Consider the following 72,089-nt stretch of genomic DNA (forward strand, 5'->3'; position numbering starts at 1 on the left):
TCTTGACCGAATTAGCCTCTTTTTGTAATTTTGGTCGAAGGCATTCTCGACCTCAATCATTCGACCAAAATCATAGTATTAATCCTAGTCGAATTAGGTCAGAAATTTTTATTTTGAATAAAAATCCCTAATTTCCTGGGCTTTTTCTCTTGGGCCAACCCTTCACTGGGCTTATAGCTTCAATTATATGGGCCCTTTTTTGGGTTTTTAATATAAACCCTTTACTGGGTTTATCCTTGGGCCCATCTTTTGGGCCTTTTTGACTGGGTTTTCCTTTAATTTAAATATTTGGGCCCTTCACTGGGCTTGATATATACTTTTTTAGGCCCAAAAGGTTTGGGTTTAAGAATTTTCAGTCATAAACCCTTACAAGGCTTTTCACATCCACATGCTCATTTAAACTTAGGTTGGGCCTTAATCCTTAAGTCCAACTTCCAGAATATTCTGGAATTTCTAAATTCTTCCAGATTTTGCCAAATAATATCAGAGTTTTCCTAAAAACTTTCCAAGATTTTCTGGAACATTACAGATTCCTCCATTCTTCGGGCCCAAATGGGCTTTTTCAGGCCCAACTTCCCCTTTTTCGCCTATATAAGGGTGGGAAGAGTGTGTTCATTCACACTCATCATTCTCCACTTCTCATTTCTCTTCCCAAATACTCTAACATTCACTTCTCTCAACTCTCCTCCCTTAGAAGCTTTTCCGGCAACTTCCTTAGCCTCTTTTTCCATCCAAGGTTTTCCAGGGCCTTCCAAGCTCCATCAATGGCTGACAAGAATTTCGAGAGAGCGACCAAGATAGCCTCAGCTTCAAAACGAGGTAAGGGTGTCGAAATTCGCTCTTCTTACATGTCTTTGATAGATATGATTAACACTAGGGGGATGAATATCCCTCAACTGCACATCTTGATTCTTTCAATCATTGCAACACATGGCACAATATTGATTACAATAAGTTAAACACACGTTATAATATTCGTCCTCCCCTTCGGCTAGTTCCAGTTTCTGGTGGCGACCGTACTTGCCACTAGAAACCCGATACTCTTTTCATTTACACAGATGCCCTCGATGCTGGCCTTAGGTTTCCGTTTCACCCTTTCATTCCTCACCTCCTAGCTGATTTACAAATTAACCCATGTCAGCTTCCTCCAAACGCTTGGAGGAACATATTATGTTTTATGGTTTGTTGTCTTAGGGGAGGTTTTCCCTTATCCGTAGCTATTTTTAGGAAGGTTTTTCAATGTTACAACAGTTCTTCTGGTAATTCTGGTTGGGACTATGTTAAACAAAGGCCTAAGTGTAAGCATATTTTTAACAGCACCTCCATTCCCGACAATAACCAAAATTGGAGTAATAGTTTTGACGGGTTAAGGTGGGAGAATGGTGACTAGGGCACCCTCTTCAAATCTTCCTTCGGGAAGGTTAGTGATGGTAGCCTCAAATCTATTCACTTAACCCCCAAGGAAACTATCATTTATGATGAGCTTACTCGGGATAATGGTGCCACTATCAACTGGACTCTTTTGGAGGAGTTCTCCCTCATCCACGTGGGGCTATCCTCTATTTCTCAATAGGGTATTTTTCTTCCCTTCTCATTTTTATTTTGTTTCATGTATTAATGACACCACTTATTTTGTTTTTTCGCTTGTTTTACAGCTGCTAAGGAGATCAACGAGGATAATGTGCCTCTCGCTGAGGAGACTGTCAGGATGAAGAAGGCTCGTCTTGCGGGCTTAGATACTCGAGAAAAGGCTACGGAGCCTAGCTTCCTACTGAAGCACAAGGAGCCCATGGTGGAGGTTCCAGCTGAGGGAGCTGAGGGCCACAATGCCTCTATCACTGCTGCTGCTCTTGTCTCTGCTGCTATGGGCGCCTTTCAGCCTCTTTCGGGATTCCGCCGAGGGGATACCGTGGTTGGATCCACGAAGCACACCTAGAATTGGTCTTACCACGGCGTAACTCCCAAGGACTTCACTAACGTGGTGGCTACTCCTGATTTGGAGAGGGATAAAGCTCATGGGAGCTCAGTCCTTAGCCTCGGTATGACTATTTCTTATATTTGTACTTTTTTTTACTTGTAGCATTCACTTGCCTTACATTTCTATTTATTGTTTCATTTCAGTCTAACGCCTACTTCCAAGGCGCTGTGAGGCAAGATGAATCCTGGAAGAGGGCTTCGGATAAAGCGGATAATGCCCTCAGGAAGCAACAGAAGAAGTACGCCGCTTTGGAGCGGAAGCTGAAGCGTAAGGAGGAGGAGCTCGGTGAGTTCAACGCTGAGCTGGTGGTGCTATGGGCCGAGAAAGATAAGGCGATTGATAACTACTTGGACTCGGAGGAGTTTACCCAGTCCATGAGGGTGAGGAACGACTCAGACTTCCCTGGATTTTTTAGGACTAGCTGGGACACGACCCTTGGGACTGTGAATGAGGCCTGTCCTAATATTAACTCGGCGGACTATGTCTGCCCTGATGATGAGGCTTTGCTGTAGAGGTTTCATATCCGAGTGGTTGTCTCGGATCGTGTCCCTCAGGACCCGCTTCTTCCTCCTCCCGAGTCGTCTTCGAGGCCTGCTGCGGATGATAGTTCTTCCTCCTCCCGGATGACTGAGACTTCCAGCGAGAGCGGAGGGGATGACGATATGGATGCCGAGGGCACCTCTGCTTCTTAGAGCATTTAAAGCCCTGCGTGGCTTATCTCTTTTATCTTGTCTTCGAGACTTTGTTTATCAGACTTTGTATTATTTATTTGAACTTATTTTATTTATCGAACTTTATATTTTCATCTCATGCATTTAGTTTACTTGTTTTGTTACTGGAATTCAAAACATATTTTGAAAACTTTCTGAATTTCACAAATTGTTGGGATTCATCCCTTACACCAGTCTTAATAAACCTCAAAACAAAACTAAAATATGTAAATCCTAAGCAAGCAAAGCTTCAAGGTGCTTTTCAACCTACTTGTCATCTTGACAAGTGAGAATCATGCTCAACCGCTTCACACATAGTAAATCTTCAGGTTTTATGCATGCCAAGTTCTCGGAACTTCAAAACCATCCATAGTCTCAAGCTTGTAGGTTCCTCTACCCTGAACACTCTTGACCTTGTATGGCCCTTACCAATTTGGGGCAAGCTTCCCTTTCTGCCCTACACCAGAAGCTTCCACCTTCCTCAAGACTAAGTCACCATGTTTGAAGAACCTTTCTTTAACCCTTAGGTTGTAGTAGAATGAAGCCTTTTTCTGATATTCCACTATCTTCGCATGTGCCTCATCTCGCACTTCATCAATTAGATCAAGGGCTAACCTTTTCCCTTCCTCATTTTCCTCAGCATTGAAAGCTTGAATCCTGGGGGAGGAATGTGATATTTCTACAGGAACAACTGCTACTGCCCCATATGCTAACATGAAGGGAGTTGCTCCAGTCGTGACTCTACAGGTAGTCCTATAGGCCCATAGTATTGGGAGTATTTCATCCACCCAGTTTTTCCTCAATTTCTCGATCCTCTTCTTTAGTCCATCCAGGATTATTCGATTCGCCACTTCCGCTTGCCCATTGGCTTGCGGGTGAGCCACAGAGATGAATCATAATTCAACTTCATTCTCTTTACAATACTTTTTAAATTCCTCATTGTTGAATTGTGTTCCATTGTCAGTGACTAGGATGCGGGGAATTCCATATCGGCACATGATATTTTCCCACAGGAATTGTACAACATGCTTAGTTGTGATTTTGGCCAAAGGCTTGGCTTCAATCCACTTAGTAAAATAATCAATGGCTACAATTAGGAACTTCCTTTGTGTCGTGGCCATGGGGAAAGGCCCAAGTATATCCATTCCCCACATAGAAAAGGGGATAGGTGAGTTGATGGAGGTCAACATCTCGGGGGTTTATTTAATGATAGGTGCATGCTTATGACAGCGGTCACACTTCTTCACATACTCTTTGGCATCAACCATCATTTCTGGCCAGTAGAAGCCTAAACGGGTTATCTTATGAGCTAGCGCTCTGCCCCCCAAGTGTTGCCCACAGATACCTTCATGTACTTCTTCCAGAGCCAAGCGTGCCTCATCGGGCCTGAGACATCTTAAGTAGGGAACCACATAAAATCTTTTATACAAAATCCCATCTATCAAGGAATATCTTAGTGCTCGAACAACCAACTTCCGTGCTTCAGTAGCATTATTTGGAAACCAACCGGTTTGAATATGGGTCTTAATGGGATCGATCCATGACGTCCCCAGACCAATAGGAGCTACAAGCTTAACATCAATGCTCCGTGTCTTCAAAACACGGAAGTCTACACTTCCTGAACTTTCCTCTATCTTAGATGAAGCAAACTTTGATAAGGCATCTTCCTTAACATTTTCCTCCCTTGGAATGTGCTCAACATGGCATTCATTGAATTGGGTCATCACAACCCTTACTAGGTGGACATACTTAGCCATCGTATCATCCTTTGCCTCAAACTCTCCCTTTACCTGGGATATGACCAACTTCAACTCTCCACAGACCTTCAAGTCCTTGACTCTCAGTGTCCTTGCTAGGCTGAGACCAGCTATCAGAACTTCATATTCTGCCTCATTGTTTGTGGTCGGGAAGTCTAATTTCATGGCATACTCAATCAAGAACCCATCAGGGCTTTGTAAAACTAAACTTGCTCCACTTAAATTTGTTTTTGATGCTCCATCAAAATAGAGAACCCAATATTCTTTCTCCTTATTATTCTTTTTCCCCCCTTATCAACTTCCTTGTCTTGAGGTATGGTATCTTCCTGCCCCCGACTTCTTGGTTGAGTATGGTACATTCCACCACGAAGTCAGCTAATGCCTGGGCTTTTATTGCCATTCATGGTTTATACTTGATGTCGAATTCTCCCAGCTCTATCGCCCACTTGATCAACCTTCCACTAGCCTTGGGACTGTGAATGATATTTCTCAGGGGTTGATTTGTTAGCACCTCAATTTTATGAGCCTAGAAGTAAGGACGCAGCTTTCTCGAAGCCATTACCAAGGCTAAAGCAAACTTCTCTATAGTTGAATAATTCAACTCAGCTCCATGCAGAATTTTACTGACATAGTACACGGGTTTCTAGATTTTTAGTTCCTCCTTAACCAATACAGCGCTCAAGGCAATCTCTGAAACGGCCAAGTATAAGTATAAAACTTCATTTGAAGCTGGTTTGGCCAGCAACGGGGCATGAGCTATATATTTCTTTAATTCCTCGAATGCCTTCTGGCTTTCTTCACTCCATATAAAATCCTTAACCTTCTTTAAAGACTTGAAGAACAACAAACACTTGTCTCCAGACTTTGAGATGAATCATCCCAATGCAGCGACCCTTCCAGTGAGCTTTTGAACATCTTTGATAGTTTTTGGGGGCTCCATGTCTAGTATTGCCTTTATTTTATCGGGATTGGCCTTGATTCCTCTCTTGGAGACCATCAATCCCAAAAACTTTCCAGATCCTACTCCGAAAGCACACTTTGTAAGGATTTAAATCATCTTGTGGTACCTCGGGACCTCGAAAGCTTCCCTCAAATGGGTTATATGGTCAGTCTTCACTAGACTCTTGACTAAAATGTCATCAACATAAACTTCCATGGTATTGCCAATAAGATCCTTAAAAATTTTATTTACCAACCTTTGATAGGTCGCTCCTGCATTCTTGAGACCAAATGTCATAACAAGATAACAATAAACACCAAAGTCAGTGATGAATGATACCTTTGGGATGTCGTCCTTGTGCATCTTGATTTGATTGTATCCACCAAATCCATCCATGAAGCTCAACATCTCATGTCCAGCAGTGGCATCTATTAAGGTATCTATCCTTGGCAACGGGAAACAGTCCTTAGGGCATGCGTCATTCAAATCAGTGAAGTCCACACACATCCTCCATTTTCCATTAGCCTTCTTCACCATTACAGGGTTTTCTAACCATTCTAGAAATTGTATCTCCTCGATGAAACCAGCCTCTAAGAGCTTCTCTACTTCCTGTTTTATAGCTTCTTGCCTCTCTGGAGCAAAACTTCTCTTCTTTTATTTCACTGTCTTCCGATTTGGATCTATATTCAGCTTGTGAGTAATCAATTTCGGGTCTATGCCTGGCATATCAGCTCCTGACCATGCAAACATATCACTATTTTCTTGCAAAAATTTCACCAACTTTCCTCTAAGGGGTTCCTTTAGTGTGGCTCCAACGAAAGTCATCTTCTCAGGATCCTCGGGAGCTAAAGGAATCGAAACTAATTCTTTTGTTGGCTTCCCTCTTTTCTCATCATTCTCTCGAATATCCATATCTTCAATAGGCGGAACTTGCCCCCCGACTCCATTTGTCCTCAGAGAGGCTACATAACAACTTCTAGCCATTTTTTGATCTCCTCTCTCTTCTCCAATCCCATTCCGGGTGGGAAATTTCATAACTGAATGGTAGGAAGAAGGGACTGCCTTGAAGGCATGTATCCATGTTCTCCCCATGATAGCATTGTAAGTTGAACTAGCCTTCACCACCACAAAGGCCAACATCTGTGTTGCTTGCCTTAGCTCCTGTCCTATGGTTGTTGGCAACTTGATTATTCCTTCCACAGGGCACTCCACTCCCGTAAATCCATATATCAGCATAATAGTTGGGGTTAATTAGGAGTCATTATAACCCATCCTTAAAAAGGTGTCATGCAGCAAGATATCCATTGAAGCACCATTATCCATAAGGACCCTCTTAACCGGGCTGTTTCCTATTATAGGTGTTATGACCAGCGGGTCGTCATGAGGAAATTTCACACCTTCTAGGTCAGAATCATCAAAAGCCATTGTTACTCTTGTCCTGGCCCTCTTCGGGGCTTCTCCAACAATATGCATAACCTCCTTGGCATATGCTTTCCTGGAGTTCTTGGATAATCCAGCAGCAGTTGGTCCTCCAAAAATCGTGTTTATCAGAGGTCCCCAGGGTCGTGGTCCTTCAAAGATTGTATTTATGACTGGTCCCCTAGGCTGAGAATTCCGCCCCTGATCGTCTTGGTCCCTCCTACGATCTTCAAAGTTCTTTCTCCCATTGTTATTCCTATCTCTTCCTTCCCAGTGTACTTGTTTAATCTTCCTTTTCGAATGAGGAATTCTATTTCATCTTTCAGTTGCCTACACTCATCGGTGTTATGACCAACATCTTTGTGAAATCTACAATATTTGCTCTTATCTAGCTTGGCAGGATCTGCCTTCAAAGGTTTAGGCCAACGAATATCTTGATCTTTCTCGATTTCCATCAAGATCTGGCTTCTAGGAGCATTCAGCTTAGCGTATTCAATGAACTTTTGCCCAGGTCATCCCTTCTTAGGGGTCGAATCAGGGTTTTGCTCAGTTCTAGGATACTTGTCCTTAGCGATATACTCCAGATCAATTTTCCGCTTCTTGCCTCCAGCGGGCTCGTTGCTCACTACGGTCTTCCTCATTCTCTCTTCCACCTTGATGTACTTCCTGGCCATATCTTGGAGCTGCAACACGCTCTCAGAGGAGCGCTTGGCCAAGGACATCTTGAAGAACTCATCTCTAGTTCCCTGTTGCAGTGCTAGCATGGCTACCTTGTCATCAAGGTCCGGGACTTTTAAAGCTTCCTTCATGAAATGATTCAGGTAGTCTCTCAAGGATTCCTTCACTCCCTGCACAATGCTCATGAGGGATGCTGAACTTTTCTCATGCACTCTTTCGCTGATGAACTACTTAATAAAAGCCTGACTTAATTCTCTGAAGGACCCAATAGAGTTCGGGGGCAAACGACTATACCATCTTCGAGCCATACCCGACAGGGTTTGAGGAAAGGCCCGACACTTAATTGCGTCGTTCACGGGCTGCAACAACAGTGCATTAGAGAATATCCTAACATGATTAGCAGGATCTCCCGTGCCATCATAAGCTTTGATAGTGGGTATCTTGAACTTCCTTGAGATATGGGCATTCATTATCTCTTCAGTGAATTATGGAGTAGGATCATCAGGATCTCCAAGAGGAAGAAGATTGCTTGGATCAGCTCTTGGGACTATAGCCCTTCTTCGTGTCGGACCATCCAAGTCTATGATCGGGGGAGAATTTCTCCCCCTAGGTGGTAATGGGGGCCTGGGAACCTGGTGTGACTCCAAGTCACGCTTCAGCCTTCGAATCTCAGCCTCATGGGCCTTGATTCTCTCATGTACTCCTTGGGGATTCACCCCTCGGGTGCTCCTAGGGCGTGGTTACCATCAGCCATCGGCTCTTTTCCAGCACGTCTCCTTCTTGGGGCCACTTCGTCATCTGAAGATTCAGAATCTCTCTCAGTATAAGGACCAGAAAATTCCTGGTCCTCCGGGATATGAGCCAAACCTTGTATGTAGGGGGTGTTTTCCCCCGTGCTTCACTCCGTCCAGCATGTCCACTTCCTCCAACCTCGGGGTAAAGGGGCATTTCATAAGGGGGTTTAGTGGTTACAACAGTTGAATACTCGTACCCAATGGGTCAAGAATTCACAGGTGTATGTAGTTGTTGAAGTTGGGGATTCGTACCTTGAGGAGCCGGGGTAATCGTCCCTTGAGGTTGAGGTTCAGTTGCCCCTACCTGGGCTCCTCCTTGGGTGACGGCATAGGTTGAATGCGGAGGCACCTCCACGATTGACGAAATCATTTGGGTTGTCCCCGCGGGTGTCCCTCCTTCAAGGATGCTGCTTTTTTTCGTGTTCTCGCCATAATTGTTGTTGTGCCTTCCCACAGACGGCGCCAAAGGTTATGGATCAAAAACTAAGGTATAATAATTGTTGTATCTATTACTAAGGAACATGAGCTTCGAGGCTCGATTTGACTGCTCTTGTGTTTCATGACTCGATCTGCCTTAACAAGATGAAAACGTACCTTGCTGATTGCCAAGGATTAAGTCAAAAAACGTAGTTCTAATTTGTGGGGTGAGGCCCCTTATATAGATATTGGGAATCCTTGAATTGGACTTGGGTTAGGAGACTTGGTGGGCAAGTCTCAGAATTAGAATGAACTTTGGAGTCGTAAGAGGTAGGAAGCTGATTCCTTATCCCACCAGGTTCCTTGGGGGACAATCTACAAGGATTTATTTCTCCCTAAGGTTTCATCTTATCAGCTGACTTATCCCTTATTAATTAATTATGAAATTAATTAATATTCAGGGTTTTGGGCCTTCTTTGTTCCATCAGGTCTGATCTGGTCCATCATCCCTAATCAATGTGTTCACCTTTTTGGTCTGAATGTCATACATCTTCTTATTGGGCCTTGTAGCCCAAATCATGTATAATTAATGCAACATTTACTACGTAATCAGGATTTATTTATTCCCTATCACCACCCTTGTATTTGAATACCAGTCTTTCAGGGAGATTTCTGTGAGCATAAATTCCCCTCACTTTTTCTAATTCATCCATGTAGAGATTTATATCTAAAAATTCCTTGATATCACATATGTATAGAAGATCTCCCTTGTTGACAGTTAGTTGAGCTTTGGTTAAGGTTTTGGTTTTGAATTTCACAGGCTTGACCTTCTTGATTGCTCTTGTCTTTGTCTTCTTTAGCTTGTTGAAGATTGGTAAGTTAAGTTCAGGAAGAGGCAAATTATCCCAGTCTATAGGCTCATCCTTGGGAACTATTGGCTCACCATGAAAGTTCTTTGTAGGATCTACCTTAAATTCATCTTGCACTTCTGAGGGCTTGGATGTTTGAGTTGAAGTTGTAGACTGTTTGGGAATGTAATCTTCCATCTTGTCATCATCAAAATCCAACATTCTTTTGGGAAGAATCTTGTATTTGAACTTCCTTTTCTGTTGAGGTTCCTTGTACATTTTCAGATCTTGATCTTCAGTTACCACCGGTGGTTTCTCAAAAATCTCAGTTGCAGTTTTCACAGCTTGAAGTTTGGCTACTATAGCAGCTTGCTTCTTCTTCTGTTTGAGCTTTTTAGCATCTAAAGTAGCCTGCTTCTTTTTTTGCTTGATTCTTTTTTTTTCTTCTTTCTTAGCTTCTGCAAACTGAGGGTGTCCAACCACCACACAGATTTCTTTCCCATTCCTGTAGATCTTAGCAATTCTTCTTTTTAGCAATGAGTCAGTTGGATCTTTGAAGAATGCAATGGACCTAGCCAACAGCTTCTTTTCATCTGACCTTGGAGTCTCAAACACAAGATCCAAGGGATTTTTGTCAGATGACTTTGGATAATTCCTTTTGGGCTTCAAAACTAAGTTGGCTTTTGGAGACTTTATGCATGAAGGTTGGCCCTTTTCTAAATTACCTAGACTCATGTCATTCATAAAAATTTGCTTGACTTGAGAGAAGTGATGAAAGGTCTTGTTTGGATTCTCAATTGGGCCAAATTTCTTTGTGATTTCTTCATCAATCTTCCTCTATTTGTCATCCAATTCATTCTCAACTGCTGCAACATCAAGATTCTTGAAATTTGTCTTTGAATCCAACTTAACAGTTGTTATCATGATCAGATCAATGATGTCCAAGACTGGTGGCTTAGGATAAGTAATTTCTGGAATAATTACTTGACTGACTTATATGTTTAGCACATTCTCCCCCTCACTGATTGGCACTCCTTGACTAACTGGGATAAGTGAATCTTTCTCCCCCTTTTTGTTAGCATCAAGTTGAGTGGAGGTAGAAGTTTGTGCAGTCACTAACTTTTGAAGCAACTTGGTTTGCTGGGCTTGATGTAAATGAATTGCAGTGATAGAAGCTTCCAATGTTTTGAGTCTTGTATCCAACGAGTCCACCTTGCTAGCAAGATTAGAGTTCTTCCTTAGTTGTCTATTGATGTCAAGAAGGGTTGTGTTAGGAAATTTTGCATCCAATTTTTCAGAGATATCCTTATTGACTTGATCAATCTCTGTTTTAATTGCAGTGACATCCGGATTGTGTTGAAGAGATTGAATTTGGTGCAGTTGAAGAGAATTGAGATATTCTTGAAGTAGCTTCTTGGTGTTGGCATTGGTTATAGCTTGAAGAGCTATCTGAGTTTGTTGGATGATATGAAAGAGAGTACACTTGAAATGTTGCTCATCACATTCTTTGGAAAATGTCCAAGATGGCATGCTAGACCTTGAGCTAGGGCTGACAGCTCCCCCTATGTCCATTGAATCTCCTTCATCATCATCTTCATCACCAAATAAATCCTCAGAACCACCAGTTCCTTACTCAATGTCATCACCATCTGTGGTTGGGAATGGCTGTGATGACATCCTTGGCCCTTTTTATAGAGGCAGTAGTGTGCACCAAGTTGAGCATCCTTTTAGCATCCTCATTGCCCTGTTCAGCTAGAGTTTGATAAGCTATAACAAGATGAGTAAATGTCTCAGCATCCAAGGAGATAGAATCTATAACAACTTGATATTCTTGCTGAAAAAATCTTTCCTTTTCTGCATCACTAACATTCATTGACTCACTAGCAATGGCTTCCATCCTTATATCTCCTGTACCTGTATTTCTCTGATTTTCTCTATTTTTTTGCATCAAGGGCTCCACTTGGCTCACCACCCTCACACCCTCACCTTCACCTACTATGGTGGAACTCCCCTCACTTACTTTTTCCAGGCTGAAAGAAATAGCCTGCATAATTTCTATCTTTTCCTCTCCTTTTTCCTGAGAGCAACTCAGTCACTCACTCTATTCACTCCCTTCCCTCAATCCTAGGAGTGATTGTACAACTACTAACTCATCTACACTTGTAACAATTATTGAAAAATCAGCTTGTGTAGTGACACCCGCCGGATGAGGAACATCCATCGGGGTAGTAGTTGGGATAGCCGATGGAAGACTGCTGTTAGGCACATCCGTTGGGATACAATCAGTGGATGACGGATGAATAATATCCACCAGAATAGAGGAAATGGTAGAGTTTGGAGTTGAAACTATTGTTGAATCTGTGTAGATTGATGATAATTTAGGCACAGAAGTCTCAACAGTTCCTGAAAGAATTGGCAAGTGAGCCAACAAATCATCTAGAAGATGATGCTCACTTGCACTGAATTTTGGCTTCTCCAACAGAGTTAAAGAAGGAGAATCAGGGATTAATGTGTGAATCATATCCACATCCAGAGAATTGGTGGGAGAGTTTTGTGTGGTTGGTGCTTCTATTGTTAAAGATTTTGGTTGTGACTCCGCATTTATTGGAGCCACATCAAACTGAATTTGAGATGGTGCAGTGACTGAGTCTTTAGCTTCAGTTTGCAATGTGTGTGATCCCTGTGCATCCCCAAGTTTTCTAGCTTTTTTCTTTCTTGTATAAGTTTGGAGTGAATCTATGTCCCTAACCCTTTTGGCCCGTGCTCCTGGTTGGGAGCTTGTTTCAATAGTAGCATCCTTTTGGGAGGATGAAACTAGAGATGTGCTAATTTCCTTATTATGCACCAAAATTTGTTGGAAAACTATGGTGTGGCTAGGTTTGGGTACACTCACCTCTTCATCCTTATTCTTAGGGTTTCTTTTATGTTCATCCTGTCCCTCACCACCCTTCATACTCTCCTCTTTGGTTTTGGTAGATTTTGAAACTGGCATCTTTTGAGAGACACCAGAGTGTGGTTTCTTTGATTTGGATTTTGAAACTTTGGATTTTGTGGCTTGGGTAGGCATCTATTGGGTCATTGACACAAATGCCATAGCCACAGTCAATGGCAAAGAAATTTGAGAGGTTGGAGGAGTAGAGACAGAAGTATTTATCTCACTTACCTGATGACCATCCATGATAGGAAAATAAACAAGGGGCATTTATTTATGATGATCAGCCCTGTTCAAATCTGCAATTACTCTTCTTTCTTGAACCTAACAATTCAGTTTGTTGGTTGGGTTCTCAATCACAAGATCCTCACAAATATGGTTGGCAAGAATCATAAGGAATCTAGCATGATAAACATTCCTAGATCTCTTTTTAATCTCCCCTAACTTATAGCCTAACTCAAATATGACAACATCACTAAAATTATAGTAAGTATCATTAACTAGCATGTAGAGCATGTTAAGCATAGTAGTATTGACAGAATCAAAGTTGCTTATTTTACCAGAAAACACTTTGGTAACTACATCACACACAAAACTCCACTTTTTCCTAAGACCTAGCCTCCTAATCTCACTTAACTTAGTGGTGGGAAGTGCATAGCCAATAGAATTAAGCAAGTTAACTAAATCAGCATTTGTGTGTGGTTTAGTAGTAGTGTTATCAGGAAATTTAAAGCATGCTTGAATAGTGTCACTGTTAATGCAAAATTTCTTACCTTTAATGGTGAGAGTTATGGTTTTGTTAGTTGTTTGATAGACAGCAGTGGTCCACATCTCCTCCACAACTTCACAGTAAATTGTGGGTGATTCCAGCATGGCATAACTAAGCTTGCATCCCTTCACAAAATCCATCATTTTGTGATAGTCCTCAGAGGCTAGAATTTCTTTGTTCACAAGGGCTACGAAATTGTTTTTCTCATAAATGAATCCTGACTGAGACATGATCTTGACTACCGGTGCCATTGTTAAAGCGAGGAAATTTGCAGAGAGAAAGAGAATTTTTGCTTTGAGGAAGAAGAGAGCAATTAATTGCAATAGATAAAGATAAAAGCTAAAATAAACTTGAAGTAAGGCTTTTATGTATTCTCAGATAAAATGGGATAAAAATTAAAGGTAAAAATTAAAGACCCAATGAGAATTGCCCAAAATAGCCGTTTAAAAAAATAAAAAAAATAAACTATCAAAATTCTATCAGTTATCTGTCGTGATATACTTACAGACTATAAGTATATCCGATGGATGATGTTCATAACTTTAACGGCTAAGATGTAGACAATTCGACGAATGAGAATAAAGCAATTATCCGTCGGGTTTAAAATAATCCAGAAAAGTAATTGATTTTTACCAAGCTATTCTATTTCGATGGATGATCAAATTCGATGGATAAGGAACATCCGTCGAGATGTAAAATTTGACTTAGCCAAATTTTCATCCAAAGCAGAAGAATCAATTAAATTTCTGGCTGCATATCAACTTGCAAAAATTATCACAAATAATTTAAGAATAATTAAGCATACCTAACTCACTTTCCAACCTAGTGAAGGTGGATTCATCAAGTGGCTTGGTAAAGATATCTGCAAGTTGCTTCTCACTTGAAACAAAATCAAGTTCCACAGTACCACTCATTACATGTTCCCTAATGAAGTGATAATTGATGTCTATGTGCTTTGTTCTTGAATGATGTACTGGATTTTCAGTAATGGCAATTGCACTTGTGTTATCACAGAAAATAGGAATTCTGTCCACTTGTAGACCATAGTCCAACAATTGGTTTTTCATCTATAGAATTCGTGCACAACAACTGCCAGCAGCAATATACTCAGCTTCAGCTGTAGAAGTAGAAAATGAATTTTGCTTTTTACTGAACCAGGATACTAGCTTGTTTCCTAGAAATTGACAGGTTCCTGTAGTGCTTTTTCTATCAATCTTGCACCCTGCATAGTCTACATCTGAATAACCAGTTAGATCAAAACCAGAATCTCTAGGGTACTAAATGCCAAGTTTTGATGTTCCCTTGAGATATCTAAAAATTCTCTTTATAGCTATTAAATGAGACTCTCTAGGATCAGCCTGAAATCTAGCACAAAGACAAGTATAAAACATTATATCTGGCCTACTAGCTGTTAAGTACAGAAGTGAGCCAACAATGCCTCTATAGCTTGAAATATCCATAGACTTTTTAGTAGTTTTTAATTCAAGTTTAGTTGCAGTGGCCATGGGAGTTTTTGCAGATTCAAGTAAACAATGTAACAAGAATTACAGAAGGGGGGTTGAATGTAATTTTGGCTACTTTTTCTGATTTTAACAATATTCTTACTTAATATATAACTGTGTTTGATTTTGCAAGAAGTGTGGAATGAGAATAAAATAGAAATCAAAATACAAAGTAGTAAAACACAAAGCTTTAAAACTTTCTGGTGGATTTGAACTTATCCACCAGAGATATATATAAAGTTGAGAACTTTGTGATGCTTGAATAGCACACAGCTGCTTACAAGAGAACTTACAGAATTACAAAGAGATTCTTAATGAATACAGACTTTTCTATCTCTCTGAAATAATGTTTAATCAGTTAAGTTGTTCTACTTTCTACACTTGGTATATATATCACCAAGTTACATGATAGTAAGACAAGACAATAAGATAAGCTGAATCTAGTCTAACTTCATGCTGCTACTGTAATAACTCAAATTTTTGAGACCTTGTAAAACATTTAATGAATAGTAACCCTGATGAATGGGAAAAAATTTTCATCCCACACTATGTAGTGCATGAGAAAATGAGTTTCGGAGTTGATATTATGATTATACGTACCAAATGACTGTATGTAAACGCTATTAGTTTTCGAAGAAAGCGAACTTTAAAAAATGACCATATTTATGACTCATCAAGGATTACGGGAATCACAATATAATTACAAGCTTAAAACCCTACGGATTTATATCCAAGTATGATAATTCAAAACATAAGGAATACATACGAAAGGAATTACGTCACGAACCATTTACGAGGAAGTATTACGAAAACGTTTAACCGACCGAGCGAACGCGTAAATAATTAAATAAACATAACTCACTAACTAACCATGGTAAGAAAGTAACCATGGTTACTTTATCAAATAGTGAGCTAGATATAGGATGATCAACCAAGGCTAATGAAATTGTGAGCTAAGGAAGCTAAAACAAGTAGCTTAGCTTGTAAACTAGAAAGCTACTTAGATTTGTCCATGGATTTGGCAACAAGAATAAACCTAGGATCCTAAACTAGAGAATATCAAATCAATATAAGATATCACCAACATAATTTCCTAGAAGCAACCAAGGAACCAAGCATAAAAACTCTCCCCATTTCTTTATTTGTTCCATTCGGCTTCTTCTTCTTCACCAAGGAATTCAAAATCAAATCTCCAAGTTCTAGCCATGGATAAATCCTCCCATTAATTCTCAAGCTTCCTAACAACCAAACTAAGGTAAGATAATTCTTTGATCTATTTTTATCAAGGTTTGATGGGTGAAATAAAATCAATAAAGTTGAGAATGAATAGTAACTCTTCTTTGGGTTCTTGATTTCAATGGTGGTTTTAGGTTCCAAAAACCATACCAAGCACTCCCAAGACTCCACCATCCTCAAGAACACATCTCAAGCTTTCAAGAAAGGTAAAAATCTTTGACCCTACTTTATTTAAGATTCAATTTCAAGATCCTTTTAGTATGTAGTTATAAACCTAGTATTAGTGGTGATATTGTTAAGATCTTGATGTTTAGTTAAGTAGAATTAAGGTTGATTGTTGTTGCCTCAAGAACATGATGTTCTTGAGAGGAGTTAGTGTGTTGATGATGATATGATGATTTTTGGTGGTAGTATAAATATTTAAGGCGTAAACGAAACTCCGATCGTAAACGTAGTCTCGTTAAAATGAACAAAACGTAACTTTAAGTTTCTGCAGAAAGTCCCGAAGATGTAAACTGTAGTTTCTTGAAAAATAACCCCTGATTATTATATGCAATGTTATAAGGATCGTTTAGGCACTTGAATCGCTTGATTCCAATTTACAGATCAAAATTTATGGCCATTTTACTAAAAGTGATTTACGCGACAAAAACTGTACGAATTACAAACTTTGAAAATATAAAGGATCGACTTAAAAATGTTCATAAATCTTGAAATTTTTACAGAGAGTAGTATTTTGAGTTTCCTAACTTCCATATAAATTTCAAATAAAAATAATGATTTTTAAATTTTATAAAAATATTGGAGCCGAGACCGCGCCATTAGAAACCGTAGAATCCATAAGTGGAGCCGACAACGAAAACGAAAATGAACTTAAGATACTTTGAAAAAGGAAGCGACCATGATGTGAATAAGGACTTAAAGAAATAATAAGGATAAAATAAGTTGAGAGGGTACATATTAATTAGCGCATGAGTGCGGGTAGCCGAAATTAGAACGGGACCTAACGAAATGAATTGTGTTCATGATTAAAGATTCCCGAGCGGAACCTAGAGCATCCTCCACCTCGAGATACCCAGGAAAGTTTACGAAACCAATTCCATTTACTGTTGTGTTGTGAAAGGATTTTTTTATTATCATTGCTTAAGTACCATGTTTGCCATGATACGCAGTTATTGAATTTTTGCATGATATAGTGATGTTGTACGATAAGTATATATCGTGAAATGTTTAATTCCGCTATAAGCGTGACGTATTATAATAAGACCGAGAGTCGGTCGGGATTTCAAGATAAAACCCCGGGAATCATTCCGGTGATATTATAGGAAGATTACAAATCCATAGTAGTACCTTTTAAAGGGACTCAACGTCCACTTACCAATATTAAAAACCTCAAGCTTTTATTAAAACGATTTCCAAAGATTGTATTCCCTCAACTATACTTTATCATTTGGACAAGAAATATTTACTTACTATTCAATTATTAGGGAGAAGTATTCTACATTAAATATTTACTTCAATCTCGATTAAATATTAAAGTTATTAATGTATTAAACATAAATTAGTTGAGGAATATTATTTTATTCTTTTAAAAGTAAACTCCTTCGAGATTTAATTATTTGTCGATTATCATTTAATTATTTACCATTTATTAAAGGGTTTATTTACGATTTAAAAATCATAGAACCGGATTTAAATTACTTTCTGATTTTCGAAAATCATTCGAATAATTTCAGATCGTCGGAGAACATTATCCCGACTTATTTAATATTTCGAAAATAGTTTCCAGGAGAAACTTTTCCCCCTTATTAATTATCTATTGACAACGGTCAACTCACATCCTTAGTACTTCCTCCAAAAATTTCGGAAGTACGTATATATATATATACATATACATTTATATATTAGTAAGATAAACTGTTTCTATCAACAAGCAAAATGCTTGGGGAACTTCGATGTGGTTCGAGTCCTCGAGATATGATAGAATTCTTTTAAAAGGACAAGGAAGGGGTAGACTCTGGTACTATGTATGCTAGATGGACTACCAAAGGTACCGCAGGTGAAGGTACTCTGTGTACTCAGGAACTTGTGAAGTATGTGTATATGCAAAAATGGGACAAGTAGCCCGAATGCGGCAAGGGTGATAATCGGGATACGAAGGTGTCGTCATTTTACTAGTAGAAAAGGTTACTATTATCGTATTACGACTGATCATTGTATCCGGTGGCTCCAACAAGTGTCATATTCTTCCAGTTGGAATTTTGATGCAATACCGTAACCCAAGCCTACGTGCTGGGTATACTATTAAGGTACTATTAAGGTATTCGCAGGATAATAAAATCCCCTAAAGAATTGTTTTCATAAGAAGTTGTGTATCACCAAGGAAAACTAATTTCGAATAATACATAATTATCATATATGATGTTTTACGTAAGCTTATAATACAGTCATTTTCATACTGTACATTATTATGTTGGGCATTATAGCTCACTCTTTCTTTCTTTAAATGACACAACACAACAGTGAATCAATATGCCTACCATGAGAACCACAGCCAGGAAATGGTTAGGAAATGGCCGGCTGTTCCGTAGATTGTTTGGAGTTGTACCACAGGTACTCCGAATAAGCTGGATTGTTTTCAGTTGTTTTTAGTTCGACTTATTTATAAGTATGACTTATGTAAGGTAATAAATAAGAAACGTATATTTTGCCGACGCACTAGCCTTACTTAAAGCTTATTCCCCGGTAAGACTTAATTACTTTTGGGTTGTAATAATTATCACTTTGCGGTTTAATCTACTCTAGTAAAGAATGGTTCATTTCCAAGAAAATAACCTGTAAGTGTGTTTGTGTGATAAGTGTGGGGTCGTAAGGTGTGAGTATTTATATCTTGTTATGTGAGGTATGTGGTATAAAGTGATTTAGATGGCGTGGCCTCCGAGATTCCCGACCTCGGATTTTGGGGCGCCACAGAAATGGTATCAGAGCCTTAGGTTATCAAATCTTGGAAACGATAGGATATAAAATACATAGACATAAGGATAATAAATAATCAATTAGAGCTCAAGTCGAGTTCGTCGTCGGGCTACATGGGTAGTCTTGACAGTTTTACCCTCAAGGGAATTCCGACTCTAAGTTGGTAACACCTTGCCTAATTGTGTCAGGTACCAGTGGAGCCTATGAGGGAGGTTGACCTTGTTGATGATGTTATGGTTCCTGAACATTATTCTACTCCCGAGCCAGAGGACCCACCCATTGATGACTCAGATGATGACCCTACTGAGGATGTCCCAAAGAAGGAGACTGACCTTCCTGTCCCCATAGCTGATGACGTTGAGATGACCCAGGGAGATGGCGTAGGCTGGAGGGATGTAGAGATGTACCCTCACCCAACCATTCGCTCTCCTACCCCACCCCCAGGGATTGAGAGCCCTATTGTAACACCCCCAAATCCGGGGTCGGGGATCCGGGTTTTCATGAGTTCCATTTCCTTTAAAAACACCCAATCTTAATAAAGAATCAACTATTCTGTACTGTGACCCCACCATAAACACACACACCACAAGTTATAGTCTCAGAGATGAATATCCAAAAATAATTACAAGTCCTTTTATTCCACAATTATATGCCAATACACCTTAAAAGGGTTTCTGAATAAATTACATTTCTTTGCCATTATTACAATTCATAAATATACATAAATCTGGTTCATCAATAGTTGAAAACCTAGCCTATTGGTAGCTCATACCTCAGCTACGGCGGCATCAACGCTTCCTGAAAACGGCGGAACATTTTCTAACCGCTTCCGAATTGGAAGCTTGGTCCTGTTCATCTTGTCTATCTGATGTTGTGTGATAAAAGAAGAAAGCAAGGGTGAGCAACAAGCCCACCAAAATAATATGTATAATGATTTACAATTTATGAGCATTCTCATAGTACTCATGAAAGTCTTGGTCAAGAAGAAATGAACCAAGCTGATATCTTAACGCGACCAACTCGCAAAATATTCAGTATATGTACATATATACTTTTCACAATCTTTGAAATCCTCTGACATGTATAATATACACAGAGTTCCAGTTTATAACTGTATAAAAATATCGTTGCAAGGTGATCTCATATATCCAACCTTGTTTCAACGTTTTTCTGAAAATCTTTGTCATGCATAAGATAATCATTAACTAGATATAAGTTTAAAAGATGAAGTTACAAGATACTCCAATATACTTATATCTTTTCTGAATACTACTTGAACTACCACCGTTCAAGTTATAATTAGTTTCAAAAGTTCATCACACTGATGAGACTACAAGATAAGACTTGAATAGATTCAATCTTTGAAATATCATTATAAATAATGAAGTTACGAGATACTTCATTAAGTCCTGATATATATATACACCTATATATATATACATTTCATACACTCCTTAAAAACCTCTGTTATGAAAATTATAAATAGAGTTGCAATATCCAATGAATTTGGAAAGGAGAAAACCTTGGCATAAACCTGATATCTTGCTGATCAGGCAAAGATACCAATAAGTAACCTTTTCTACTAGTAGATGGATGAATCCCCCACCAGTCATCACCCTGGCCACATAAGGACCTTGTGCTGGACCGCCACCCGGCCTCTTACGCGTTGATGGACTGCCACCCAGCCACTTACACTTTGATAGACCGTACCCCGGCCTGTCGCTTATGCCGACTCAATTAGATGGACTTACTTCCCGAACGTTGGCCAAGTAATCAAATTGTTTTCTCAAAACAGCAATCACGTTGCGAATGTAAAATACACCACAGAGCCGGATCCCCCAGGTTTTGAGCGAGTATTTAAATCCCCTTCGAAAGAAAGATCTTAAATTTGAAAATGAGTTTTGGGATCCGCCCTAACTTTTAAAAATCATTTTGAAGACTCGAAAATATTTTTAAGAATGTTTGGAGTAATGCTGATTTAATAAAATAAATCAGTCCCAATATATTAGAAAATATCTGAATATTATTATTTAAATAATATTCCCATAAAGAATAATCTTTATAAAAATAATTGAAGTAGAAGTTTTAAAACTCATACTTGAAATGAATATTAATAACCAAAGATATACTTATACGAAAGTATGATCTTTATTTGAATAATCGAAAATAAGTTTGATTATCGAAACATTATTATTTAATAAAATAAAGAATATTATTTAGTAATTAAGCGGAGTCATAAGTCCTCGAATGAATATTCAAAATAATATTCATTAAATAAAATAAGCGGAGTCATAAGTCCTCGAATGAATATTCCAAATAATACTCATTAAATAAAATAAGCGGAGTCATAAGTCCTCGAATGAATATTCAAAATAATATTCATTAAATAAAATAAGCGGAGTCATAAGTCCTCGAATGAATATTCCAAATAATATTCATTAAATAAAATGAGCGGAGACATAAGTCCTCGAATGAATATTCCAAATAATATTCATTAAATAAAATAAGCGGAGTCATAAGTCCTCGAATGAATATTTCAAATAATATTCATTAATAAAGTTATCGAATAAAACTTGTTCGATTAATAGTTTTGAAAACTATATCTATATATATATATATATAAATATATATATATATATATATTATACTCGGGAACATCGACTCCCGGTTTAGAAAAATGTTCACCTTTGGGTCCCCTATACTAAGGGTAAACGCCACTACTGCTTATCTCTAACATAGGTATTATGCAACTAATAAGCATTTGAACCAACAGATATATAAATCACGAATACGAAACAGGCATGCATATATACCATATCACATGCTACAATATATCGCAAGAATTTGCTAATAACAAATATGCATTTATCACAAGATCATGCATATACACATATACATCACAACAACAGTTATACGGGTAGAAAACTTGCCTGAGCGACTGGGGGTTATAAATGGCTTGGGGCGAGTCTGGTAACCTATAAACAACATATAAGTTGGAATTAAACCAAAGTCACTTGTAAATCTATACTTTAACCAAATTAGACTCTAACGCTCGCTTTGCGCTTACTGATTCTCTTAAGTCGCTCGAGTACCCTCGGCTCCACCATTTTTAATAAATTAACCATTAAGGTTTTTAAGACGATTCTTTTGCGAGTACCTTACCAACTGCCTAATCCACTTTAAATAAATGTTACATACCCCAATTAGTCATTTAAGGTCCTTAACCAAGGTTTCAAAGTAAGGCGAGGGGTAATGGTTCGGTCGCGAAACGCCGTTACTTAAAACGGTCATTTCTCCTAAACCGTACATCAGATTCAAACGAAACACATATCAAAACGAAGCTCGTAACATGAACTATCTAATCATGGCAATGGTCAAAACCTAACAGGGAGTTCTCGGGTCCTGATGTTAAGAGCAAAAGCAGTCTAAAGTAAATCGGACATTACGACGGCTATGTTTACGCGATTTCTCAAATTTTTACCATTCCAAATCATATCAATCCAACTACCAATCAACAACAACTCAAGATACACATCAATGCTACTTATTTCAGTCATAATAAGCTCAAGGATCTCAATCCAATCATATATTATAACATCTCCAAATTCAACTAAACTACTTAACAATTAAGCTCGAATCATACTTATCATTCAAATTAATACTCATCCATCCAAACCATCTCCAAACTTCAATATTCAAACTTATTACTAAAGGGTGTGAAGATTTATACCTTTCTTGGAGGGTGGAAAGTTACTAGGAAGACTTATGGAGCCTCCTACAAGCTTGATCTTTCCAAAAAAATCAAGAACACAAAGTTAGGCTTTAAAGTTTCTAAAAGTCCGATTGAAAGAACTGTAAACATGAGGGTCTTACCATGCTTATTTGGACGAGACTTGTGAACAAGAGTTGTAGGCCATCTCAATACCTTTCCAACGAGCTATAGAACACAACATTTGAGTGAGTATTGAAGGAGATATGGCAGTTTGAAGTTGTTATATTTGTTTTAGCCGAGAGCTTTCTTCTTGAAATGGGAAAGTCAACTTTCAATTTGTATTTGTGTTATGATATTTGTTGGTTGGTTGCTTCCTTTTGTCTTGAAAATAAATTAAATTTTTACCATGGTGAAAAATGTGTGGCTCACAATCAACCAACCAATCCTTCCCACTTATCATGCTTAGGTCATCAAGCTTAGGTCATCTTGTTACACTTGTCTTCTTCTTGTTGGTGTGATGACATCATCATCCACTAGCCTCTTTGATTAACCCCTAATTACTTGGCTAATGACCGCTTATCTGTTATACGGTTCGCTTAACTTTCGTTCTCGTTTATCATTTGAGGGATCATATCCGGTATCTTATCACTGAGGTTCCCCTAAACCTTCCTCAATATTTTATATTCCTTTTTATGATCCCCTCTTAAAATCCTTGAATTTAAATCCTATTTATCATGTTACCTTATACTCACTTCTTTCTGTATCTGGTGGATTTCCGGGAAAAATCAAAGTGTTCGGAATTGGATTCTGACGATCTTTACATACACTTATATACCATATAGAGTACTAATACAATCTCAGAATATCAATAACAGAACCCCTACATAGTATGGCATGAAAAGTTTTCTTATTCAGCATAATCTGCAAAATCACTATTCATAAGGGTTTCAAAAAAAAATTCCAAAAATTGGGGTTATTACACCTATGCCCTATACTGATGATGATGATGAGGATGGGATATATGCACAGGTCTACGAGGCTTACAATATATCCTCTAGCGACCCAGACTCACCTCTACCACCCCCGACGACCATACATGTAGTTGTACACGACTGGATGGTGGCTCAGCTTAACGCTGAGATCACTACGGCATCTGCTCGCATTGTGGAGTTACGCCAGGCACTCACAGCTGAGAGAGCCTTCAGACTAGGATACCCAGGGGACTTCAGAGCTACTTCCCCAGCCATAGCCCGCAGAGAGATTGATGGGATTGAGCTCCGTACCCGGGTTCAGATGAGAATGGCAGCAATTGGAGGATACATCCCAGTAGTTGATGCAGAGCTGATGTTGGCAGGAGCGATGAGGAGGGCGCGTGACCTCATGCGCAGTGACAGTGACTGAGGGACTAGTGATAATATATGGACCTTGAAGAAGGCTGGGTGACTTGTCACCAATTTTGATAGGATAGCTAGTAGTAGATAGCGTTCTTAGCCCTTTAGGGTACACGGCTTATGTATTTGCATTTCAATATTCAGGACAAGTAGTGATGTATTATAATCAAGGCATGTATGAACTCGGTTAGTTATTTTGTCCCCAAGATATAATTGGGAGATCCTATGGTATATATATCTAGCAGTTATTTAGAAATTGATTTCCATATTATAGCACTCAATAAAATATGCTAGATAATAGATGACATGCTTACATATGAATAAATTAATCCAATTATAAAATATTGTAACTATATTGACAAATTTTCATTATCAGAACAATGCCACCCCGTAGAAGAGGAACCAGGGCACAACCCGCAGAATCTGTTAACCAACAACGGAATGAACCTGACCCTGTAGTAAATGAGGAAAGTGAAGAAGACCTAGACTATAATGAATATGACGAGGAAGACTATGTACAAGAAGAGGCTGAGGATACCCATCAGGGAGGGAACCCCATAAATAAATTTATAAAACTGTTAAGAGCAAATATGAACCAACAGCCTATTCCACCACAGCCACATGCTGTCCAACAGACTGCAGCCATTGCCTTTAGGGCCTTCAAATCTCTCAAACCCCAGAGTTTCTAGGATCTGTCGACCCCGTTGTAGAAAGGGCCTGGCTCAAAGAGATAGAAAAGTCCTTCGAGTTACTAGGAGTAGAGGAACGACACAAGACTATTTTCGCTTCTTACATGCTGAAAGGAGAAGCTAACTACTGTTGGGAGTCCAAACGAAACCTGGAGACTGATGCTGTGATTCCATGGGATAGATTTACCCGACTATTATTAGACAAGTATTTCCCTAGGTTTATGGAGACCCAGATGGAGATTAAGTTTCTGGAATTGAAATAGGATAAGATGACAGTGGCGGAATATGAGGCCAAGTTTACTGAGTTGTCGAGATTTGTGCCTGAGTTTGTGAATACCGAAAAAAAGAAAGCGCGAAGGTTTCAGCTTGGTCTGAAATAGTGGATCCAAAACCGAGTGGCGGTATTAGAACTGACTGATTATGCCATCTTAGTACAGAATGCCTCAGTTGTTCAAGCTGTTAGTGAGCAAAGTATGAAGGAAAAGGAAAATAAGAAGAGGAAGATCGGAAGCCAAGGCGGAGGAGGAGGAGTAGGAACTGGGAACAGGAGCCTTCCAAGCAGGTTCGTCAGGGGAGCGGTGTCCCAACCTGTACGAGGCCCCGGGTTCAGAAAGGCCCCGAGTGAGAGTGTTGGCCAGGGCGGCAGACAATCTAGGGCAACGTTCCATAGCCAACCCCGTGCCCCAATACCCGAATGTCAGACATGTGGGAGAAGACACCTTGGAGTGTGTACCCAGGTGAGAGCCCCTCTGAAATGTTACAGGTGTGACCAAATCGGACACATTTCCAACAACTGCACCCGACCCAATGTGACGTGTTTCCAATATGGGAAGGCAGGACACATGAGAAAGGATTGCCCGACATTGAAGCCCCCAGCCTCAGGGATGAGCAGAGCTATATCCAACCGACCCCCAGCTGCTAGGACCTTCAACATAACCGTTCAGGATGCTGTCCGAAACACTGACGTGATAGCAGGTACCCTTCTGTTAAATTCCGAACATGCAAATGTCCTATTTGATTCTGGAGCAACCAAGTCATTTATATCTCAAGATTTTGCTAAAAAGTTAAAACTTAACACCATACCCTTATGTGAGATATTACAAGTGGAAATAGAAAACAAAGAAATAATTCCTGTGAATCAAGTACACCCTAAGTGCAAGTTGAAATTAGAAGGGAAGGTCTTCGAGGTTGACCTAATCCCATTTGCGTTAGAAGAATTTGATGTAATCTTAGGAATGGATTGGTTATCCAGTAATGGAGCGCAAATAGATTGTGAATGGAAAAGGGTAAAGATAAGAGTGCAAAATAGAAAAGAAGTAGTGTTTAGAGGTCAACGACGGAACCAGAAATTTCTGACCATGCTACAGGCAAAAAGATTATTAAGGAAAGGTAACGAGGCCTATTTGGCTTATGTGGTAGATACCAAGAAGAGAGTCCCTAATATACAGGACATACCCGTGGTGAACGAATTCGAGGATGTGTTTCCAGAGAACTTACCAGGATTGCCACCTAACAGGGAAATAGAATTTGCTATAGAATTAGCACCAGGAATGACACCAGTATCCAAGGCCCCATATAGGTTAGCCCCAGTTGAGATGAAGGAACTAGCTTCTCAACTGTAAGAGTTATCAGATAATGGAATGATAAGACCCAGTGTGTCGCCATGGGGAGCACCAGTACTGTTTGTGAAGAAAAAGGACAGCAGTATGAGATTATGTATAGATTATCGAGAATTGAATAAGCTGACTATTAAGAATAGGTACCCTCTCCCTAGGATTGATGACCTATTCGACCAACTCAAGGGAGCGGTACATTTTTCCAAAATAGATTTGAGAACAGGATATCATCAGTTGAAAATCAAACCGGAAGATATACCGAAGACTGCTTTTCACACTAGGTATGGGCACTATGAGTTCTTAGTCATGTCGTTTGGGCTAACCAATGCACCCGCAGCCTTTATAGATTTGATGAACAGAATGTTCAAAAAGTACCTAGATATATGCGTGATAGTTTTTATAGATGATATTCTAATCTACTCAAAGGCAGAGCAAGAACATGCTGAACATTTAAGGATAGTCTTAAAAATCTTGAGGAACGATAAATTGTATGCCAAGTTCTCGAAGTGCGAGTTTTGGTTAAGAGAAGTTCAGTTTTTAGGACATGTGGTGAGTAGCAAAGGAGTTTTAGTTGACCCCGCCAAAATAGAGGCGGTATCCAACTGGGAAAGACCAACTACCCCAATAGAGGTTAGGAGTTTTGTGGGTTTAGCAGGATATTACCGAAGATTCGTGCAGGATTTTGCTAAGATAGTCGGTCCACTGACTAGACTTACCCGAAAGACAGAAAAGTTTGTATGGACAGAGAAATGTGAGGAAAGCTTTCAGGAACTGAAAAGGAGGTTGGTGTCAGCACCGGTGCTCGCTCTTCCCGATGGAAAGGGAGAGTTTGTGATATACAGTGACGCATCGCTTAAGGGATTAGGATGTGTGCTTATGCAGCACGGCAAAGTTATAGCGTATGCCTCTCGGAAATTGAAGGAGTACGAGAGCAGATACCCTACGCATGATCTAGAATTAGCAGCCATAGTGTTTGCCCTGAAAATTTGGAGACACTACCTGTATGATGAGAAATGCGAGATTTACACAGACCACAAAAGCCTCAAATATATTTTTACTCAGAAGGAACTGAACATGAGACAAAGGAGATGGTTAGAGTTGATTAAGGACTACGACTATGAAATTTTGTATCACCCGGGTAAAACCAATGTGGTGGTTGATGCCCTTAGTAGGAAGGAAAGACTCAAGATGATAATGACATCGGAGGAGCTAATTAAAGAATTCGAGAAGATGGAAATTGACGTGAGAATGACCGGTAAAGGAACGGAAGGATTATTTGAGATTAAGCTAGTGTCGGAACTGACTGAAAAGATACGAGTATGTCAGGAAAAGATGGCGAGTGAAGAAAGAGAAACATTGACCGGTGAAGAAGTGAGATGCGAGAAGGACGAGAAAGGGATCATGAGGTATGCGTCCTGAATTTGGATTCCAAATGTGCAAGAGTTAAAGGACGAGCTGCTGCATGAAGGGCACAACTCCAGATATTCAATCCACCCAGGAAGTATGAAGATGTACCGTGACCTTAAGGAATATTATTGGTGGCCTAACATGAAGAGAGAAGTAGCAGAGTGGGTCAGCAAGTGCTTGATATGCCAGAGAGTGAAGGCTGAACATCAGCGACCTAGTGGATTATTACGGCCCCTGGAAATTCCGGAATGGAAATGGGAGCATATAGCCATAGATTTTGTGACAGGCCTACCAAGGATGAAGACCAATTACGATGCCATATGGGTTATCATAGATAGATTGACCAAATCCGCACACTTCCTACCAATCAATGAAAGGTACACCGTAGACAAGTTGGTGGACATTTACTTGAAAGAAATTGTAGTGAGACACGGAGTTCCTATAGCCATAGTGTCAGATAGAGACCCAAGGTTTAATTCCCGATTTTGGAGAAGCTTCCAAGAATGCATAGGCACCAGGCTAAACATGAGTATCGCTTACCACCCCCAGACTGATGGACAAAGAGAAAGGACTATTCAGACCCTAGAAGATATGCTACGAGTATGTGCCATTGATTTTAAAGGAAACTGGAATGACCACTTACCCCTGATTGAATTTGCTTACAACAATAGCTATCACGCTAGCATATGAATGCCTCCGTATGAAGCTCTTTATGGACGGAGATGTCGTTCTCCCCTATGTTAGGATGAAGTTGGAGAACACAAGATAATAGGACCAGAGTTAGTCCAAGAGACCAGGGAATTGGTGGGACTCATCAAGAAAAGACTGGTAGCAGCTCAGGACAGACAAAAGAAGTATGCCGACCAGACCAGGAAGGATAGGGAATATGAAGCAGGAGATTCAGTGCTATTGAAGGTATCTCCGTGGAAAGGAGTGATGAGATTTGGGAAGAAAGGGAAGCTGAGTCCCAGATTCATAGGACCCTTTGAAATTTTGAGGAGAATAGGACCTCTAGCTTACGAGCTCGCCTTGCCTCCTAATCTGCAACAAGTGCACAACGTGTTCCACGTGTCCATATTAAGGAAGTACCATGCAGATGCACGACATGTAATAGAATACGAGCATGAGATTTACAACCAGACCTGACCTATATCGAGCAACCAGTAAGGATAATGGACCAAAAAAGAACAAGTGTTGAGGAACAAGACCGTTAAGCTGGTTAGAATCTTATGGAGAAATCAAAATGTCGAAGAGTCAACTTGGGAACTTGAAGACGCAATGAGGATTAGATATCCCCACTTATTTTCTAATTGATTCCGGGACGGAATCCTTGTTAGAGGGGAAGACTGTAATAACTCGAAATTTTGAGACCTTGTAAAATGTTTAATGAATAGTAATCCTGACGGACGGGAAAAATTTTTGAGGCCACACTATGTAGTGCATGAGAAAATGAGTTTCAGAGTTGATATTATGATTATACGTACCAAATGAGTGTATGTAAACGCTATTAGTTTTCAAAAAAAGCGAACTTTGAAAAATGACCATATTTACGACTCATCAAGGATTACGGGAATCACAATATAATTACAAGCTTAAAACCCTACGGATTTATGTCCAAGTATGATAATTCAAAACATAAGGAATACATACGAAAGGAATTACGTCGTGAACCATTTACGAGGAAGTATTACGAAAACATTTAAGCGACCGAGCGAATGCGTAAACGATTAAATAAACGTAACGCACTAACTAACCATGGTAAGAAAGTAACCATGGTTACTTTATCAAATAGTGAGCTAGATATAGGATGATCAACCAAGGCTAATGAAATAGTGAGCTAAAGAAGCTAAAACAAGTAGCTTAGCTTGTAAACTAGCAAGCTACTTAGATTTGTCCATGGATTTGGAAACAAGAATAAACCTAGGATCCTAAACTAGAGAATATCAAATCAATATAAGATATCACCAACATAATTTCATAGAAGCCACCAAGGAATCAAGCATAAAAACTCTCCCCATTTCTTCATTTGTTCCATTCGGCTTCTTCTTCTTCACCAAGGAATTCAAAATCAAATCTTCAAGTTTTAGCCATGGATAAATCCTCCCATTAATTCTCAAACTTCCTAACAACCAAACTAAGGTAAGATAATTATTTGATCTCTTTTTATCAAGGTTTGATGGGTGAAATAAAATCAAGAAAGTTGAGAATGAATAGTATGAATAATAACTCTTCTTTGGGTTCTTGATTTCAATGGTGGTTTTAGGTTCCAAAAACCATACCAAGCACTCCCAAGACTCCACCATCCTCAAGAACACATCTCAAGCTTTCAAGAAATATAAAAATCATTGACCCAAATTTATTTAAGTTTCAATTTCAAGATCCTTTTAGTATGTAGTTATAAACCTAGTTTTAGTGGTGATATTATTAAGATCTTGATGTTTAGTTAAGTAGGTTGATTGTTGTTGCCTCAAGAACATGATGTTCAAGAACATGATGTTCTTGAGAGGAGTTAGTGTGTTGATAATGATATGATGATTGTTGGTGGTAGTATAAAGATTTAAGGCGTAAATGAAACTCCGATCGTAAACGTAGTCTCGTTAAAATGAACAAAACGTAACCTTAAGTTTCTGCAGAAAGTCCCGAAGATGTAAACTGTAGTTTATTGAAAAATAACCCCTGATTATTATAGACAATGTTATAAGGATCGTTTAGGCGCTTGAATCACTTGATTCCGATTTACGGATCAAAAGTTATGGCCGTTTTACTAAAAGTGATTTACGCGACAAAAACTGCTACGAATTACGAATTTTAAAAATATAAAGGATCGACTTAAGAATGTTCATAAATCATTACATTTTTACAGAGAGTAGTATTTTGAGTTTCCTACCTTCCATAGAAATTTCAAGTAAAAATAATGATTGTTCAATTTTATAAAAATATCGGAGCCGAGACCACGCGATTAGAAACCGTAGAATCCATAAGTGGAGCCGACGACGAAAACGAAAATGAACTTAAGATACTTTGAAAAAGGAAGCGACCATGAAGTGAATAAGGAATTAAAGGAATAATAAGGATAAAATAAGTTGAGAGGGTGCATATTAATTAGCGCATGAGTGCGGGTAGCCGTAAATTAGAACGGGACCTAACGAAATGAATTGTGTTCATGATTATAGATTTCCGAGCGGAACCTAGAGCATCCTCCACCTCGAGATACCCAGGCAAGTTTACGAAACCAATTTCATTTACTGTTCTGTTGTGAAAGGATTGTTTTATTATCATTGCATAAGTACCATGTTTTCCATGATACGTAGTTATTGAATTTTTGCATGATATAACGATGTTGTACGATAAGTATATATCGTGAAATGTTTAATTCCTCTATAAGCGTGACATATTATAATAAGACCGAGAGTCGGTCGGAATTTTAAGATAAAAACTCGGGAATCATTCTGGTGATATTATAGGACGATTACAAGTCCATAGTTGTACGTTTTAAAGGGACTCAACGTCCACTTACCAATATTAAAAACCTCAAGCTTTTATTAAAACGATTTCCAAGAATCGTATTCCCTCAACTATACTTTACCATTTGGACAAGAAATATTTACTTACTATTCACTTTTTAGGGAGAAGTATTCTCCATTAAATATTTACTTCAATCTCGATTAAATATTAAAGTTATTAATGTATTAAACATAAATTAGTTGAAGAATATTATTTTATTCTTTTAAAAGTATACTCCTTCGAGGTTTAATTATTTATCGATTATCATTTAATTATTTACCATTCATTAAAGAGTTTATTTATGATTTAAAAATCATAGAACTGGATTTATATTACTTTCCGATTTTTGAAAATCATTCGAATAATTTCAGATCGTCGGAGAATATTATCCCGACTTATTTAATATTTCGAATATAGTTTCAAGGAGAAACTTTTCCCCCTTATTAATTATCTGTTGACAACGGTCAACTCACATCCTTAGTACTTCCTCCAAAAATTTCGAAAGTACGTATATATATACATATACATTTATATCTTAGTAAGATAAATTATTTCTATCAACAAATAAAACGCTTGGGGAACTTCGATGTGGTTCGAGTTATCGAGATATGATAGAATTGTTTTAAAAGGACAAGGGAGGGGTAGACTCTGGTACTATGTATGCTAGATGGACTACCAAAGATACCGCAGGCGAAGGTACTCTGTGTACTCAGGAACTTGTGAAGTATGTGTATACCCAAAAATGGGACAAGTAGCCCGAATGCAGCAAAGGTGATAACCGGGATACGAAGGTGTCGTCATTTTACTAGTAGAAAAGGTTACTATTATCGTATTACGATTGATCATGGTATCCGATGGCTCCAACGAGTGTCCTATTCTTCCAGTTGGAATTTCGATGCAATACCGTAACCCAAACCTACGTGCTGGGTTTACTATTAAGGTATTCGCAGGATAATAAAATCCCCTAAAGAATTGTTTTCATAAGAAGGTGTGTATCACCAAGGAAAACTAATTTCGAATAAAACATAATTATCATATATGATGTTTTATGTAAGCTTATAATACAGTCATTTTCGTACTGTACATTATTATGCTGGGCACTATAGCTCACTCTTTCTTTCTTTAAATGACACAACACAACAGTGAATCAATATGCCTACCATGAGAACTACAGCCAGGAAACGAGTAGGAAATGGTCAGCTGTTCCGTAGATTGTTTGGAGTTGTACCACAGGTAGTCCGAATAAGCTGGATTGGTTTTCAGTTGTTTTTAGTTCGGCTTATTTATAAGTATGACTTATGTAAGGTAATAAATAAGAAACGTATATTTGGCCGACGGACTAGCCTTACTTAAAGGTTATTCCCCGGTAAGACTTAATTACTTTTGGGTTGTAATAATTATCACTTTGCGGTTTAATCTACTCTAGTAATGAATGGTTCGTTTCCAAGACAATAACCTGTAAGTGTGTGTGTGTGTGATAAGTGTGGGGTCGTAAGGTGTGAGTATTTATATCTTGTGGTGTGAGGTATGTAGTATATAGTGGTTTAGATGGCGTGGCCTCCGAGATTCCCGAACCCGGATTTTGGGGCGCCACAGCTACGTTACTCTATCCAGCATCTTTGAATATCTTCATAATTGAATGGAAATGATAATGCTTCTTTGTTCTCTAAATCTTGCAATTAGGCTTCCACGTTCCATTTGCAAATACCTGACGCATGTGACTGTGTTTTCACTTTCAACTGCTATTTTCAATATTATCATCCGTTGGGACTATGTTGATCATCCGTCGGGATCCTTGTTGATTATTTGTCGGGAGCCTTTGTAGATCATCCGTCGGGAGTCTTTCTGTCACTTGATTCTATTTCACTTATGCAGAATTACAAGATATCTTATATTTACAATTAGCTAACCTATTCTACATATCAATTTAGTAGTCAACATGACTCAAAGAATCCTATAGTATCTACTCAACTAAAACATTGTTGTTTGCAGAAATGTGTTACAATACTTATTATTATATAAGCTACACTCTCGATGGATGTTAAATTGTCATCCGCCGGGACTATAAAGTTCATCCGTCGGGACTATATTAGAATATCCATCGAGAGCTACAAAAACACTAAGTTAAATCTACTAAGGTGTTTTGTTCAACTTATCATCAAGTTCACAACATATTCCTGACAAGTAAATTAAATGAAAAGAAAAAAAATCAATGAATTCACTAAGCATATATCCAACAAGCCAGTACACAGTATTAGTTGCAGGATCCAGTCGCTGTAAAATTGCCTAATCTACTTTCATACCAAAGACATAGAACCCTGATCTCAAGGGAAAATGCAAATACAGGTATAAAATATACTAATAACACTTTCACTGTTTTGTAAACAATAATTTTCCTAAAGTAGACTCGAATAGATCTGCTATATCTAGAGAGGTCATAAATGATCATGTACTATACACCCTATCAACGCCCAGTCCATACTCCTGCTTCACCAGGATACAGATCTTCTCGCTATAAACATGAATTTTTTTACAGAGTTGACACCCATTCTGAAACTAATAACTAGAATTCAAGATGCGAATACGTCATCAGTCACACCCTCTTGTTCATAGAATCTCTAACTGACAGTTAAGACCAAATACAGTAACCAAAGACAGTACATAATGAATAAAAAATGCAAAACATGGATATAATGGGGAAGAGAGAATCACAGAAAGAACAACTTAACTAACCAGTTGCAGAAATTTGGAGACATCTAGTGTGTGTCCTTGTGCAGCATTCTTGTTTGGAGTAAGATATCTGCAATGATACATTAAATAATTAGTCGAGATTAATCTGTAACTCTTCCAGAGTAGTAGCCTGGTTCTAGTGAATTTTTACTCTCCCGGCAGAAGTTTATACCCACGAATGCGATATCTCAAGTCATTAACAGAAATGTTGGTCCTGGCATAGCCGAAAATGTAAACTTCATGTGACTGCAAGAAAGCCTGTTCAAAATAGAGATTATAAAAGGAAAGGGGTTAATGTTATAAGGCATGGTAAAAGAAAAGACAATTGATAGATTAAAAACCTGGCGGTAAAGGTTAAAGAGTGCAGGAAAAGTCTTTTTTCTTGGCAAGATCACCCGAAGCACCAAACACAACAATTGATAGACAGCCTTCTTCAGACATGGGTGCTTCAGTATCATCCTTAACAATAGGAGTTGCTCTTTTCTCTAAGCACCATTTATCCGACATCTTATCAACTGCTGATTCCATAACCGCATACAGTAATTGACATATATATGCTGTGAGGGTGGTCTATACTATAAGTATAAATCAAGGTTTTAAAAAATAGAGAAATAATTACATAGAGAACAACAGAGAAATAATTACATCTTATGAACCATATTTATATTAGTCAAGTAACACATAGAGAACTATAAATAAACATATACAATACATGTCTCTCCTAGAACTATAAAAAACCCTTTTAAACATACTTATACATATATATGTAGTACATAACAATACATACATATACATACAACCATAAAAATAATGAAAACTTGTAGATCCAACCCAAATACCTTAGCAAACAAAAAGCTAAAATCAAAGAGTTTCAACCTTGCACATCAAACTCAAAGGAAACGAAACACAACACAAAACCCAAATGAACTTCAAGCAATAAATTAAAGTTCGCTATAACCAAACAACTTAAATCGCTAAAACTCCAAACTTCGGACTTGCGGAAGAATTAATTCAAATGAAAAAAGACAGAATCAAACCAACACCAAATTCCATGTTCACTTAATTGAAATTAGGGTTTATATATTTGGGGTTGTGTAGTGAAAATATGGGTAAAATTAGGGTTAAAGGTTGAATAGGGATAGAGATGTGTGAGAGAGAGAATGAGAGAGAGAGGCTGATTGAAGTGAGAGAGAAAGAGAGCGGGATAAGGGAGAAGGGGGATAGAATTGGGGTTGGGGGGGGAATTAGAATTTGGGGAAGGGGGAAACTTTTGTTGTAATAATTAACGGGGAAGTATCAATGTATATACCGAGCCATTTTTTTATTTTTTTAAAAATTAGATTATACAACGTTCACATTTTCAATCGATGTAGTCATTTTTTTATTTTTTAAAAATAAAGATTAGACAACGGTTATGTTTTAACCGATGTCTATAAACCCTTTAACATCATTTAAAAAGCAAGCGATGTTAAAAATCGTGTTAACATCGGTGAATTTTGTCCTTTCCTCTGTTTCTTGTGGTGTCTTCAAGAATTTGATGAAGCATGTCACATTGTGTGTACAATCTTGGTAAAACATTTGTTTCTTACTATAATTAAGCACAATACCTATATAACAATCAAATAATTATATTCGATAGCTTATATACTTATTGGTTATTATGTAGAACCAGTCCATCTAAGTGGTTATTTCACGATTCTTACATAATATATTTATAGAAGAAAATTAATATCGTAATAGCCGATTATACCTATATATTGCAATTAGCTAAAATTTCATATGTTTTGGTAAAAACATAACTTAATAACTAAATTGCATATATAAACTGAAGTAACAACCTAATAACCACGATTGCTCACATTCTTGATTATTCCGCAATTTAAAAACCATAAACTGATTATGCATAATTTAGCATAAACTGAAGTTACAACCTAAAAATCATCCAATCACGATTGCTCACATTCTTGATTATTCCGCAATTTAAAAACCATTCTTAAAATTGCTAAAACGTATTCAATCTTTGAATATAGTGATCGGAACATCTTATTCAACTAAATAATTACATAGCTTTTATATAACATCTATAAGGTAATCATAAATATCATCATCACACAATTCTATTGTTCAAATTATTACCGGTATGCTTACCTCTATGATTCGACGATGATTCAAGAAAAGTTGCAGCTCTTTCGTTAGTACACTTTCAATGTATTTGAACTATGTGTGTTTGGGGTGCATTTAATTTTGTTGAAGCAGTTGATTGAACCGCTCAATCAATAGTTTAGTTTTAGAGGTTTGTTTTTCTCTTTTAACTTGATTTTCACAATTTAATTGATATGATATATTGTTATTATATTGAACTGTTCAGAATCTTAATTTTTTTTTGTTTTTAGTGTATTAAAAGTAATAAGTAACAGTTTACATCATTCTCCTATATAAACATAACATGGAAGTACACATATGGTTGGTAAGTATTAGGTTGAAAGCAGGGGCGGAGGCAGTACGAGGTCAGGGTAGGTCTGGGCCCTCCCTGAAATTTGGCTCAATTTTATTACCTATTTTCTACATACAGCCCAAGTCCCTGTCATCAAAAACTATAAACTAATATCTATTCATGATTATTAACACATGGTCCAAAGCTTATGAGGTTTGATTGTCAAAAAATGTCCCAAAACTTAATGGATGATAGGTGACAGCATGTTACAATATTAATCCAGTTACATATTTAGTTTTTGTTTATTTGTTGTGTGACAATTTTCTTTTGAAGCTTGAAATCAACATTTTTTGTAAAACAAATTGTTGAATTTTCTTCAAGAAAAAATTTGGCCCCTCCTCATCCTCAGTGCTGGCTCCGCCATTGGTTGAAAGTGAAAAAATAAAAGTATCAATATTTGGATATATGTTGCGTAAGTGAATTTTTAATATTAGATTTTGGCCTATATATGATAACCACACCCAATCATTTCCAAGGTTGATTAGTAATATGTTAACGGTGAAAGAGTTGAATTATTCATTTATGGTAATAAGTTGTGTAGGTAAATATTCATTATTATACTTTCATTGAATTTTGTGTACATTCACTATCAGAATATTTTTGGATTGAGTTTTTCTAATTTTTTTTTGTGTTGATAAGTTGTACAAATATCGCTCTCGTTACATTTTAAATATTATTAATTAAGTTTAAAAGATAATATGCAAAATTTTTAAAAGGTTGAATTTTTTTTCTTCAAATAATTTACAAGTAAGTCTTTCTTTGGTATTTTAATTTATAAATACTCTTTGTTTTTATAATTTTTAAAAAAATTACTTTTTGGTTCTTAATTGTTCTAATTCTATCTCACTTTCAAAATAATAAAGAATTTAAATAATTAAATAATCAAATGGTAATCATCGCATGTGTAACGCAGACACATATCTTAGTAAATTATAATACCTGATAAAAAAATATATTACCGTACATAAATATAATAATATATAGATCAATGAGAAACAACTAATTATTTAATTTCTTGTCACCCATAAAATTAAAAATATATAAAAACATAAATGATTTTTTTTAAAAAAAATAAAATATTATAAAACTCGAAATCGAATCGGTTCGGCTGGACGTTTAGTCAGTTTCGATGGAAGGAATAGGGGATAGGGTGCTCGACCATCGGAAATATATTTAATATAACTGGTTGAGAAGGGTGCAGCAGCTGTCAAAACTTAAAACAGTAAAAATGGAAAAAAGAAAGCTCCAAAAAAGCAGGAGGATAAAAACGAGAAATATCAAGAACCAACCTTCCTCTGCCTTAACTATCCATAACCACCAGAACTACCGAATCCTCCATTTCTTCCCTCTATCTTCTTCACACACACTCACACAAAATAACCATAACAATAATAATGGTTGCAAGTTCAATCTCTACAATAATATCTTCAACCCCATCTTCACTCACTTCTTCCTCTTGTTCAATTTATTCGTTCTCCTCTAATTCACCTTCTATTCTTGGATATTATAAACCAAACCCTAGAACCCCATTATGCTTTCATAATCAATCTTCTACTGGGCCCCCTAAAGCTGCTTTTTTTAACCACCCCTTTAGCTCTGATGGGTCTGAAGCTGAGCAATTCATGGAGAACAACACAATTGCAGATTTTATGAGGTTCAAGAATGGGTCTGGTAATTCTCAGTTACAGACTGCTGTTGTTAGTTATCGAAAAAAGTTTCCTTGGTCTCTTCTTCAGCCTTTTCTTCAGGTAACAACAACTGATTGTGCTTTGTATTTGTGGGTTTCTGATGTTAATGGTTTTTATTTGATGTTCTTTTTTCTGATCTGTGTTTAAGTGATTTTGCAGGTTGATTTAGTATCCACTATCCACATTGCTGATAAGGAGTAAGCTTGCTTTAATATTTTAAAGTTGTTTCAATGTTTAAATATGTGTTGCTTATTTAATAAGCATTATGCCATGTGTATATATGACATACATGGCACTTCCGAGAGGGTTAATTATTAGTGACATCACTTATTAGCTCCAAATGTATTAAATTAATCACTATTGCAATTAGGACCTCAACTTAATCACTCACTTGAAAATTTGTATTAAGGTGATTATCCGGGAATGACTAAGTTTGTGTATAAAATTTTCAAATTTGTAACTAGATTGAGTCATTTTTAAAATGAGTAACTACTTGAAATATTTGAACGTAGCGGGTGATGGTTTTGATACTTATCACGGTTCCAAGACCCCTTTTAGGTTATTTGGGAGGGAGAAAACTTTTATGTTACTCTTTATTCATTTTCTTAGAAATTCAGCAGCTGTGCATGTGCCCCTTAATTGCCCTTAGTTGTTGTTCACACAACAAGTAGTCACTGGAAAGTTATTGACAGCTTTTGTGGTCAGGAGATAGCTTTATGTTGATAAAATATTTTTGAAGACGTCTCTTACCACTTTCCTTCGTCCAATGGGATGCTTGGACCTGCCTTGAATATGAAACCAACTTCCTGGTAGTTGAGTGCAATGATGCAAATTAACTATCCAACAAATGGTCTTAAACACTTGATGCAATAATGTTGGTGATTTTTATTTTGCGATGTTTTTGCAAAATATACTAATTAAAAAACTTTTTTTCTCAGAGAGGAGGGGGGGGGATTGATGTGTTTACTTGCAATTAGTTACAAACAATCGAATTTACAAAATATGGTTAAATATGCAACTACTATTGTTTCCTAGTGTCTCATTTTTTTTCTGCAACATAGGAAACTAATTGGCTAAATATAGTTTTGAAGTGGATGCAACAAATGATATCATTTTGAGTTAATACCATTGGAGAAGATGTAACACTAAGTTAGAATTTTAGATTATTGGTTATCTTTCCATCTGAGCAAATACGAATTTTGAAGCTGGTTAGAATTTTAGATTATTGGTTATCTTGCCATGTGAGCAAATACAAATTTGGAAGCTGGTGGCTTTTGTCTTAAAAATGAAAGTCTAATAGTCTAATTCTTAATTGCGGTCTTCTTGTAAGGAAAAAAGTCCTCAATTTCAAGGGAAATTACGTGTCATCAGCCATCGATCCATCAATTTGAACTCATACTGATCTCATAACATCTCAAGATCTACGTTGCACTAGTCTCTTCCTCTGTGAAAAATTCATATATAACCTTGCACGGCCTTCTCAATTTCTTAGTTATGAGTTGTAGAGATGGGCGTGATGAAAATATATTCCGAGTTTTTAGGCTTAATTTTTAAATGGAATACATATATCAATGTATTGATATATTGAGGTCCATGTAACAGTAGAAAGACACGAATAGATCACCTGAATAGTTGTATCCTTTTTAAGGAATTGAAGGCAGCACAATAATCAACTACCAAGGTCATATGGAGCAAGTGGAAAACATAAAGTGACCACACGATCTGTTCCATATATTGTTCATGTATTATTTCCTTGTTATTATAAATAGATGAATTCTATGCTACCTTCATAACTCACATAAATACATTGATCATTTTCTCTCATGGAAGTGTTCTAGGGCGGTTTACTTCTGCTCTTTGCTCCATTTTCTTCATTAACATGATCACCTTACCTTTTTATCATTGATCCAGCTTTTCTATTTGTAGGCGAACACTTTTACTTCTGTCAATCATATTCGAGCAAAAGTGTTGCATTTTCAGTTGCATACGAGGCAATTACACATGGTGAATGATTATATAGATATAAGATATTAAATACCGTTATGTAGTAAGTATTGTTAGTTTGCTACGCAAGATTCCATTTTGCAGTTCAAGCAAAAAATATTTCGCATGAAATGTGTACATCATTCAATAAGTTACAAATTTGTAGATTTGTTAAAGTCTTGGTAACTCATTGCAAATTTGAAATATGAAAATAGAAGATAGTTTGTGTAACCAATATATAGGGATATAAATGGACACATAGTATCATACATTGATTTATTAAATTATTGGATAAATGATACAATATTGTGCAATTAAATTGGTCAAGGTGCCATGTTTAGGTACTTTGATATCCTGCAGAAGGAACTTGAGCCCTATGATTGTGTCCTGTATGAGATGGTAACTAGCAGGGAGAGTTTAGAGAACAGAAGAAAACTTGTTGCTACGAAAAAGCTTAAAAGTTCACGTTCTTCGGGATTTAATATACTTGGATGCATTCAAAGGCAGATGGCTAGATTTTTGACACTTGACTTCCAATTAGATTGTCTTGACTACCAGGGCGACAATTGGTTTCATGCTGACCTTGATTTTGAAACCTTCAAGTTACTCCAGGTATTACTCAAAGTTCCGCTTACGCTGATATAATGCGCAAACAAAGTTTAGACCATAAGAACCTGGAAGCATATTGAGTGGTATAGGTAGAGTCTAACTTGCTGCTCATATAGGTAGGTACTCTCTCCGTCCCATAATAAACGTCCTAATTTTTTTAAGTTTTTTTCACGCATTTCCACGCTTATAAAAAACATATTTCTAGTTCTTTTTTCCCATTTTTTTTTGTTTTGTACCAAAATAGGATGTTCAAACTCTTATACAAAACAAAATATTCAAAAAAATATCTACAACTATGTTTTTTGCATGCGTGGAAATGCGTGAAAAGAAGTTGAAAAGACGTTGAATATGGGACGGAGAGAGTAATTTTTAATCATTATTGTGGTGTTGAATATGGGACGGAGAGAGTAATTTTGATCATTATTGTGGTTTAAATGGAAAGAGGTTTTCTTGTATGTTGACTTGTGATGGAGTATTTCACTCAGTACACATTGTTTCTGGCGGTCAATCGTGGGCCCATTGTATTTTTAGAGATTATAAACGCCACTCTGCGTGCAACTTATCTAATAAACTTTTTTGTATCATTCCATCTATTTTGCAAAAAGAGGTTCCAATTTTTTGTTTCAGCAATCAATTGATGATATATTAATTGTTATATCGGCGCGATGCATGTAACCTAAAGATTAAACAGTGTTTGTTATCAGTCGTGCAATAAAATTGTAATTATTTTTATACTTGATCTAATTATTAAGATTGACTTCAAATTTGGATACTCAAACTTGGTCTTCTACTGAAAAATATCTTGCCCAAGACCTTTTGTAGAAAGAAAATAATAACATATTATTGTATTCTATATCCAGGAAGAAAAAGGCGAGAGTATCTTTTCATTTGCAAGAGATATGACCATTAGATCAACCAAAGCACTGGTGCAAACAGCTTCAATCCCTGAAGAGCTAGGTCCTTGGAGATCGAAACTTCTGTGGGCTTCTCGTGTGCTGCCTATGCCACTTGTTGGCATTCTTATTATTGGAGGCCTTTGTGCTGATGTTCCAAGTCAGACAACAGAATATCCTGAAGTAGAAGCCTTGTCAAGGCTTGATTTTGGAGGTGCAATGAAGGTCTTCCTAGCCAAGAGGCTAACTTCTGAGTAAGTCTATAATTTTTTAATGTTATTGCTTGCTTTACGCAGTGGTCCTGGTCATAATATTTTTGATTGCTTCATGTATTACTGTACCTACAATTGGTTTTATTTATGACTCTTGCTCCAGTGTGCTCTTAGAATCATGAATACTTCAAATATGTCTACCATCTTAGTACTTGGAATACTTCTGATATCTCTCTTGGAAAATTGTAATCTATTGAACCCTTTTTCTTTATGTTTCTTTTTCGAGCGTAGATGTACTTACAAGTAGAATCCATTTTTTTTTGATAAATCTCAGGGTGAGCGAGAATCAAACTTCGGTTCTAGGACGAGAAATGATAAGCCTTTACCATTGGGCTATCACATCATGCTCAACTTTTTTGTTTTTGTACATGTGCAATTGTACAACATACCTTTTTTGTTTATTCAACTTCCTTTTAATGCATAAAAAAAATTGCACAGGGTTGTTTGAGACCTCACTGTAACTTGTCTTGTTACTTTCTGTTGTTATTAACATGTTAAACAAGGTTAAAATGTAGAAAAATATGCTGAGTTGGCCCGTTGCGCAACTATTTTTTATTTCCATCTTTGTACATTTCAGAGTAGAAAATTGTGGTGGTGTGACCTGTGAACTTCATAATTTTGACTCTGTAACAAACAAAAATAAACTATGTAATTGTGAAGTGTGTGATATATCAGTACGCGTTAGTTGAATGTGTTTTATATCTGTAGGTTCACACAGGCAACAGCAGATGTAGAGGAGAAATCTGTAATTATTGGTGAGAGGAACAGGGCTGCAACAGAGGCGCTACAAAGAGCAATTAACGAAGGGCACAATAAGATTGCAATACTTTACGGCGGAGGGCACATGCCAGATTTGGGTAGAAGATTAAAAAATGAGTTAGATCTTTTCCCTTCAGGGGTGCAGTGGGTAACAGCTTGGTCAATAACGAGCCGCAATATAACAAGTAGTTCCCTTCCATTTTTGACAAATATGGCAGAAGCTTTGGGATGGCCATTAAACCGCTACCAGACTTTGGCACTTTTGATATTTTCCTCTTTTCTTGCACTTGATCTCTGGTTTTGGGAGCTCTTTTTTGGCACGTCTGTGAATTGGCTTTCAAATATCAGTTCAGAAATTCTTCAATATGTCGAAAGTGCTAGGTGATTGATAATTACAACTTGTCCATGTATGTAGTAATGCAGAGTCCTTGTAAATGTTATACATACGTGTCTTATTTGAGCACAAGGAATGCTATATTCAATTGTAATTTAATAATATATGAAACCACAAATTTACCATCACAAGTTTACCGGTAAGTGTAATCATTACCAGTACGAACGGGTAGTATACAGGTTAACAAACCGGTACTTCCTCCTCCCTAAAAACGTTTCCTATTTGTGTTAAACACATTTGTCAATGCAAACTTTTGATTGTTAATATCTTTAATTTTGTATTAGTATTAAATATAAAAATTTCATTATATTAAAATATTCATAAATACGAATTCAACAAGATCACTCGTAATTATATTTGTTCTTATAAATTAGACGTAAATTAGTATTCAATAGCTTATCATGAATAATGTAAAAAGTCAAAATCGGAAACGTAATATGGGATGGAGTAGTATACAAGTTTAGCAGCAAGGGTAAGAGCAACTCCAAACTTCGGTCCAAATTTGGATCGAGCCTCTCTCCAACTTTAAAAGTTTGATCCAAATTTCTGTCCAAATTATAAAATAATTTTTTAATATTTTAAGTTTTTATAATAAAAAACATTTCATTCTTGTATGATATTAAATTTTAACTTAATATTTGATTAATACTATTATTAATTAAATATATTATTTTAAATATAAAATTAATAACAAGTAATGTAATTCTAATTAAACTTTAAATATATATTAAAAATAGTAAATACATTTATTTCTATTTTTATAATAAAAACAATAATAATAAATATTACATTCAAATAAGAAAAGTACAAATATTGATATAAATTTGGATCGATAGTAAACATTACATTACTTTAGTGTAATGTGTTGATGTAGAAGAAGGTGAACACTAAAGTGTGACATATAAAATATCATTTAGTGGGTCTGAGCCTAATTAGATGAACCCTGAGTCTAACTAGATGAACACTGAAGTGTTGCGTACGAAACAACACTTATTGATTCTAAGCATAATTAGGTGAACACTGAAGTGTTATAAACTGAACACCACTTATTGGGCTGAATCTAATAACGTTAATGCGATCACTTATCGGGACTGAGTCCGAATATCTATAAGCATCACCATGAATGCTTATCGAATCAGCATGAGTAAACGTAACACAATTATATATGAGTTTTATATGAGTTTTGGAGGTGTATAAACCTTAAGTATCTTTTTCTACAAGCATTCCACTTACAACATACTGCTAGAGGACTTGTTCATAAATGATAGGGAAAGTGTTGCTTTGAAACTCTTTTATGAGACGATTCATAATTCCAAAAAACTACGCAGACTTAATCGACTTAATCTTTATAAAGGGTACCTATGCATCTTATGAGAGAGGGGCGAAAATTAACACTATGTTACACTCTCAAGAACAGTCTAAAAAATCATCAAAATCATATACTTTATCCAAGTTCTTCTTATATCTTTGTACAAAAACCCATCTACAAATCTTAATATTGGCACCACGTTCTTGACGAAATTTGGTTCCCACACAGTGCTTTTCAAATCACACCACACCACAGCATACTGTATCATATATAATATTATAATATAAAATTTACTAATATATTTATATTATTTTTTATACAGATCGAAGTACATAATTTTATTTTCATACTAATTTAGTAAAGTGATAGTTGATAAGATAAACAGAAGCTTGGTGCTCTGATAAGGCTATTTGAAATACAATATTAATTGTCGGTTTTACAATCTATTAAAAATTTTATGCTGATATTTTTAGATTGCATCACACCACATTTGTGTGGTCTGGTCGTGGTTTAAAAATTTAAACAAATTGCATATGAGGGTTGGACCATTTAGAGAAAAACTTCATTATCCATACTGCGGACACCCCTAGATTTTAGTATTTGGAATAATCGACGATTGCTTAATTTCTTTTTAAATTGTTATCTTTAAATTTTAAATATTGACGAGTTTTCCCTTTTGCAAGAATAATTAGTGTTATCTATACGTCTATACATCAATATAAAGTAAAATCTTGGGACGTCCACATGGTGGTGTTCAAATATCCTCAAACTCTATTTTGACATTCTCATGACCTCTCTAATTTATTCTCAGTTTTCTCATGACCTCTCTAATTTATTCTCAATTTTATCTCTCAATAATTGAAAGTTCTAAAGTAATTACCATCGTCAACGGAAATACTAAGAGGCAATTCAATTATCATACATCTACAGACTTTTATGCGGGATACAAATCTGTGCGAAAGCCCCATCTTGCTGCTCCCGTAGACTTGTTGCTCTTATAGACTTCATTATTAGGTACTTTTTTCGGTTTTTACATCATATCATAAACGTATAAGTATATATTTTATTTTCACTTGCATAAATATTTTAATAATTTTATGTGTTATTGTTTTATGTATTAATCAATTAATACAGTTTTATGAAATATTATTTGAATTCAAAATGCAAATCAATGTCGTTAACACTGCTTTCTCGTTCTCCGTGGTTGTTGTTTGTATTAAGCTTCCAAGAAGAATGATGTTTGGGGTGACAACATATTTGCGCCATTCAATACGGCTCATCTCGAAAAGGTACAAATGCCCTGGACTAGAAACTTATGAATTAATCAATTAATCAATTAATCAACTACATTAATCATTTTTCGTTACAATACCATCTTCATCCAACTTGTTTCCGAATACCCACTTAGTGTCAATCACTGTTTTGTCTTTACTTTAGGTCGGAGTACCAGCTTCCAAACTTTCTGCCTTTCAAACTGATTGAGTTCTTCTTCCATATCAATGAGCCAATATGGATCTTCAAGTACCTTATCTACTTTCTTAGGCTTCATTTCTGAAAGAAACTCTGAAAAGTGGCATTCATTCTGTGTGGCACATATAGTTCTTACTCATGTGTCAGGATCACCAATGATCAATTCAAAGGGATGGTCTCTATTCCAAACCCTACGTCTTGGAAAATAAGATCTTGATGTTTCCTCTTGTTCAACATTATATTGAGAGTAAATAATTTATCATCTTCCTGCTCCCCTGAGTTGCTGCCTCCATGGCTTGATGATTATGTTCTTTGATTAGTGGTTCTAATAGGGCTTCCTGTCTGAGCTCCATTACCACCACTGTCACCATTGAAACAAGATAAGAGCAACTTCAGGTTCAACTTCATATAAAGGATCATCTCAAAGATTTTCAAATTTTAGAGATTTAGAATCCAACAAAGATTAAGGTATCGTTGGACGTTACATTAAGGTTTTCAATCACCTTCTGGTCAACAATCACATAAACCCTATATGCTTTAGATGCTAGAGAGTAGCCAAGAAATATGCCTTCTTTAACTTTAGCATCAAACATTCCCAGATGCTCATTTCCTTCATTAAGCACAAAATATTTAGCCGCAAACACATGAAAGTATTTCAGTGTTGGTCTTTTGTCATCAAAAATCTCATAAGGAATCTTATCATGATCTTTATTAATCAGGATACGATTCTGAGTCCCTATGTTGAATGCTTTAGCCCAAAAGTAGGTAGGAAGTCTTGATTGACTTAACATAGTCCTTGCTGCTTCAACCAAGGTGCGATTCTTCTTTTCAATCACTCCATTTTGTTGTGAAGTTCTTGGTGCTGAATATTATCTCGAAATACATTTCTCAATACAAAATTCATTAAGAATGCATTCTTGAATTATGTACAATTATGTGATCTGATCTTCCTAACAGGCACTTTCGCTTCCATCTCAATCTTCTTTATATGATCAACAATTATCTGTGGTGCTTCATCCTTTGATTGTAAGAACAACACCCATGTGTACTTTGAGTAATCATCACCCATCACTAAAGAATATCTCTTTCTTGATAGCGACAATACATTTATATAACCAAATAAGTCCATGTGGATTAATTGAAGAGATTCAATGATGCTTGTCGTTTCCCTGCTTCTGTGTGATGCTTTCTTTGACTTCGCTTTTGCAAATACTTCACATATTCCTTCTTGATAATATTCCATCTTTTGTAGTCCTCTCACCAATTCCCTCTTTACTAGTGATATCATTGACTTGAAATTCAAGTGTGAGAGCGTCTTGTGCCATAATCAACTTTGTTCTGATGAAGATTTGCTGGAAAAACACCTCATTACCCATCACAGGTAGAACTCAAGTCAGCTACGAACAGATTAAACACATTTCCTTTCTGAAATCAACATTGTATCCCTTATCATAAAATTGACTGATAATTAGAAGACTATGTTTCAATCCTTCCACAAGAGAGATGTTTTCAATGATGACATTCCTGATTTCCAAGTTGCCACATGCCGTAATAAATCCTTTGTTTTCATCTCTATAGGTAACTATATGGCCACATTTCTCAACCACACCTATGAGCAGGGACTTTCCTCTTGTCACGTGTCTGAAACACCTGTTTCCCAGAATGCACATGATCTTCTCCTTTTGTACCTTGCCCATCAACTACAAATTGATTAAGAAGACTTTGGTACCCAAACTTGTTTGGGTCATGAAGGTTTAAGGGTAGAAACACGATTAATATATGATATAACCTCAATAGGCTTAACTTTCACTTTGACCGCTTCCTTCTTAGTGCTAGTCTTGACAATTTTGTTGTCAAAGATAGAGACTGGTGTAACCTTCCCAACTTTGGGAGGTACTACAGTATTTGCTTGTGTGTGCTTATAACTTATGCTTGTCTTAGTGTCAGTGCGAGTGCCTTTCATTAATAAATCAATTGTTTTCCACATTTCCTTTGCATTTTTACTTCCTAGGAGTTGATGACTCATATTCTTATCGGTCGATTCCACTATTATGAGTTGAAGGTTTGTGTCAATATTAATCAATCCCCTATCAATATCCATATATTTGAATGATTATCTGAGGGTAGATATCGAAGCAACTCGCATCAGTAGTGGTTGACGATTCAAGAACTACTTTCATTGGAACATAAGGATCATAGTAATATCCCAACATATAATGGATTCGAAACTTTAATGTGCAACATCATTTTGTTCTCTATAGATTATAATTTTCTCCGTCAAACGGGAGAACCTTGATACTTCCAATTCTTTGGTTGTTCAACATCTTGGAGGAATAAAAGTATGTAACAAAAATAAATTCTATTTTATAAAATTATTTAAGTTTCAAAAATTTCAAGATTGAGGATAATCTAAAATTTAAAATTTTCAAGAGATTTTTCAAGAACTTGTTTGATTTGGTTTCGTTCTACGAATCTTGAATTATATATCAATCAATAGGCTCTGATACCAATTGTCAGTCCCAAGGTATCGTAAAAGGGAGGGGGTTGAATACGATATCTACAAATTCTTTTCGATTCGTTTCAAGTTCTTCGTTAAAAGTACTTAATCAAAAAATAGGCACAAAATAATTCGAGAAATATATTGTTTTTTAATATAAACCTAGAGGTTGCTACACTCTAATCAATTACGATTAGCTACAATGAATTTAACAACATAACAATATGATTACAATCTTAATAAATATTGCCTTTAATGGAGCTCACATGAAATACAGCTGGTTTGCTAAAGAAGATGAACACCGAAGTGAATGTCTTCAACTTCCTTTTTATGTAGACTTCAATTCCATTTGAACATGTGGCTCAACAATAACCAAGGATTCTTGAAATTGCTTCATATCTCCTACAAATCGACAACACAAACTAGCTAGCCCCGTTCCTTCTCTCCTAATCAACAATACAACCTTGGATTGTACAAATTGAAATTTCTTTGATTGTACAAACCGACAGTGTATTGATCACATAAATCAATACAATTGAATCCTGCAAGTCGACAGTGTTTGTCATACCCCAACTTTAACAAAAGAAAACTATACGAATAATTACAATAGTTAACAAAAGGAAATATATACACCGAAACCAAGATCTTACAGTTTAGGGTTTGGAACATCCCAATACTATTAACTATTACAACCTGATTTCAATATCGAGTCCTCACACAAAACGATCACTAATCTACCTGAGCTCGAACATACGAATCAGCATCACAAGTCTTATGTGTTGTCTGCTTGAATCTAACCATATATGCTAGCTGAAATATCAGGGTGAAAGTAAGTAGTGAGCCAAATGCTCAACAAGTGCTATAATATACATAAACAAAATAAAATAATAATGGAAATGAAAGATTCAACCATATAGTGACAAGAGATAAACTTTCAGGGTGATGGCATCTTTTATTTGTAACAAAACAATTAGAAACCACTTCTTTATCAAAACTATTTTATGATGCTACGGATTACAACCGGTGATCAGCCGCAAAGTAATCCCGAACCTCGCTGGGTTCTAGAACATTAATGGGATCCCTAGGCAACCTTTAAGCCTATAATTTAAAAGCGGAAAGGACTTGCATCTCAGTCTAGATCCACTATCTAAAGAAAACATTTGTCCCCCTTTGGGACTGAAAATCCACTTTTAACTTTTTATTTTAAAAACTGATGCCAAGTGACTGTTAATTTCTTAAACCGTGAACGTCTTTATCAAGGGTTCTAGATCAACTTCGAAGCACATGGAATAGGTTCAGTAAACTTTAAGGCCATGATCAATTAGACTGATAACTTATCGAATGGAATTGCAAAGTTTCTATTCACAACGGATTTGGTATTGCGGTTTAACAGGGTTATTGGATAGTATAAAGGAACTAAGTCAAACTAGGTTCAATGTAGTGGTTCCAGATAAGACATAGGTATTTAAAATATAAAGAAGGTGAGTATCAGTTCAAAGTATAATAGGGTCTCATGGTTTAAGGATAACAATAGAGTTATCAAGCATATATAAACAACTTTAAGGAATAACTGACTATTAGGTGTCAAGATAAGGTTACTAAATACAACTTATACAGGGTTCAGCATCACAATTATTTTGGTATACCAGCATGGTATGACTTTTGAATTACTTGCATAGCAATCTCCAAGTAAAGTTAAACTACTTGCAATAGATACTTACGGGTTCATGGTATTTGTATATAATACAAAAGATAGATTTGAAACCACTTGGGTCATGTATACATGTATATCAAGGTGAATTAGAATACTCGCATCATATATAAAAGCTAGGTTAACACACACTTGCAGTGTAAACACAAAAAAGATAGGTTGAAACACTTGCAGTGTAAACACAAAAAGATAGGTTAAAACACTTGCAGTGTAAACAAAAAAAGATAGGTTGAAACACTTGCAGTGTAAACACAAAAAGATAGGTTGAAACACTTGCAGTGTAAACACAAAAAGATAGGTTAAAACAATTGCCTTGAGAAAGGCTTGACTTGACTGACAGGTGGGAGCAACTCAGAGCTTTACTCGACTTTAATGGCAAGTTTACCCTCATCTCGAGAGCCTACACAAAATAATAATAACCTCATTATAATATATTCTCACCAACTCAACCTATTTATAAACCGAAGGTAAGCACATTGGCACTTAGGCCTATATACAGATACATGCTTACAATTATCTTATAAGCATACTAGATCACATAGCCATATATGCTCACATAACACATTTAAATATATAATAATACATCAACACACTATATTGCATTACTAAGCTTGGATGATCTCACTCCACTTTCTCAAGTCACTTAGTTATGCTAAACTAGACAAAACTCCTAATATTGACCTCGAAACTCGAAGTGCCTTTTTCTAAACCATCAAGTTACTATTGGCCCTGACCTAGGCCCTAAACTCTACTGAACTTATACTATCTTATAACTATGGTGGTCAACGTAGGCCTCACTCATAATTGCTCTAAAACTAAATGTTAAGTGAAGGTGCTCATTATAGTGATTTCAGGATGACACCAATGGATTTATGAGAACAATTGACACCCTTACTCCTCAAGTTTATCTCCCAAACTTATACACTAGACTCTTCTGATCATAAGGTAACTCTGAAGCTTGGTGTGACTCAAAGGCCTAGCGTGGGCCTACCTAGGTCTAAGCATAAAGTCCACTGTTCCCCTGTTTTCTGGATAGAATAGTGTCCTAATCTGCACTAACTTGTGACACATTATCCTAACTCAATTCCTATTAACTATGGTTGGGAAAACACCTCAGACACTCCCTCTAACTAGGGACAATCAAGGCCTAGTGAGAGCCTACCCATGACATGGTCAAAACTCCCCATTTCTAGGTTACGGTAAAACTGTCCCCTGCTAGACAGATTTAGTGTTTTCACTCGTGCACCTAACCAAACAACCTACAAACCTCTAACAAACACCTAAAATATGAATTATACCCTAGTACTAGCTTCTGGTGACTTGGGCCTCAAAGTGCATTACAATGACAAGGTCAAATCTCACTCTAAACCTCATGAGACCAAACTGAAATTCTGCAGAATCTAAGGTACCCCTTTCCACCATGTTTCCCACTTGACAAACCAAACCAAACATCAATCAAAACCCAAACCAAACCTCAACCAAGGAAACCTACTGAACTAACACTCACACACACAATATTGGCTTAGTGGAGCTTGATAGGGATAAATAAGTCCTGATTTTATAATTAATGGGCTGATAGGCCCAATAATAAGATGTATAATATTCAGACCAGAAAGGTTAAGCCTGATGGACCAGATCAGGCCTAATGGAATAAAAAAGGCCCAAAAGCCCTGATTATTAATTAATTTCGTAATTAATTAATAAGGGAGAAATCAGATGTTAAAAAGAGTCCCGATAAGGATATAAATCCTTAGAGATTAGCCCCAAGGGGACCTAAAAGGATAAGGAATCAGCTTCCTACTTCCTAGGACTCCTAAGTCTATCCTAAATCAGAGGCTTGTCCATCAAGTCTCCTATACCAAGTCCAATTCAAGGACTCCCACATCTATATAAGGGGTCTCACCCCACAAATCAGAACTACGTTTTTTGACTTGATCCTTGGCAATCAGCAAGGTACGTAGGCATCTTGTTAAGGCGGATTGAGTCACGAAACACAAGAGCAGTCAAATCGAGCCTCGAAGCTCACGTTCCTTAGTATTAAATACAGCAATTATATATATTAGTTTTAATCCATAACATTTGGCGCCGTCTGTGGGAAAACAACAACAACCATGGCGAGAACACGGAGAACAATTGGAGCTCTAGAGGAAGGAACACCATCAGAGACAACCCAGGTGATTTCATCAACCGTGGAGGTTCCTCCCCATTCAACTTATGCATCTACTCAGGGGGAAGCCCAGACAGGGGCAACTCATCCTCAGCCACAAGGGACAACTCCCCCGACTATTCAAGGTACGAATCCTCAAGTTCAACAAATACATATACCTGTGAATTCTCGACCCGTCGGGTATGAATATTCAACTATTGTTACTACTAACCCCCCTTATGGGATGCCCCTTCGCCCTGAGGTTGGAGGAAGCGGATATGCTAGGCGAGGCGAAGCACGAGGGCAGTCACCCCCCTATATACGAGGTTTGGGTCCTATTCCTGAGGATCGGGAATTTTCTGGTCCTTATACTGAGAGAGACTCCGAATCTTCAGATGATGAAGTGGCCCCGAGAAGGAGGCGTCCTGGAAAAGAGCCAATGACCGATGGAAGGCAACGCCCCCAAAGCACCCCAGGGGCGAATCCCCAAGAAGTGCAGGAAAGGATCAGGGCTCATGAGGCTGAAATCCAAAGGCTGAGGCGTGATTTGGAGGCTCACCAGGCCACCAGACCCGAGATATCTCCTAGGGGGAGAAATCCTCCTCCTGTCATAGACCTGGATGGTCCGGTAAGAAGAAGGGCTGTTGTCCCAAGAACTGATCCAAGCAATCTCCTTCCCCTTGGAGATCCTGATGATCCAACTCCACCCTTCACAGAAGAGATAATGAATGCCCATATCTCAAGGAAATTCAAGATGCCCACTATCAAAGCCTATGATGGCACGGGAGACCCCGCTAATCATGTTAGGACATTCTCTAATGCACTGTTGCTGCAACCCGTGAATGATGCTATAAAGTGTCGGGCCTTCCCTCAAACCCTGTCAGGTATGGCTCAAAGATGGTACAGTCGCTTGCCCCCAAACTCTATTGGATCGTTCAGAGAGTTAAGTCAGGCTTTTATTAAGCAGTTCATCAGTGGAAAAGTCCATGAGAAAAGTTCAGCATCTCTTATGAGTATTGTGCAAGAAGCTAAGGAATCCTTGAGAGATTACCTGAATCGTTTTACAAAGGAGGCTTTAAAAGTCCCAGACCTTGATGATAAGGTAGCTATGATAGCACTGCAACAAGGAACTAGGGATGAGTTTTTCAAGATGTCCTTGGCCAAACGTCCCCCTGAAAATATGTTGCAGCTCCAAGAGAGGGCAGGGAAGTATATCAAGGTTGAAGAAAACATGAGGAAGACCGTAGTAAGTAATGAGCCCACTGGAGGCAAGAAGCGGAAAACTGATCTGGAGTATATCGCTAAGGATAAGTATCCTAAAACCGAACAAAACCCTGATTCAACCCCCAAGAAGGGAGGACCTGGGCAAAAGTTCACCGAATACGCTAAGCTGAATGCTCCCAGAAGCCAGATCTTGATGGAGATCGAGAAAGATCGAGATGTTCGTTGGCCTAAGCCCTTGAAGGCCGATCCAGCCAAGCTAGATAAGAGCAAGTATTGCAGGTTTCACAAAGATGTTGGCCATGACACCGATGAGTGTAGGCAATTGAAAGATGAAATTGAGTTTTTGATTCGAAAAGGAAGATTGAACAAGTATACTGGAGATGGAGGGGACAGAAATAATAATGGAAGGAAGAACTTTGAAGATCGTAGGAGGGACCAAGACGATCAGGGGCGAAACCCCCAACCTAGAGGACCAGTTATAAACACCATTTATGGAGGGCCGAGACCTCGAGGGCCTGTGATAAACACGATCTTTGGAGGTCCAACTGCTGCTGGATTGTCCAAAAATTCCAGAAAGGCATATACTAGAGAGGTTATGCATATTGTTGGAGAAGCCCCGAAGAGGGCCATGACAGAAGTAACATTGGCTTTTGATGATTCCGACCTAGAGGGTGTGAAGTTTCCCCATGACGACCTGCTGGTCATAACGCCGATAATAGGAAATAGCCCGGTTAAGAGGGTCCTTGTGGATAATGGTGCTTCTGTGGATATCTTGCTCCACGACACCTTTCTAAGGATGGGGTATAACGACTCCCAGTTGACACCAACCGACATGCCGATATATGGATTTGCTGGAGTAGAATGTCCTGTGGAAGGGATAATTAAATTGCCAACCACCATAGGTACGGAGCCAAGGCAAGCAACGCAGATGCTGGATTTTGTGGTGGTAAAGGCTAGTTCAACTTATAATGCTATCATGGGGAGAACAGGGATACATGCCTTCAAGGCAGTCCCCTCTTCCTACCATTCAATCATGAAGTTTCCCACCCGAAACGGGATTGGAGAAGAGAGAGGAGATCAAAAAATGGCTAGAAGCTGTTATGTGGCCTCTTTGAGGGCAGATGGAGTCGGGGGGCAGGTTCTTCCTATTGAAGATATGGATGTTCGAGAAAATGATGAGAATAGAGGAAGGCCAGCAGAAGAATTGGTTTCGGTTCCTTTAGATCCCAAGAATCCTGAGAGGATGACTTTCATTGGAGCCACATTAGAGGAGCCCCTTAGAGGGAAGTTAGTGAAATTTTTGCAAGAAAGTAGTGATGTGTTTGCATGGTCAGCAGCTGATATGCCAGGCATAGACCCGGAGTTAATTACTCACAAGTTAAACGTGGATCCAAGCCGGAAGACAGTAAAACAAAAGAAAAGAAATTTTGCCCCGGAAAGACAAGAGGCTATAAAGCAGGAAGTGGAAAAGCTCTTAGAGGCTGGTTTCATTGAGGAGATTCAATTTCCGGAGTGGTTAGCAAACCCTGTAATGGTGAAGAAGGCTAATGGAAAGTGGAGGATGTGTATAGACTTCACTGATCTGAATGATGCATGCCCCAAAGACTGTTTTCCGCTGCCTAGAATTGATACTTTGATTGATGCCACCGCTGGACATGAAATGCTGAGTTTCATGGATGGGTTTAGCGGATACAACCAGATCAAAATGCATAAGGATGACATTCCAAAGGTATCATTTATCACTGACTTTGGTGTTTATTGTTATCTTGTTATGGCGTTTGGTCTCAAAAATGCAGGAGCAACCTATCAAAGGTTGGTAAACAAAATTTTTAAGGATCTTATTGGTAAGACTATGGAAGTCTATGTTGATGACATGTTAGTCAAGAGTCTAGTAAAGACTGATCACATAACCCATTTGAGGGAAGCTTTTGAGGTCCTGAGGTACCACAAGATGATGTTGAATCCTACGAAGTGTGCTTTCGGAGTAGGATCTGGAAAATTCTTGGGATTGATGGTCTCAAAAAGGGGAATTGAGGCTAACCCCGATAAAATCAAGGCGATCCTGGACATGGAACCACCAAAAACCATCAAGGATGTCCAGAAGCTCACAGGAAGGGTCGCTGCGCTAGGACGATTCATCTCCAAGTCAGGAGACAAGTGCTTGTCATTCTTCAAGTCATTAAAGAACATTAAAGACTTTGTATGGAGTGAGGAAAATCAGAAGGCATTTGAAGAGTTAAAGAAGTATATGGGCCAGGCCCCGTTGTTGGCCAAGTCAGTCCTGGGTGAAGTTTTATTCTTGTACTTGGCTGTTTCAGAAAGCGCCTTGAGCGCGGTGTTGGTTAAGGAGGAACTGAAAGTCCAGAAACCCGTATACTATGTCAGCAAAATTTTGCATGGTGCTGAGTTGAATTATTCAGCCATTGAGAAATTCGCTTTAGCCTTGGTAATGGCTTCAAGAAAGCTGCGTCCTTATTTTCAAGCTCACCAAATTGAAGTGCTAACAAATCAGCCACTGAGAAATATCATTCACAGTCCCAAGGCAAGTGGGAGACTGATTAAGTGGGCAATAGAGTTGGGAGAGTTCGATCTCAAGTATAAGCCACGTATGGCCATAAAAGCCCAGGCACTAGCTGACTTCGTGGTGGAATGTACCATACCCAACCAAGAAGTCGGGGGGCAGGAAGATACCACACCTCAAGACAAGGGAGTCGACAATGGGGACAAGGAGAAAGAATATTGGGTTCTCTATTTTGATGGAGCATCAAAAACAAATTCCAGTGGAGCAGGGTTGGTTTTGCAAAGCCCTGATGGATTCTTAATTGAGTATGCCATGAAGCTAGACTTCCCAACCACAAACAATGAGGCAGAGTATGAAGCCCTGATTGCTGGCCTTGGTCTAGCCGGGACACTTAGAGTCAAAAACTTAAAGGTCCGTGGAGACTCGAAGTTGATCATATCCCAGGTAAAGGGAGAATTTGAAGCAAGGGATGATACGATGGCAAAGTATGTTCGCCTAGTAAGGGCTGTGATGACCCAATTTAATGAATGCCATGTTGAACACATTCCAAGGGAAGAAAATGCTAAAGCAGATGCGCTATCAAAGTTTGCTTCATCTGAGATTGAAGAAAGTTCAGGAAGTGTGTACTTCCGTGTTTTGAAGACACGAAGCATAGATATTAAGCTTGTGGCTCCCGTAGGCTTGGGGACGTCATGGATTGATCCCATTAAGGCTCACATTCAGACCGGTTGGTTGCCAAGCGATACAATTGAGGCACGGAAGTTAACTGTTCGAGCACTAAGGTACTCTTTGATAGATGGGATTCTATATAAAAGATCTTTCGTGGTTCCTTACTTGAGGTGTCTCAGGCCCGATGAGGCACGCTTAGCTCTTGAGGAAGTGCATGGAGGTATTTGTGGGCAACACTTGGGGGGCAGGGCCTTGGCTCATAAGATTACTCGTTTAGGCTTCTATTGGCCAGAAATGATGGCTGATGCCAAAGAATATGTAAAGAAGTGTGATCGTTGTCAGAAGCATGCACCAGTCGCCAGACAACCCCCCGAGATGCTGACCTCTATCAACTCACCTATTCCCTTTGCTATGTGGGGGATGGATATTCTAGGGCCTTTTCCTATGGCCACAGCACAAAGGAAGTTTCTGATTGTAGCCATTGATTATTTCACCAAGTGGATCGAAGCCAAACCTTTGGCCAAAATCACAACTAAGCAGGTTGCACAATTCCTGTGGGAAAACATTATGTGCCGATATGGAATTCCCCGTATCCTCGTCACTGACAATGGAACACAATTCAACAACGAGGAATTCAAGAAGTATTGCGAAGAAAATGAAATTGAGTTACGGTTCACCTCTGTGGCTCACCCGCAAGCCAATGGGCAAGCGGAGGTAGCAAATCGGATAATCCTGGATGGACTAAAGAAGAGGATCGAGAAGTCAAGAAATAATTGGGTAGATGAGATACTTCCAATATTATGGGCCTACAGGACTACTTGTAGAGTCACGACAGATGCAACTCCTTTCATGTTGGCATATGGGGCGGAAGCAGTAGTTCCCGTGGAGATATCACATTCCTCTCCAAGGATTCAGGCTTTCAACGTAGAAGAAAATGAGGAAGGGCAGAGGTTAGCCCTGGATCTGATCGATGAAGTGCGAGATAGGGCACATACAAAGATAGTAGAATATCAGAAAAAGGCTTCATTCTACTACAACCTAAGGGTTAAAGAAAGGTTTTTTAAACAAGGCGATCTAGTTTTGAGGAAGATAGAAGCATCTGGTGTAGGACAAAAAGGGAAGCTTGCCCCGAATTGGGAAGGGCCGTACAGAGTCAAGAGTGTTCAGGGTAGAGGAACCTACAAGCTGGAGACTATGGATGGTTTTGAAGTCCCGAGAACTTGGCATGCACAAAACCTGAAGGTTTACTATGTGTAGGGCAGTTGGATACGATTCTCACTTGTCATGATGGAGAGTAGGTTGAAAAGCACCTTGAAGCTTTGCTTAGGATTTATATGTCTTATTATGAAGTTTATTAAGACTTGTGTAAGGGATGAATCCCAAACAATTTTTGAAGCTCAGAGAATTTTTCGAAATATGTTTGAATCTCTATGGCATGGCAGTTAAATTAGATGCATGATATGAAAGCCCTATAAAAAGGCCCAATTCAAAGAAAAAAAGGTTAAAACTTGTTGGGCCTGGAAGTATGTCAAGCCCAGATAAGGGCCCCAAATATTCAAAGCCCAGCACCCGGGGTCCAAAAACTGGAAGAAAATATATATGAGTATTATCTTCAAAAACCAGAAATAAGTCCCAAATCCAAAAAGGATTTGGATAAATGAAGGCCCAAAAATAAGGCCTAATCCTACTTGAGTTAGAAAAAAAAACCCAGTATAGGGATCAATAAATCAAGCCCAGGGTCAATACTAAGTGCCCAATTAAAGATCAAAGCCCAGAAGGGCCCAAGTTGAAACCCAATACAAGGTTTCATAAATCTAGCCCAGGTTTAGGGCAAAGATCAACCCAAAAAGAGGTAAGCCCAGAAAAGGGCCCAATTAGCAGAAAATTAAATGGCCCCAAATTAAAGACCAATTTAGGGTGGACCAAAGAAGCCCAGTTAAAAGTAAGGGGCCTAATACAAAAAGCCAGTCAAAAAAGGGGAAGGCCCAAGGTAAAGGCCTGGTTTGGAAAAGGCCCAGGGTCAAAAATAAGGTACCCATAAAAGAATTCAGGCCCAAATCTTAGGCTCAAATTTGAGATTGGAAAAAATCCAGCCCAGACTTAGGGCCCAAATCAAATATATGGAGTCACAGAAAGTAATATATCCCAAATCCCAGACCCAATTCGATCAGGTTTCATGTTGTATTCATCGTCGAATTAGTTGAGATCGAAAAGGCTTCGACCAAGGCTAGAAAAGGAGGTTAATTCGGTCAAAAATATTTATCAAGACCAAAATGTTCCTGAGGAAATAATCATGCCCAGTTGACAACCCAAGTGTTGAAAGAGGCCCAATAGAAAGGCCTATGAAGCCCAGTAAGAGGATAAGCCCAGTTAAAATGAACCCAAAAGAATACAGCCCAGAATAAGGGCCCAAATCATAGAAATATATGCAAGAAATTAATAAATTACAGACCCATTCGACGAGGAAGTATAAGAAAATCCTGATTGAAGCTACTGAGGTCGAAATTTTGTTGATCAGGGCTGAAAAATAAGCCTAATTCGACCAGGATTGAGACTCATTCGACTAGAAATCAAATGGAAATCTTGGTCGAAACAATCCTGCTCGAAATTGCTTCGACCAAGGCAAGAAAGGCGGCTAATTCGGTCAAAACAAAGAATTCTGACCCAAAACCCTGACCGAAAATTTCCTGGTCGAAAAGGGGAAATAGCTGTTTCATTCGATCAGAATGGCAGAACGTTTTTGACCCGGTCGACCAGGAAACCAAATAAAATCCTGGTCGAATGAGCCCTGCCCGAATTTTCATCGACCTGGGCAACAAATGAGGGTTAATTCGGTCAAAAACGGAGATCCTGACCGAAAAAGGACGAAAATCCTAGTCGAAAAAAAAAAAAAAAAAAAAGAAAAAAGAAAAATCCTGGCCGAAATTCGACCAGGACCTCTGCTCGAATATTCCTGCTCGAATTTCCTTCGACCAGGGCTGAAAGAAGGTTAATTCGACCAGGATCCTGGCCGAATGGATTCCTGGTCGAAAACTGTATAAAAAAAAAAAAAAAAAAAGAAAAAAAAGGGGGGGGGGAGAAAAAAAATCCTGGAAAATTACAAAAAAAAAAAATCAGGAAATTCCTTAAAATAATTTTTGAAAAATGTTAATGTTTTCAGAAATAAGGAATAAATCCAGAAAATTAAGGATAAATCCCAGAAATTAGGGAAAAAATCCAGAAAAATAAGGAAATTCCTTAAATAATTTCTGAAAAATGTTAATGTTTTCAGAAATAAGGAATAAATCGAGAAAATTAAGGATAAATCCCAGAAATTAGGGAAAAAATCCAGAAAAATAAGGAAATTCCTTAAATAATTTCTGAAAAATGTTAATGTTTTCAGAAATAAGGAATAAATCCAGAAAATTAAGGATAAATCCTAGAAATTAGGGAAAAAATCCAGAAAAATAAGGAAATTCCTTAAATAATTTCTGAAAAATGTTAATATTTTCAGAAATAAGGAATAAATCCAGAAAATTAAGGATAAATCCCAGAAATTAGGGAAAAAATCCAGAAAAATAAGGAAATTCCTTAAATAATTTCTGAAAAATGTTAATATTTTCAGAAATAAGGAATAAATCCAGTAAATTAAGGATAAATCCCAGAAATTAGGGAAAATCCAGAAAAATAAGGAAATTCCTTAAATAATTTCTGAAAAATGTTAATATTTTCAGAAATAAGGAATAAATCCAGTAAATTAAGGATAAATCCCAGAAATTAGGGAAAAAATCCAGAAAAATAAGGAAATTCCTTAAATAATTTCTGAAAAATGTTAATATTTTCAGAAAATTAAGGGAAAAATCCAGAAATTAGGGAAAAATCCAGAAATTAAGGATAAATCCCGGGAAATTAGGGAAAAAATCCAGAAATTAAGGATAAATCCCAGAAAATTAGGGAAAAATCCAGAAATTAAGGATAAATCCTGGAAAATTAGGGAAAAATCCAGAAATTAAGGATAAATCCCAGAAAATTAGGGAAAAATCCAGAAATTAAGGATAAATCCCGGGAAATTAGGGAAAAAATCCAGAAATTAAGGATAAATCCCAGAAAATTAGGGAAAAATCCAGAAATTAAGGATAAATCCCGGAAAATTAGGGAAAAATCCAGAAATTAAGGATAAATCCTAGAAAATTAGGGAAAAATCCAGAAATTAAGGATAAATCCCGGAAAATTAGGGAAAAATCCAGAAATTAAGGATAAATCCCGGAAAATTAGGGAAAAATCCAGAAATTAAGGATAAATCCCAGAAAATTAGGGAAAAATCCAGAAATTAAGGATAAGTCCCGGAAAATTAGGGAAAAAATCCAGAAATTAAGGATAAATCCCAGAAAATTAGGGAAAAATTCCTGGAAATTAAGATAATTCCTGAATAAAAGGAAAAATCGTTGTAAACGTGTAGGTCGCTCCACACTTTACGCAAAAACGAAACCCTGCAAGGGAATGAATAGACTTAACTTCTGCGAAACCTAATCAATGTTTCCCAAAAGTTGGGGGGCAAATGATAGGGATAAATAAGTCCTGATTTTATAATTAATGGGCTGATAGGCCCAATAATAAGATGTATAATATTCAGACCAGAAAGGTTAAGCCTGATGGACCAGATCAGGCCTAATGGAATAAAAAAGGCCCAAAAGCCCTGATTATTAATTAATTTCGTAATTAATTAATAAGGGAGAAATCAGATGTTGAAAAGAGTCCCGATAAGGATATAAATCCTTAGAGATTAGCCCCAAGGGGACCTAAAAGGATAAGGAATCAGCTTCCTACTTCCTAGGACTCCTAAGTCTATCCTAAATCAGAGGCTTGTCCATCAAGTCTCCTATACCAAGTCCAATTCAAGGACTCCCACATCTATATAAGGGGTCTCACCCCACAAATCAGAACTACGTTTTTTGACTTGATCCTTGGCAATCAGCAAGGTACGTAGGCATCTTGTTAAGGCGGATTGAGTCACGAAACACAAGAGCAGTCAAATCGAGCCTCGAAGCTCACGTTCCTTAGTATTAAATACAGCAATTATATATATTAGTTTTAATCCATAACAGAGATCATCCTTACCTAGAGTGCAATATAGCAAAACAAGAGTCAAAATAATATACTAATTACAAGTCATCTCAATTTCGAAAATAACAACGTAAATCCTCCATATATATACGAGTCAAAAATATATAACAAGGAGCAAATATCATAATTAATATCCTAACTTAACTGAAATTAGAGATTATTAACAAAAATCATTCCAAATAATCAAGAACTTTCGAAAATCATGAGTTGAACCTATGCATGCATGCTTTCGAACTTACAAGCCAAAAACAAATGGTTTCCATATAAATTTCATCATAGAATCAACATGCAAGCCTAGAATTAACCATAACTAATGTGATCACTTAGCATGCAAGGAGTTTTATCAAGTTTTTATTTCCAAAACCAAGCTATTATCACATAAACACACAAAAATCAACAAGGCAACAAGAACACCATCCATTCGGCTCCTAACAAGTCATGGCCGAATGGATTAGGGAGAAAACAACATTTTCATGAGTGTGACACACTCATGTCTAGCCATTCTCAACCCTATGATAATATATCTCATGGTGAAAGCCTTAGATTCACAAAAATCAAGGGTGTTCACTTTGAGTTTAACAAAACACTACCATGCAAGATCAAAACATAGATTTTTCACCCTAAACTCTTTGGATTATTAAAGAACAAGATATGGGAAGTAAGATTACTTAAATGGAAGATGGATGTTTGAATGAAAAATGAAGAAAAAGGGGGGGGGTGGGGGGCTTCGGCCGAGAGTGAAGGCCGAGAGAGAGGGCCGAGAGAGGGAGAGGGAAAAGAGAGGTGAGGGTGGAGTGGAGTGAAGTGAGTGTGATTATGACAACTTGTACTTGGTTTTTATGGTTTTGATTTGACTAGAAAGTGAGTGGAAGTGAAAATTGACAAGAGTAACCCTCAATCAAGCTTGTATCATTTTGCATGCAAGGATAAGGTAGGAATTTGGCTAGTAAAGTAGTAGTTAGTAGGGTTGGAATTTCCAAGTTTGCCCTTAACTTGTGTTTGGAAGAAAAATGCATGCATGAGCAACTAAGTAAATTGCAAATTAAAAATCAACTAATTTATATAGAACAATTGTTATAAAAATAAATACACTTCCATAAATCACAAAATAAATATTATAAAATAGCTTATGATTTTAGAAATTTAATGATATAAAATTTGAAAATTTGTTGTTAAAAGATTTTAAAAATCGATTTTTCATATAGAATGAAATACTTTTGAATATCATTTAAAAATACTAAATAATAAGATTTTCCTTTCAAATTTTTTTATATAAACTAATACATTAAACACTTAATTTATATGCACTCAACATATAGATAATCCATATTTATAATTCAACATAATTTAAATCTCAATTATAAACACACAATTATATATAAATAAGTTTTAGAAATACCGGTCATAACATCCTCTCCCCCTTAAAGGATTCTGTCCTCAGAATCTAGGAGAATAAGTGAGGATACCGGTTATATATATCCGACTCTAGTTCCTACGTTGATTCTTCAACCTTGGGATTTCTCCAAAGTACTCTTACCAACTTAACCAACTTACTTCTAAGACTCTTCTCTTACCAGTCGAGTATTTTGACAGGTTACTCCACAAATGACAGGTCTGTCTAAATCTCTATAGGTTCATACTCTATCACATGGTTGGCATCAGGATTATACTTCTTAAGCAATGACATATGTAACACATTATGCACATGCTGATACTGAGGTGGCAAAGCTAATTCATAGGCCACCTTCCCTACTTGACTCAAAATATCAAAAGGACCAATATAACTAGGTGCTAACTTCCCTTTCTTGCCAAATCTAGACAATCCTTTCCGCGGTGATGCCTTCAATAATACGGCTTCACTTACTTGGAATCTGATGTCCTTACGAGCAGGGTCTGCATACTTTTTTTGCCTATCTTGAGCAGCAAGTAATCTCTTCTGAATCAATTTGACTATCTCATGCATTTGTTGCACCAATTTTGGGCCTAGAATCTTTCCTTCTCCCACTTCATCCCAACTGGTTGGTGATCTGCACTTCCATCCGTATAAGGCTTCGTATGGTGGCATGACAATGCTGGAGTGATAGCTGTTGTTATAGGAGAAGTCTACCAATGGCAAGTGGTCGTCCCAACTTCCTGCAAAATCAATCACACAACTACGCAACATGTCTTCAATTGTTTGAATTGTCCTTTCGCTTTGCCCATTAGTCTGCGGATGATACGCAGTACTCATGTTTAACTTTGTGCCAAGACTTTCTTGAAATTGCTTCCAGAATCTCTATAATGACTCATATATTTTTATACTAATTAAGTGTGTAATTATTAAGTAATTAATTAAATAAAATATGTGTATTGGCTTTGATCACTATGTGTTATTTTACTATTATGTATGTGTGATTTATGGTGTACTAGGTTGTCCTCGTAATTAATTATGGAATTTTATTGAATTCTTTTCACTTTTAAAAGTGGATTTAATGCAAGTTTATTTGTATAAATATGTGGATTGTCTCTAAAATTGTTTTTATGATTTTATAATTTCAATAATTATTTTTAGGATTTTATAAAATTTAGAAATCAATATTTTATCCATTATTTAGCCCTGCATGATTTTTTGATTACATTTATTAGTAAAATCCGTATTTAATTCCAAAATTCTTTAAAAATATGAAACTCATATTTATTAAAGTTGGGACTATTCCGAGAATTTTAAATTTTTTTTGGAAAATTTTGGGATAAATTTTACCTGCGCCTTGATTCGTTTCATTGTTAAAAGCGGGTATAATATGCGTTTCAAAAAATAATTGTTTTAAAATTTTGAAAATCACGTTTTTATTTACTTGGGGATATTCATAATATTCTAAAAACTAATTTGGTAATTTTTGGGTTAATTTTTACCCGTAGAGTTGTTCAGTATTTTGCAAAGCACGAATAAAATCCGGGGTTTAGAGTGCAATATGGGACACGTGTAGCTTATACAGTCTGTTAAATTGCTGCCTTGATATGTGACAGTAGCTGAGTCAATTGATAAATAAATAAATAATAAAATATACACACAAAAACAATACTCCTTCCCCTGCAACCCCTTTTCCCTTCTCGATCCTTCTCGGTGGAATCAAGTCCTCGAAGGCTTGCTTCTTATCCCATCGCCGCCCCTCCCCGTTTTCCGGCGAGGGCGGTGGCGTGTGGGGGATTTGTCCGCATAAGGTTGATGTATGTATGGCTGTGTTTATATGTATGTATATGCACACCGTTTAATTGGTGTGGGTTGCTTTGTTGTTACTGTTCTGCGTTTTCTTGGCTTGCTGATTGTTGCATGATTCTCCCTTTTTCCAGCCACGCGCGTGTGCGTGAGCTGGGGGTTGGTACAAATTTCAGATTTTTGAACTGATTCTTCTGATGAAATTAATTCGATGATTATTGTAGTATTATTCGAATTATTTTGGGAAATTCGAATAAATATTGTGATGGTTATTTGAATTATTAAGTTGTAATTACTTGAAATTTTATTTATCGGAGAAACCCGTGATTGGAATCCGAACCGGGTACCTCCGGGTTTTACCGCCGTCGACGATGAGTCTCGGCGAGCCGACGGTGGACTGTGATGTTCGTTATCTGAGTCCTAATATTTTAAAATAAATATATATAAAAACACGAATAATAATAATTTAGTTTGGATCGGTGGTTGGGATTTAGGAAATGGATTTCGGTTGTGATATTAGTGGAATTAATTGTTGAATTGAGATTACGAATGATGATCTGTTGTTGTGAATTGTGATTGTGGACGTCGATTGTTTTCGACCGGTAGTCCGATAAACAAAGGAGACGCTGCCCAATTTTCGGGAGCGTATCCTGTGAAATATCAGAACTACCACTCGAATATAAATGGTTGTATAGTTATAAATAAATATTTTGTAAAATATAATGGACAACTTGTTTCCTAAAATGATGAGTATATGTGTTTTTTCCGAAAATGAATATTGAATTGAGACTTGAGTATATGAATCCTGTATGTTACGTGTATTATAGTAATGTATTTAAGTACGAGTCGGGATTTGATATCGTTGGGTAGAATTGGTATTGAGGATATGTCAAGCATACCTAGACATCTAACATAGAGAATTTTGACTCTGTAGGTTCCAGTCGAAGGACTCAAGAGTTAATATCGAACTAAAAATAATCTAGTGGATAGTCGACAAGCTCAATAGGGTTTTAACCGAAGAACCTGAGCGTTGAAGTCGAATCCAAAGAGATCTATTGGTCAGACGATTAAGCCTGAGCGTCCGAGTCGGCTCAGAGTCGTTCAGTAATAGGTGTAAAGCTCTGCAAGGCAAGTACCCCTGACCATTAGTATATATGAATAGCTAAATGTTTTAGTATTGTAATGGAATAGAAACGTTTTAAGTTACGTATTCCCTGTAGTTATAAATCATTATTTTAAATCTGTTTTGGGGAGAAGTAACTTCGAAAGGTACCTATCTCGAATGAAAATGATTGCGAACTAGATTTCATAGGTGTGCTGGTAAAACGAATGGTTTTGAAATGGGATAGGTACAAGTGTTTTTGGAAACTGGATAAAGAGAGTGCTTTGATCCACCAATATCGTGGAATTGGTTGATACCCGTGGCAACACGGATGATAGGTTGATACCCGTGGCAACACGGATGACAGGTTGATACCCATGGCAACACGGATGACAGGTTGATACCCGTGGTAACATGGACGAATTGATGATTCCTATCATAGGACAGTTGAGTTTAAAAATGGACATAACATACTCTTTTTGATATCCAGTTTATACATGTTTTTACTTGTGTTGTAGCAAGTTATAATTTCCGTTCCGATAATTGTTTTATCATAAGTTATTTTACTTGTTATTCATATAGTGGTACTGCTGAGCAATTGATTGCTCACCCTTGCAGAATGTTTTATATTTTTATTGCAGATGCCTAAGAGATTCTTCCACGGTAGTCAGGGCAGAGTTCCAGTTCCTTCCGTGTCATGCTTCTCTGAGGTTGTTGTGTCAGACCAAAGGCGGTCTGTAGAGTTACTTATTAAGATTAGTTCTGTCAGGATGGTTTGTGTAAGTCGGTGTTGTGATGGTTGTAACCTAAATCATACTTAAACCTGGAAAAGATCTTGGTACAGGGGTCGTAATTATATTTTATCATTGAATTGATTATGTTATGGTTGTTGTTGTTGTTGATGACGTCAACTTCTGACTCCGGGGTTGAGGCCGTCACAGTTGCTATCAGAGCTACAGGTTTGAGTCCCTGATTTATGTTAAGAGTAGAGTCAAAAGAGTGCAAGAAAGTTCATGTATAGATTTGAGTCAGTCACTCAATCAGAGGAGCGAGTCTATGAGTTTAGTCAAGGGTTTCGGAGAATTAACCCTGACGTCTATTGAGGATTGGCTGGAATTGCCCTAACCTAGAGTACTTCTCCTTCGTATATGTTTTATTGGTAATATCCGATAGAGATTTCTAGTTTTCCTCTTGAGAAAAATGAGTCTGATCGCGAGAATTCAGCTTTTGCGCGGATCCTTGGTGTGTCAGCTATAAGGACACCCATATTACCCCTAAATATAGCATTTTCGACGTCAAGGGATGTTGGTAGACCGAGTGTGTGGCCTCGATGAGTTCGGGAAATATGATAATAGTCGGTGGCTGCTATGACAACCAAGTTCCGTGAAGTACGGGGATCAATACTGTTGTTATATCTTAAATCTTATACGCATTTCTTGAGATATATTTTGTTTCCTAGAATGAATGTCTCTTTCCCGATAAGTTGCTTATTTATCTGCAAGGAAGTCAAATTCGAAGTAAGCAACTTAGGATTCTGTTGATCCCATTATAAATCAGATTTCTCCCTCCCTATTTGTGAATTTTTTATTTAAACATTGTTTCTTTTCTAGGAGATTCTATCGGTTGATTGGTCTTCGTTATTGAGAGCAAATAAGAGTGACTGTCGGGAAGAACGAAAGTCCTATATTAGGATATTATTTAAGAATAATGGTAACCGCGAGAGTTCAGGATTTAATGATAAAGATATAGCCTCAGGAAAAGTAAATCAGCGGTTGATGAATCGCTTGTGGGTGAAAAGAAATAATCTCTAGAGGAATGGTTGGTTGAAATTTGGACTATGGTGCCTTGAAGAGTCCCGGGTTCCTTAAGCCGACCTGATTTACTAGTTTGATCTATGTAATTGGTGGTTGATATAGCCAGCCAAGTCTCATAGTATATCAGATTAGTGTTGATGTGGTAATAGAGCAGTGACGGGAAGTTAGTCAGTTGCTGTTGTATTAAAGAGCCATGAGACAGTGATTAGTTTCTTTATATTTCAGTTTTTCTGTACTATTGTTGATTCTGCTACTGTCATTGTTACTATGATTGCTAGTGATGTTAATCTAGATTTCTTTTATAAATGGACCCCAATATGAAAGACATGGGTACTGTGATTGGGGCAGCATTTTCCTGATACAGGTGCACCATTTAAATGGTGATATCTTTTATCAAATATTTTTTGTTATGTTTTGAATGAACTCATTTATATATTTCAAGAAGATGCTACCCAAGCAAGCTACCCAATCTAAAGAAAATAGTAATAGTTTTGCGGATGGTCCAGTTATAAATGAAATTCTAGACTTGTTGCGCCAGCAGCAGCAGCAACAACAGTTGCAGCTAATCCAACAGGTTCAGCAGCAACAACTACTGTTGCAGCAGCAACAACAAGGAGCAAACCAAAGTGCTAGTTTCAAATCCTTTCAGAATGTTAACCCTCCGGAGTTTAAAGGTGAATCTAATCCGATAGCTGCTGGAGCATGGTAAAATGAAATGGAGAAAGCCTTCAACCTCGTCCAAGTTAGTGATAATCTTAAGACTAATTATGCAAGCTATTTCTTAAAGAATGAAGCGAACTATTGGTGGGAGTCAACTAAGGCATCAGAGGGAGGAGGCCCTGTTCCATGGGTGCGATTTACTGAGTTGTTTCTTGAGAAATATTTCCCTGACTGTGTGCGGAGTCAAATGGAGATTGAGTTCTTAGAGCTGAAGCAAGGAGACAGAAGCATAGCTGAATATGAGGCTAAGTTTACCGAATTAGCCAGATTTGTGACAGACTATGTAAGCTCTGAAGCTCAAAAAGCCAAGAGGTTCTAATAGGGGCTGAAACCAGAGATTCGGAGTGAAGTTGTAGTCTTACAACTAAAGACTTATACCTCAGTAGTTCAGGCAGCCATGGTAATAGAAAGTGATCAGAAATTGACCTCCAAGGAAAAAGAAAGGGAGAAGCGGAAAGTGGATGTTATAGAAGAAAAACAAGATCAAGAAGAATCCAGTCAAGGTTTTCAGAAGTGATTTGAAAAGAATACAAATAGAAGATTCATGAGACAGACTTTATTCCAGATTGGGTCTGGTGCTCGTTCGGTTGCTTCCGTTCCAACCAAATCAGTCAAACCGGTAGTAGATTGTACGTTATATGGTAGGAGTTACAGTGGTCAGTGTAAAAGGAATGATAAGTGTTTTAGATACGGTCGAAAAGACCATTACGCGTCAGAGTGTAATTCAGAGAGTCCAAGAATCACTTGCTATAACTGTGGTAAAGTTGGGCACCTTGCTAGGAGTTGCATGACCATTACTCAAGGCAGTGTTGGAGGTAGTGCATCCCAAGGACCAATATCCAGTACGGCTAAATCCAGAACCTTTAAGATAACCGGAAGATCTAAGGATCGAGACTCGAATGTAGATACAAGTATGCTTTCTCTTAACTCTGTACCTGTTTAGGTTTTATTTGATTCAGGAGCATCCTAGTCTTTCATACTTAAGATTGTGTGAGGGAAAAACTTAACATCGAAAGATTAACTGAACCTTGGACCCTAGAAGTGGCTAACCAAGGTGTAGTCCTAGTAAATTAGTTCTGTCCTAAATACTCAATAGTAATCTTAGGACATTCTCTTATGATTGACCCAAATACCTTTTAAGTGGAGAAAACCGGATGCAATCTTAAAGATGAATTGATTGTTTTGTCATGAGGAAAATATCGATCGTAAGAATAATAAGAATTATTATATATGAAAGACATTGCAAAGGTAATATAATAAGATAAAGAGTCTCTTTTAAACACACAAGAAAAGAAGTCATTAGAACAAGGAAGTAAAGTATACCAAGTGCGTGTAATGAATATGAGAGTTAAAAGAAATTCAGGTTGTAAATGAAGTTCCATGGATCCTTCTGGATGAGTTGCCGAGATTACCTAGATTATGATATCAAGTTCTTATTGGTTCAACACCAGAGTTGAGCCAGTGACAAAAGTCCCTTGTCGTATGACCCCGTAGGAATTGAGTAAACAGTTAAGGAAATTTCAGGATTGTGGGATGAAGTAATAATGAGACAGGGTGTATTCCGTGTTGTGTATTGATATGGTTTATAGAAGAGAAGAAGGGATGCGTGATGTTTCGTGCTGACTATCATAGGTTGGAAAAGTTGATGAAAAGAAATAAGTAATCCCTGTATAGAATTAATTATCTATATGATTCAATTAAAAGAATGTGTTGGTTCTTAGAGAAAGACGTAAGATCAGGCTACTGACAGTTTAAGGTAAGCCTGAGGTCATATTAAAGACTGTGTTTAGAGTGAGGTATAGGAATTATGAGTTCTGATGATATTAATCGGATTAGCAAATTTACTAGTCACGTTTAAAGGTTTAAAGATCATAATGTATAAGGAGTACTTGGATGGTGTAATTATATTTATTGATAACATCCTCGCCCATTCAAGGACTAAGGAAGACCAAGTTGAATACATGAATATGATAAGAAGTGAATATATAAGATTACTTTCCAGCCTTAACGGATGAAAATGAGTAAGAGGTGTTCGCATGTTTGGAAAACTAAGTTGAAAATGAGTATTACCTATTATCCTTAGACAAAAGGTCAAAGTGAGAAGACAACTCAGATAATATAAGATATGTTGAGAGTATATATGTTTGGATTTAAAAGGGGAACTGAGTTAATCACCTACCATTAATTGAGTTTTCTATGTTGATAATTATCATGCTAGTAGGAGAATGCTACCTTGCAAAGCCCTGTGCGGATATAAGTATGGGTTCCCCTCTATTGTGAGAAAGTGGGAGTAAGGATGTCGTCAGGTCCTTAATTAATCTGGCACACCGAATGCGTAGTAATATTGATTTGGGGAAAGAGTTAAAGCAGCTTGGGATAGACAAAGAAAGAAGGCGGACTTGCATTAAAAGAGTGTGAATATAGAAATAGGATCATTGGTGCTAACAGAAGATTCACCTTGAAAGATATTGGTTATGTTTGAATAGACAAGTAGAGTCCTAAATATATTGAACCGTTCGAGGTACTGAGAAATATAGATAAAGTTGTCTATGAGTTGATATTGTCGCCGCAGTTGCAATGTGTATATGCATAGTATGTTCCACGTGTTAATGTTAAGTGATATATATCTGATTCGAACCAAATCGTTGATTAGGAGCCAATGGGCTCTCATCCAAATTTATTCTGCGTGGAATGATCGATCCAAATCCTAGATCGTTAAGAGCGAGTCCTTAGGAATGAGTTTAGATCCATAGCGAGTATGCTTTGAATAAATCCCCGAGTCAAAGAGGTTACCTGAAAGTTAGAGTCAGATATGCTTGACAAATATCCTCACTTGTTTCATTAAATCAGATTCTGAGGACATAATCTTTTTAAAGGGGGAAGAATATAATGACTCGTATATTTTTATACTATTTAAGTGTGTAATTATTAAGTAATTAATTAAATAAAATATGTGTATTGGCTTTGATCGCTATGTGTTGTTTTATTATTATTATGTATGTGTGATTTATGGTGTACCGGGTTGTCCTCGTAATTAATTATGGAATTGAATTTAATTGTTTTCACTTTTAAAAGTAGATTTAATGCAAGTTTATTTGTAAATATATGTGGATTGTCTCTAAAATTGTTTTTATGGTTTTATAATTTTCAATAATTATTTTTAGGATTTTTCTAAAATTTAGAAATCAATATTTTATCCATTATTTAAGGACTCCCAACATCTATATAAGGGGCCTCACCCCACAGATCAAAACTACGTTTTTGACTTGATCCTTGGCACACAGCAAGGTACGTAGGCATCTTGTAAGGCAAATCGAGTCACGAAACACAAGAGCAGTCAAATCGAGCCTCGAAGCTCACGTTCCTTAGTGATAAATACGACAATTATTATACTTTAGTTTTTGATCCATAACATTTGGCACCGTCTGTGGGAAAGCACAACAACAACCATGGCGAGAACATGGAGATGAAACAACACCCTAGAAGGAGGAACACCAGCGGGGACAACCC

At 37.4% G+C, this 72,089-nt stretch overlaps 1 protein-coding gene across 2 annotated transcripts; it reads left to right on the forward strand.

The window, feature by feature from the left end:
- The first annotated feature begins 37,757 nt into the window (after positions 1-37,757).
- LOC141708646 (uncharacterized) lies at positions 37,758-43,363 on the forward strand. Of its 2 annotated transcripts, XM_074512381.1 has the most exons (6): positions 37,758-38,247; positions 38,347-38,384; positions 40,114-40,191; positions 40,512-40,782; positions 41,640-41,926; positions 42,653-43,363. In XM_074512381.1, the coding sequence occupies exons 1-6, from the start codon at positions 37,894-37,896 to the stop codon at positions 43,086-43,088; spliced, it is 1,464 nt and encodes a 487-aa protein (XP_074368482.1). In that variant the 5' UTR covers positions 37,758-37,893; the 3' UTR covers positions 43,089-43,363. The 2 variants fall into 2 exon arrangements, with proteins under 2 accessions (XP_074368482.1, XP_074368483.1); XM_074512382.1 differs by lacking the exon at positions 40,114-40,191 and having other exon boundaries at positions 37,762-38,247.
- Positions 43,364-72,089: the final 28,726 nt, after the last annotated feature.

This window comes from Apium graveolens, chromosome 2 (assembly GCF_009905375.1).
Source record: "Apium graveolens cultivar Ventura chromosome 2, ASM990537v1, whole genome shotgun sequence".
Classification (NCBI taxonomy): Eukaryota; Viridiplantae; Streptophyta; class Magnoliopsida; order Apiales; family Apiaceae; genus Apium; species Apium graveolens.

Coding starts and splice junctions, on each gene's coding strand:
- LOC141708646 (XM_074512381.1), top strand. CDS start 37,894: ATGGTTGCAAGTTCAATCTCTACAATAATATCTTCAACCCCATCTTCA. Junction 38,248..38,346: donor TTCTTCAGCCTTTTCTTCAG/GTAACAACAACT, acceptor GTGATTTTGCAG/GTTGATTTAGTATCCACTAT. Junction 40,783..41,639: donor AAACCTTCAAGTTACTCCAG/GTATTACTCAAA, acceptor TTCTATATCCAG/GAAGAAAAAGGCGAGAGTAT.